Raw genomic sequence first — 60,948 nt, forward strand, 5'->3', positions numbered from 1 at the left:
AGATGTGTAAGCCAAAGCATGGGAAAAATGATGCAATTACATCATACAACTTAATTTCCCCAAATACGTTTTTTAAATTCCCAGCAATATCTGGCATACTTCGGGAGGGAAGCATGATTGAAAGGCAAGAAATAGAAGTAGTTTCAGCCACTCACTATGTCAAGATTCCTCCATAAAGGATTCTGAAAATTTGAAAATGCTCCTTTGTTTTGCTTCTTTGTACCAGAGATAACAGGAAACATATAATAAGCTCAATGGAAAAGTATGTGCTTTATATAAAGAAAACTCCCAGTTCCATTCCTAGCAACAACACTTTAAACATCATGTAACAGTGATTTGAAATATGTCGTGTGAGAGAACCACTGTTAGTCCTACTAGCCCATCCTTTACCATTCTTGAAATGGGGCCTGAGCAAGCACTACAGATCTCATAATCCCCTGCCAGTATAGCTAAGCTGACTGGGCAAGTTGAATGCTCTAACTCAGGTGTCGTCATGTGACGTATCACGACTTTTTTCCCCCTTCGCTAAACCGGGTGTGGATGTGGTCAGTGCACGATGCATCCAGGCCATGGGCTGCAAGTTTGGGTTCCACCACAAATCCGCGAAGCCCTTCTGCGCGGAGACATAAGCGCGAAGACTAATTCGCGCCATTTTAAGCGCTAGGGAAAAACGCGACCCTACCGCGATGACATAATCGCGGAGGGCAAAATTGCGCATTCCCAAGCACTCAGTACCCTAAACCTAACCCTAAAGCTAACCCTAAAACTAACCCTAAAGCTAACCCTAAACCTAACCCTAAACCTAACCCTAACGCTAAACCTAATGCTAAACCTAACCCTAACCCTAACCCTAACCCGAAACCTAACCCGAAACTTAACCCTAAACCTAACCCTAAAACAAACCCCTAAACCTAATCCTAACGCTTACCTTAATTGAAGTCGGCTTTCTGCCGCAGCGCCGTTTTAAAGCGCCCTTCTGTTGCCGCACTGTTGTCGCAGCGGTGATGACGCGCGGTGATGACATCGTGGCTTTAGCGCCGCGATTTTATCGCCACGCTTTTGACCAGCGCGGTTTTGTCGTGCCACAGCAAGTTTGACATCCCTACTTTAACAAAGGACAATAAACAAATAGTTTGACCTGATATGAAAAGGCTGCCCCTAAAATGTGAAGTACATTCTGGTTTCAACCCCTTTTTCTTCAAGTAAATCTCCTGATATATTCGGGTCCAAATGCTAGCTAGAATAGTTGGATTTTGACGCCCAGCCCATATAAATATCCCATCAGGCTGGGAAAAGTTGCATTAACTACTGGCTGGCTTCATAATCAACCATAATTTACAAGCCAGGACTTGTTTTACCCGATCAATACAAACTCTGCCAAAATTAAACACATTATTCCTTAATACAGTGTGTGAATCCAGTCACAGAATGCCTTTTTCTGCTCTTTCAGCTAGCTCTCAACTGGAAGATACACTTGTGGCTGTGTCACACAATTGAACTAAATGCATGCATATTTCCAGGTTCCTTCATGCCTATCTGCCTGCCTTCCAGCAACTCTTTATACACTATGGCTATTCAATTAATATATCAAGGCTACTGAATTGAAATTAGAAAGATGCTGGAGCCTTGATTTAAACATTTTGCTTTCTATGATTTAGAAAGATTTCTATTTGCCTGGCTTTAAGTTCACCTGGTGTGAGGGTTCACCGCTTACAGAAAGACAGTGTGGATGGATGCCCTGCTACTTTGCTCTTCTGCTGATCCCTGCCTTTCTACAAAATGCAAGGAATAAGAGGAATTAAGAAGGATAACTGAAAATAAATCCACTGGGGCTTGCCAAAAGCAGAATAATTTTGCCGAGTGCCAGATTTTATTCATAAAGCTGCATTGATTGACGTTGCTTTTGAGGAATTTTAGCAGTGACAGTCGGCTTCCAGGCTTCACGCAGGGTTCCTAATCAATGCCAGGCAGTGTGTATGCTGCAGAATCTTTGGACTGTGCAGCTTTGCAACAGTATTCAAACTCTAGAGAACTGCTGATGAGAGCATTTTTCTATATAAGCATTATGTATTCATTCTGGAATTGGCTGGGTTATATATATATTTTTTACTGACAGCATATCTCATAATGAAAACCATGCACATAATGGCAATTCCAACTTATTTATTAAAATAATGCATTTTCCTCCAGTGGAAAAAACATAAGCCCCAACGAAGAATTAAGTCTGACTATGTTCAGTGGGGCTGTAACAAAATGATCTAAGAGGAGCAATTTGGACAGCTGGCCTGTGGAGCTGTATGGCAGGTGAGAGATTCCCCTTGCTTTACTGTAAAATCGGGGAGAGTGAGGGGACAAAATGCACTCTGATTTCAGTCTGAATCACTGCACAGAGATGATAAAAGACATTAACAGACAGATTGTTGCACCATACAGAATTTGAGCCACTGCTTTGCAAAGGTAGAAAATATATATTTATGTATTTATGGCACTGATCAACAAGCTTATTCTTTATAAATCAAATAGATTTAGATCTTTCTGAAAACCCTAACGTTGGGTTAACTAAGCTATAATTTTCCATCCGTAATATTAATTGGCTGGGAAAAGATTTTTAAGCACCCCTCCCCCGGGGAGGGGGGGGAGGGGAATTAAACCATGTTATCTGTATAGGCACACAGACTTGCCCACTCAAGCAGAAAAAAACTCTGGAAGAAAGTTTCTTAAATTCGTAAATTATGGCTATAAGACTTTAAAAGTGTTCCATTAAACTCTAAGAAAGGAAATTCTAAAACACGCCTTCGTCCCTTCAAGAACTGGTTGCTCAAGTTCTTCTTACGGTGACTCATTGTAATTTTTTTCCTGCTTTGTCAAAACAGCCTTATAGGATGAACCCAGAGAGAATAAATGATCAATCGAATTTGACTGCGTTTGATTAGTATAGTTTCTTCCACTTTTATCTATGTTCAGGCTGAAATCATTCTGTGGCCAAAATAATTTGGGTATAGTTCTATTTTTGTAAGCCAATGAGATGTATAGCCTCGGGATATTGGTAACATCTGGAATAAATGCCTGCTGAAGACATCTAAAGGTACCAGGAATTTGAGTAATGCAAGAGTATGTGAGCAGAATGTATTTGTTGAAGATTTTTCCATTAAATTTATCAAGGCGCTGAAAGGAGATCTGTCTAAGATGGTAAGTGCTAATAATAATGGGAAATGGGCACCATTAAATGGCTAGGTGTAAATGAAGGAGAGACTGCAGCACAGTCCAGAACGTGGGCTTTTACAATTTTACTCTTTCTGTATGGCTCGCACAGCTTTGCTAAGCAACCATTTGCAAAGCTGGATGTCTAATTGAAACACTCTATATTGGATAAATTCTCATCTTCTCATTTTTCTAAACAATTCAAGATATAGAAAATAATAATTAATGTAGACAAACTTTTACAGGCAACACAGTAGCCTATGCTCATTGAACTAGTGGAGAGTATATAAATATGAGTTGGAATTTATCTAAAATCTTGGAATTAGAAAATTTCCATTAGTTCTGATCCATGGGGACAGAATTTGTATCACATTTCTTTGTTTCTTTATAATATATATGGATTGAGTGGTTTGTTCCAGGAAAATATACAGTAGCCTTCGATTCTGCCACAGTTGCTTTATTTGATAAAACAATGTTTCAAACATATAAAGGACTCATTCTCAAAATTGGTCTGGATTGCTATTGGGATTCTCTGGAATAAGATTATGTCTTAGCAATATTTACATAGTTCATAATGGAAAAATAAACAAGTCTTTTGCTGTAAGTCTACAAGCCAATAAACATTGCTTTTTAACATACTTAAATTTGAATGTCTAAATTCTAAGCCATCCAGTTTATTAAAGAAAAAACCTTTTAAAATTATATCAAGGCATCATTATGTTGGAATCTCTGCAAGATAATCCTAATAAAGATTAACTTGATACTAACAGCTAGAACTGCTATTTGAGAATTATGATATGAAAATAATATCTTTACTTGGGGGGAAAAAAGAGAACCAGGCAAGTTCTAAACCTGTTGTCATCTCTGGTATGTACATATATATAGTAAATTTGCCTTATCTTAAAGTTATGGTTCAGTTACTGGTACTTGGGTAACATACTCTCTTAGCCCAACTCACTTCACAGAGCTGTTGTTGTGGGGAAAGTAGGAGTAGTATTAAGAATGTTCACCACCGTGAGTTATTTATAACAATGATAAAGGCAGGTTAAATAAGTACAAAAATTGTAGGAAATTGAATTGTTTTAAATCCGTAAACTTTGCTTTTAAGTTATGAATAAGTCATAGTCTGAAGTTTTATGAATTCTAGATATGGTTCCATGATGTTTCTCTCGAAGGTCTCAGGATGACTTATTTTTAACTCAATTTACAACACTTAGATATATTAAGAACAAGGGTGAATGTAACCCTGCCTGGAGATGTAGTAGTAGCAAGAATATCTGAGAGGAACTTAAGTGTAATGAGTTATTTATTAAAGAATCTTAAAGTGTAATGAGATATTAGTGCTGGAAACTCTTCAGTTATATTAAAATATAGCACATATTTAAGGTGTTTCATCTCAATTAAAATGCATCAGACTGCAAAGTACATGTATAGGACTCCAATGTACAGTCAAATCCCTTGCATGCTTATCTATATATACCAGGAAAACACTTGTATCAGTTTGATTGTGATTAGGCAAAACAACGTAGCATAGGGCAACCATTTTTGAATCAACATATCTCAAATGGGCCAACTTAAAAAACATGTTCAAAATCCAGGCCCCATGACTTCCATGGGATTGAAATTTGGCAAAGTTGTACTGCTCAATAGTGGCTGCAGTCATGTGATCCTTTCCAACACTTCCAGCTTCCTACAAGGAAATTCAATGGGGAAGCCAGCAAAAAGTTAAAAGTCTCTCCTGGTTCCACTGACCTCCAATAAAGGAGAATATTTGTAGCTCAGCCTCAGGGTTGAAATGAGGGGTCTTTGGTGTTCTCCGAGTTGGTTGTTTTCATGCAATGTTTCATTACCCAAACTAGGTAACACCATCAGTGCTAGTAAGGATACGGTTTGCTCCAGTGGGTGGGATTCAAATAATTTAACAACCGGTTCTCTGCCCTAATGACCAGCTGGGTAGGCGTGGCTCGGTGGTCATGTGACTGGGTGGGTGTGGCCAACTCAAGGTCAGATGGGCGCTTCGCCTTAGCTGTTACAATGGTAATAAAGGTTAACTGGAGAGTCAGTTTCTGTAAGCAGGGCAATAAAGGTTAGGCTAGAAACAACACCAGAATGTTTCCTTCCTGCCTTCCTTACAGGATTAGCCCTGTAAAGTGGAAAAAAACAAAAGGAGATTTCTTCCAACAATCGGTTCTCCGAACTGTTGGAAAGTTACTAACCGGTTCTCCCGAATAGGTGCGAACTGGCTGAATCCCACCACTGGTTTGCTCTCAGTTTATATTCTAGTGGCTTGTCCTGGGTTGGTCTTAGAGGTTCTTTGGTTGAGCTGTATACTGTTGGCTTGTTTGGCAACTCCTTGATTGGGACGTTGTTTACTTTATTATAAACCATTAGAATATACACTGAGAGCAAACCCTACTCTTTACTAGCACTGATGATAAGTTGTGAGTAATGAAACTTCTGCAAGAAAACAACCAAGCTCGGATCACCAAGAGCCCCCCCCCCCCCCCCCCATTTTTGCCTGCCCACGTTCAATCTGCTTCTCTTTTTAGGTACGGAAACATTTATGAAACAATGACCCAATTGGTCACGGGTTGTCTAGTTGCAAAATAAAACTATTAAGTTCAATAGGCTTATTTACAACTACATTCTTACATACAATTATGCAGAAGCATATTGCACTTAAGATTCAATTTACTTTAAGTAACCATGTACTGCCCTTCCTTTCTTTTGTCTTGCATTATCTTTCCCCACACAAGAAAATAATTATTTTGTTCTGCCAATTAGAAAGTGTAGCAAGAGAGACTTCTGAGTACCTAATGTTAATGGTGGAGCATTTTAATCCTTATTTCCTAGAATTCCACTGAGTTTTATACACACTGGCCTGCTTACACGCCTTACTGCAGCTTGGTGATAATTTAAGGCTGCCACTACCCATTTTTCTAAGGCAACGTAATATCTTGATCTGTCTTCCTTCTAGCTTATGAGACAAAAAGACATCTTACACCTTGAACTTAATTAACTAGTGATTTTGAGGATGAAAAATTAACTTTATAAAATCACCTTCTGGCCTTATAGCATTGAGGTATCTGGCTAGAAAAAATAGGCTCAACATCTTTTAAAAGAAGAATGAAAGAAAAACACAATTGTATGCAGTATTTTAAAAATCCTATTCATTAAAAAATTGAAAAGGAAAACTGCCTTTGTATTTTAAAAAGTCAAAATACCCATAGAAATTACAAATGATTGATATAAAGTATTTAGTCCAGATAAAATTACAAACAGCATAGTAACCTTCTTCAACCTTTCAAAAATTGTTATGACAAAGATCCATACTGGGACAAGATAAGAAGTTAATTAATGTACATAAAATAAATTGAGGTTTAGATACAAAACATATTAGAAATAAATATTAGAAACTTTTGCTTTTTATACTTTTTAGTTTATAATTTATATACCTTTTATAATTGTATCTTATTTTTACGTTTCTGTAACTCTTTTTAGAAGTTCACTTTTTTAAAATTTTTATGTTTCTTTTCAATTAAACCCTACCATTTGCTGTGTTACGTTCATAATAAAGCCTGACTGAATAAAAGTTAAGTGTCCAGGAAGTGTAAGTCTAAAAAAAGCAAAATTTAATGTCCTGACATAGGTTTTTTGCTCCATACAATTCATTTCTTCCCAAAATCATGACTGATGCAGGGCATAAAATGTAGAAACTGCTCTATTCTGCAACTCTCATGCTTTATTTGAAAGACTGGGGGGGTGCAGGGTTGTAAAGAAGGTGCTCATTCTGTATTGCTGCCCCCACCCCCGCCGGCAAATGATGATCTTGATAGGACAACATTATGGAATATAGAATTTCCTAATGGATTTTCCACTGCTGCCCCCCTTCCACTTTATCCTGTACTAAAACTGAATTAAAAATTTAATTTCAATTTACTGAAAAGTTGGCAGCAACTAAGGGAACCTGAAGGACTGCGCAGAAAGCCCTGGATGTATTTCAATTAACTCATGATTTAACATAAGCACAAAAATACACCATTAAGATCTTTTTCTTCTGCAAATTATAGCATTGAATTTGTTCGAACCCTGAGTTACTACATTTGCATCATAATCACCACAGTTCTGCTGAGAAGACTAACATTTGCCCTTTATTGAAGTTGGCTCAAAGACCTGCCCAACAATAAAGTACTTTTAGTCTTACTTATGAATTGATCTTTATGGATTTTCCTAGTGACACTATTCATATATCTTGACTATGTGATTATGTTACACACATTTTAAATACTTCTAGCACGTGATAATAAATATTTAAGGGAGATCATGTCCATCATCAAAGATGTGTGAAAATGTGATCTAGTTTCACATATACATTTGGTGTGCATCTCTTTACATTAATGCTGTGTTTCCCTTTCCAATTTCCTCTCACAATACATCAGAATTAACACTAATACTATCCCTCTATGTAGCCATGCCATGCCTCCTGGGTTACCTAAGTTTCTGCGGTTTCTTCATCAATATTAAATAAAAATTAACTTGCTAATCCTTAAAGTAAAATTAAGCTGCCTTTGTACCCTGCCTTGTAGGGTTTGTTCCAGGCAACAACTGCTCAGGTAAATAATAAAATATTCTGTGCTTCGTGTATGTTTTTGCTGGTTTTTAATAAAAATTTAAAAATGAAATTGTTAATATTCCTCTTGAAAAGGAGGAGAGTATCTCTGGAAGATATATTTTCCTCCTTTTGTGCCACCTCCTTAATTTCTCATTGCTTTAATGCATTTGCCCTATCGTGATGAAACTATACCGTGAATTACATTAACCTTGATTTGACCTAAATCTACATTTATTTAGTAATAATGGGTGTTGAGTAGGTAGTGGTATTTAGCTGACCTTGGTGATTCTGGAAAAGCAAAGAAAAGATGGAACTGGTTAATATATACCATCTTCACGAAACCAGGAGTCAAACTTCACTCTAAGGAAACTCCCATTGGTTAGAAGGGTATTTCTTCTTAGATTATAAATCTAGGTAAGATTATATTTACCTGAACTTCACATTTGTCATTTAAATGAACATGAATACCTTTCTCTCCTTTGATGTACCTTTATTAAAAGCAAGAAATATTTCACGTTGGGTTTCAGAGAGAACTTAGATGTGAAAACTGAGACTATACCGTGGCTTGCTAATGTACATTGAGAACTTATTGAGAACTGCCAGTGTCAATTATATTTATTAATGATGTAAAAAGCTTGGATGGGGAACATATAAGGAAACGAGTGTAATTTTATTCACTCATCAGTAAACCTCACATTGTGATTAATCACCCTTATATCTATTATTAATGGAAAATTGTTGGAGTGAAATAGAAGCCTACATTTGTTTTCAGGAGAAAAGTTATTCAGGATTTCCATCAGGTATTTTGAAAGCACAAATGACAGATATCCAGCAGATTCATTCAGTATATTCAAAAGGAGGCAGATACACTGAATCATGGGAATTGCTTTATTATAGAATACTAGATTTAATCTATCCGTTTCACTAATGATGAAAGTATTTCACAATAGTGAAAGTATTATACGCAGAAGCACACACACAAACACACTTTCAATGTACTAGGGCCAGAATATTATTTTGAAAGGGGATGTCATGAGTTTCTAACCTACCAAAAATAAATCAGATATGCAGTAGTCTTAAGAAATATTTGATAGGTTTTGGGGTGGAGGGATAGATAGGCTATAAAGGGAAACCAAAATGTTGTTTTAATGTTTACAAAGAGGCTAGTTCACAGTGGTGTTCACCATGAGCAAATTGTCCCTTTCCCTGAATTTCTTAAATATTAACTAATGTTATTATCTGCCTGCCTCTGGTGGTTGGATAGATTAAAGACAAGTAATTAACTGCACTAAGTCATATCAATACAATTAAGTTGTATAAATTACATATTTACGACAGCAAGTACTATAAAGTCTACAATGGATGTGTGAAACCTGCCCTTGATCCTTCTTTAAAACAAAAAAACCCCTTTCACCTGACATTTTAACCCGCACCAGCCAGTTTGCACATAGCATCCCAAAGTGATATTTACCTGTCACCCAGACACTAAATTATTTGAAATTAAGCACCACTTGCTTACCAAGTTAAACTATTACAAGTTATCTATGGCAGTGTTTTTCAACCACTGTGCCGTGGCACACTAGTGTGCCGTGACATAGTGTAAGGTGTGCCGTGGGAAAATTACTTTATATATAGTCAATATAGGCACAGAGTTAAATTTTTTTAACATTTTCTAATGGTGGTGTGCCTCGTGATTTTTTTCATGAAAAAAGTGTGCCTTTGCACAAAAAAGGTTGAAAAACACTGATCTATGCAGTATACAACTACACTACAGCACACACATATAAGCACTTGCCACACCATCTTTAAAAAAAAAAAAATAACGAAGAAGTGCTAGAGAGCATCCAGGCAACCTCCAGCACACCCACGCCACTCCATGCACGGATCCCGAGCCTCTTTAGCACCAGCAGCACATGGCACTGCCTTGCTCATCACCCGATGTTAAGCTCAGGGTCCAGTTTAAGTAGTGTCGGAGGTTCGAACCCCAAGGACCTGACCCTCCCGCCCCACTTCAGTGGGATTCGTCCCCCCACCACCACACACACACTCCACGCGTTTTCGTGACTCGGGTGGGCGCGATTCCTCCCACTGCAGAGCGGCAGCGCTCCCAGGCTGGCGGGAGGGAGCCCCCCCCACCCCACCCCCAATCGCCCCACCCCCACTCCCAACCGTCTCCCCTTCCTGGAGGGCTCACGAGACGCTGCCGAGGCAGGCGCGAGGCAGCGGGATAAATTCTGGGCGGCGCGCCAACCAAGCCTCCCTCCAGAACCGGAAGCCTCCCCTCCTCCCCCGGGCCCGGTCTTTTTTTTTTTTAATCTGAGGAGAATGAGGGGGAAGCAGAAAGGCGAGCGCCGGCGGTTTTTTCGCGCGCCGGCCGAAGCGGCAGCCGAGGTGCCTCCTCCATTCCTCCCTCAGGCCGGGGAGTTGCTCTCCGTCGGCCCCTCCCCTCGGAGGCTGAGGCCGCGAGAAAGCCGCGCTTTGTGACAGTTGCCAAAGGGAGGGGAAAGGGGGCGGGGCGGAGAGGGCGCGAGAGGCGCCGCCCGCCCCGCTCGGGCACGTTTTTGCTGCTTTCTTGGCAGGGCGAGCTGAGGCGAAGCGCAGCCCGCCGCCGGTCGGCCCGCCTTTCACCCGCTTTTGGCTTCAGGCCGTCCGGCCGCCTCAGCGGGCGACTCCCGCCCCCCCCACAAAAAAAAACAAACCCTCCCTCCGACTGCTGCAGCCCGCTGCGGGGATATGCCATTACCATGGCGAGGAGGGTCTCTGCGGGGGCCTGGCTCAGGAAGCCCTACTACGGGCAGGTAAGTAGAGGGTGTCCAGGCGGGACACGGGGCTGAGGGGTTGCGGCGGCGGGGTATTATACACTGCGCTGCAGTTGGGAGCAGCCAGGCGTGGGCCAGGGGTGCCGCGAATAGGGGAAGCGAGGGGGGTGGTGGTGTTGGATAGGCGCTCGGGGGAGGGAAGGCGTAGGATGTGTGTACATTGGGGGGGGGAGGAATTGCGAAGGATCCTTGGCTACGCGTTCCTCGGCGAAGCAGCCGCCCGAGCAAAAGAATTCCGCCCGGCGGTTAGGAATCCGCGCCATCAGTTTCTCAGGACTTCCCGAGCCTCTTTTGGGGGGGAGTCAGCAACTATGGGAAGAATCAGGTAACCGAATCCTCGCCGGGTCCTTCACTAGGCCCGGCCCCAAGCTGTCGTTTTAAAGGCTTCCACCCCCCCCCCCCCAACCCCGCACTTCTCAACCCAACAGTTCTACTTCTCCCTCCCCCCCCTCCTTGTTTCCTCACTCCTGGCTATGGCTCTGTTGAGAGGTTTAGGGACTGGTGATGCCCCCCCTGCTTAAAAAGTCTTCCCAACTATGATGATCTCTGTGATTCCAGCCAAGCTTTCCTTGTGATCTAGCACAGTGTTTCTCAACCTTGGCAACTTGAAGATGTCTGGACTTCAACTCCCAGAATTCCCCAGCCAGCGAACGCTGGCTGGGGAATTCTGGGAGTTGAAGTCCAGACATCTTCAAGTTGCCAAGGTTGAGAAACACTGATCTAGCAAAAGGTTCGTTACCCGGTTTTCCCAGCTTTATGAAAAATTTCCCAGACTCAGTTGGCATCCTTAGGATGTGGAGGTATGTTGTTTTGACGGGTTGCGTCTGGAGGTCACTGGTAGAATACTATAAAAGGCTAAAAAGCAGCGGGCTCACACACACGAAAAACGTAGGTGCTAACCTTTTAGAAAATGTAAGCTGGGAAGAGGCGGTGGGGGCTGGTTGTGTTCCTGTTCGTTTCTTCCTATATTAAATAAAGATGCAATCATGAAGGCAATGTATTTTCTGTTCGTTGTACCTTTAACTTCACTATCTGTTACTCCAGGTTAAAGAATTGCAATTGTTAGAGAGAGCAAGAATATATTCTTGAGATATTTTTTTATCAGATTTACAGAACGTTATTGTTGAAAAGAGCCTAGCCATCTACAAAAATTCTCTAAATGAGTTTAGACACTCACACTTGTCAAAATTCTCTGTAGGCCTTTCCTGGAAGCATAAAACAAGCAATTCCCCAAATCTATTAAACTATAGTCAAAACAGTTTACAAAATCACCCCTGACAAAATTGTTGTGGCATGAACATAATTACTTGTATGCACGTCTTTGCTGCATCAAAACAATCTTTAGTCACCGTACCTGTTTGGTTGTTTTATACTATTTTGTTGGTTTTTAAATAGTGTGGTAGAGAAAAGAAGTTGATGTTATTTTATTTTTTTAATTTTATCTGTCATTCTTAGTTTTTACAAATTACTTGTGGTGGCTTTCCTCTTCCTCTTTTCCTGCAAAAACAACAACATTGTTAGGTGGGTTGGGCTGAGATAGTGTGACTGGCACAAAGCTACCCAGCTGCCTTTCATAATTAAGTTGAGTTTTGACATTACAGTCTCCTGATTTCTAGTCTGATTCTTGTTATTTTATGGAATTTTCATATTGTTTAATTTTCTGGTGTAATTTCCTCTATAGCACGGGTGTCAAACTCACCTCATCACGTTGTCGTCATGTGTTGTTTCACAATTTTTTCCCCTTCGCAGAGCTGGGCTGGGCGTGGCCTGCACATAACGCATCTGCCCTGTGGGCCGCCAGTTTGACACCCCTACTCTATAGGATTTTGTATACAGGTTAAAAGATACTTTGGCTCTACTTATATAGAAAGTCTATATTTAGACATGGAGAGAAGAAAAACATGGGGATGTGTAAAAATAATGTAAAAAGCGTTTGCAGCTATTTCAAATAGGAAGTGAGGAAGGGTGGAAAAATGTAAAAGACCTTGTAAAAAGTGCTTCTTTCAAAAATATTCAAATGAGATTAAACTTGCAGCATTAGATGAAGAGAAGTGACAGTTTTCCCATTCCACTCTAAAAATATAGGTGGAAAATGTTCATTCTTGTTTACTCTTATTTTAAAAGTTATCTTTATTTAAACAAAAATCAGGGGACTTTAAATGAGAAACTCCTTTTTAATAGAATGGATTCAGAAGAGGTTTGTACAACACATCCCTTAAGAGGATGGCGTGATTATATGCAAGGGCAATCAAATATCCTTCTTAGTATAGTAGCAGAATAACTTTAATACTGCTTTTGTTTGTTCTAAAAATAAAAAGCATTAACAAATCTATATTGTGCTCTGAGCAAGAGCTGAATCTTGTTTCTATGTTAGATGCTTCCTAATCAGAATCAGTTCACATACATTTGCACATGGTTTAAACATATGTTTACACTTCTACGCTTTGCATAAAGTTGCTTAGCATGAAAGAGAGTTGCATAATGGGTGTGTATGTTTAGACAAGAGGGAATGTCTATGCAATTATAAAGAAGCTATGCGCATACATTTCCCAATCATTTTTGCAGGAATAACAGCCACTTTTTAAAAAAAGGAACAAACTTGTTTCGATGAGACATAATAAAGTAGCTAATTATTATGGCTTTTGTTTCTTTGTATCATGGCTTTTCAGAGTATAAAATGCATCCTTTATTTTCACAGCCTTTCTTTAGTTTGGCTATGTACCATATCTGAATGTCTTCATCATTCCGCTCTCCTCGTTTGTTCTCAAATCTTTGTGTCCTTGGCATAATTTCAAGCTTTACTTCTCCTTCACAAATACTTTTAAAAGTACATTAATTCTATGAAGCATCACAGGAATCATTTGTGATCATTTACATTTGTGCTCAAACTTGTAGTTGTTTATATTTCTATATTAAAATACTTTGATTTTAAATTTGAGGATTTAGGATTATACTATTTTCTATAGTATAATATTCATACATCTAGTCATTGCTTAACACCTGTTCTATATGAATTGAGATGGGAACCACATCCTGTTATTTCTATCTCAGTAATTTTGCAGCAGTTGTTCTGTAACTGAAAGGCTGATGCTTTTTCATTGCCAAGACCTCTTGCCTTGCCACCATCTCCTTGTCTTTCTCATTTGCACTTTCCATTCCCATGAAAATAAGGGCTGCTAGCTGCCCATTTTAGCAGTTCCCCAATGCCTCACTGGAAGTGGAGAGACTAACTTAAGGTGGCGGAAAGTCAGGACACTTCAAAATTTGAAGTGCAATAGCATTAAATTGATGCTTACATCAGGAAGGGGAGGGATTTATGAAGGTGACAGCTGGGTGGAAGAGAGTTTTGCCTTCTCCTCTACTACATAGCCATTATGTTGATTTAGTAGGTTGTGGCTCACTGTATTCTCTGAACGCAGCCACTGTAGTATATTTGTTCCTATGGTGAACATAATTGACTTAATGTGAATTTAAAAAATGGTCAAATGGTTGTGTTTGCTTAGTAAATAGAGATAGTAAAAACATGAATTATTTTAACTTTATGAACTTGACATTATATACAAATGCTTTTAATTTGGGATTGACACCTGATGTTTCCTTTTCAAAGTGATTTCAGCTATAGATTATGAATAAATGTGTATTTCTACACTTATGTCTGTATCTATCCTTCTGTACCTTTCTTCCTAGCAACAGGTATTGTTAACTGTTTGTATGGCAGTAAATATTTCTCCAAATAGTAGATTGATTTAAAATGATTATTATTTATGTACTTTAACATTTATATTGCAAGTTAATAAACAGCTTTTATAGGAGGTTGATGAAGATATACACTATATTGCCAAAAGTATTCGCTCACAACCGAGTCTGATTATGTGGATGGGTGAGCGAATACTTTTGGCAATATAGTGTATCATTGAATCCAAATAAGCTATGACTAAGAATTTGAAATATGGGAATAGATACTAATACTCTTTTTGGAATCAAGTTCCTTATTTTAAATGTAATTAGGGACACACATTTATCTGATCTTAATTGCTTAATGCTGGTTACTATTCTCAGATAATCTAGATTTTAAATGTAATTCTCTCGTCTAAAAATGTGAAAATCCACCAAGCTCAGTATTGTATTTCTTATTTATCAATACTAATTCATGAAATATTAACCTGAATATTAATTTAAGAATTATAGTTTGTTCTCTGTGTGACACAGAAAGGTATGTGTGTGTGTGTGTGTGTGTGTGTGTGTGTATTCATTCATTCCCTAGTGTGTTAAACCAGCATGTCCACTTCTAATATGATCTGCTTGTTACCTTTAATCCTGGCTGGCAATTAGCATGGAATTCTTGTCTAGGAACTTCTGTCTTTCCTTTCTGATACAATACTAAAGCTTGTTGTATCCAAATTTCAATTTTGTTTCGTGTTGGGTTTTTTTCTGGTGATTTAATGCAACAAAATTATGAGATTGATTGCCTCTTTTCCTTTGTTACCAAACAGAAAGATAAGATTTATATAATAGGAAGACAGAGTAAAAAAAGTAATCAAAGCAAGTGGTATGCAACAAGAGACCTCTCTTCATTTATTGAATTGCTTAAACGTTCATTTAATTCAAGAATACTGAAATGCACTACCTCAATGCATGTGCAACAATTTGTCTCATTCTGTCTCAATCTGGTATTAATATGAGTATTCTATGGAACTATTGAGATGTAACTTTTTCCAGAAATGCTACTTGAAATGCATTTGGCATGATGAATAACTCATTTCCATGCAGTACACATTTCTTAGCAGAATATTGACTCTGTAAACTCCTTGTCAGGTGTCGTCATATGCTTTCTCTTTCAATATTTTCTGGATCATTTCCAAAAGGATTAGCAGGAAAGAGAAGAGAGTGTCTGAAGCAATTTTATTTTAATGTGACAGATATCACAAAATACTTGTTCTTTAAAGTAGTTTGCCACGTCATAAACATTCAAAGAAGCCAATACAACAGTTTGTGTATTAAAACTATTTTGCAGTTAAATAAGTTAAACTTTACTGCATTAAGCATATAAAAGCTTATCAGTGCTAAAAATGAAGGAATGTATTTAAGATCATGTTAATGGAACAATTTTATCAATCATTTCCTGTTAAAGCTCCTGATTATCCATTTTGAAATAATTGTTTCTAAACCAATATGCTGTGGACAAATGGATGACATATCAGTTAGTAGCTATGGGGAAAATATTACCATTTCCACAGCCCCAGTAAGGGAGAGAAATTTGGGCCATCTCCCTCCTCTGGAAAGCAGGAGCCCCTTCCCGGCCTCGGAAGTAAGGAGCATTGGCGTTCCGTGGGCTTGGGTTGTGGGGTCAGCCAGTGGGAGACCTTTGCCCCAACTCTGGCTGGGATGAAGCACCCTCCACAGCCTGCCACTGAGAAGAAGCCAGTGCAGTCCCTCCCCTTCCCAGTCGCTTCCTAGCCAATGTGCCTCTTACCCCTTGACAGTGTCTCCATGCTGCGCTCTCCTCCAGCCCTCCTGGGGCAGCTCGCCTCCCCAACAGCGGCTCCTCCTGCTTTTCCTGCTCCAGCATCCCGGCAGGGAGCAGCAGTGCAAAAACCACTGCCCCCAGCAGCGGCAGGAGCAGCCAGCAGTGTGTTTGGCCACCCAGCCAGCAAATACTGCCCCTCCACTCCTTGTGGTTGAGCTGACCAGTTGCTCCAGACCATGGACATGCAGCAGTGCCAAGCCCGCTCAGGCAGGAAGAGAGGGAAGCCCTGGCCCTCTGCTCCACTTGCTCCTCTTATGGGTTCCTGCGCATGCATGCGCACTGGCTAGCTGGTCTTCACATGCATGCATGCCAAGGTGGCTGGTGCACATGCGTGTGCCAGAAACCAGAAGATTATCTTCCTGGCATGCACATGTGCACCGGACCTGCTGCTCTTTTGGTTTCTGGCTCTTTCGCATAAGTGAAGACCAGCTGGATGGTGCGCCGGAACCCGGAAGATCAACGGGAGATGGCTCCGTGTGCCCGGAGAGATGGCTCTGCGTGCTACCTCCGGCACACATGCCATAGGTTCGTCATCATGAGCCTAGGACAATGGCAACCAAGAAATATTCTGCATTCTTAATAGCAAGATTAGATTCTGACTAGACTTCCAGCAAATTTACAGTAGCTATCACAATTATGATTCAAACTATAATTATACTAATTGCATATCTTATGTTAAAATCTGTGTTGAGTAGTTTCACTAACTTTCTAATGCTGAGAAATACATATGCTTAGATTGTAGGCTGACGTACTTTTAGACTTGGAATTATTCAGCAATTATTTTGCTCATTCAGTATTCTATAGATAGTAGGTCTGAAATCAAGCTATTTTTAGAACTGTTCACAGGATAGGGTTCTATATTTAGTGTTTCAGATTATTGGTTTTGGTTATGGTTTAGTGTTTTCTAGGGACTAGTCAGTTACTGTCCTGAAATGAACATAGTATTTAAATATTCCATTCTCAACAGAACTCATATCAATTTAAATATAACTTGTCTGATTGAGTAATATGCCAGTTAAATCTCATGGACAAGATGTAAAGGTGACAGCTTTGTTTGTTAGGCAGCTCAATAATAATGAAAAAATGGGCCCTTCCAAAACCAGCACTTGTTATATTAATAATTCAAACTTCATAATTGATAAATATATAAATACTTGTGACATTAGAGGTGTATGGATCAGAAGCATGATGTGATGTCTGAGAACCCAAATGTTTGCAGCAAACTCTTAAGACTGTGATGGAATAAGTGTGGAGCTGAAAATTAATATGAAATATGAAGGTAGTTGTGTTTGATAGACAAAGTCAAGTGAACAGTTCCAGGCTTGCATAAATAGAAAAAAATAGAACAAGCAGTATATTTGTAAAAAATGTTTACTAAAATGTGAAGAAAGATGTGTATCTGAAGAAAGAAAGGTAGTGGGCAGTTTGTTATGTGTCTTGAAAAAAGCAAAATGGCTATATATATAACAATTTACTTCTGCTCACTTTATTATATGAAAGTAGTATTTCAGGAGAAACAAGTAATAGTGGGGATGGATTATTTAAGAAGAATGTAACAGGTTAAAGAATAAATGGATGATGCACAAATGTACATGTCATGTATACTGACGTAGATTAAATGCTAAAGTGAGTGAACAGTATGGAAGATTTGTGTTGAAGATATGTGCCATATAGAGAGAATGAGATCGTAATCGCAACTCAAATACATAAGAAGGGTAAACGGGCTAAGAAGTAGGGAAGAGCAAACTTGCAGTTGGATGATTTGAAGAAATCCTTAGGAAATATGAGATGTTCAAAGAATAAAGGTCATTGTATAAATTAATGTGTGGACATGATGGAAACATGGATGGCTTGCAAGATTAAAAAGGTATAGAGAGGTATAATGAATGAGGTGTTGAAAACTAGATTCAGCTATGTCTCATATTCTGTTATGTTAGGATTATATTTTATTTTGCTTATTATTTCTTGCTCTTTGCACAATGATTCTTAACTCAAGATAATATGATGAATAAGCATGTATTGTAGTTCCAGTTATAAATAAGGTATAGAAATTGCAATGAAAGTTTGTACTTAAATGCTTCACTATTGGAGAAAATAGTTTCATCAAATTCCCGCAAAGCTTTTTAAAAAAAATGTTGCATATTTTCTCTACATACAACAAATTAAGCCCCATTGAAAGGCATTATAAACAAATTGTATTGTAATCAGATTGCATCATTGCTCTTTAGTTTATAGTTTCTCATTTCCTTTCTGTATAACATTGCTTTGAAAAAAAAATACTCTAAAACAGAATTTATACCATGAGGTGTTTACTTCTTTTCCTTCCTAATTAATCTTTATAAACATACCTCTAAGGGCCATTAAGCTATACCCTTGAGTTATTGCAAAAAAAGTGTTGATTGGACCCAGCTGGTGACTGATGAAAGAGTTAACTGTTCTAAAGATAAAATCTTTATCAAATCAAGTTCTGACCATGGATTTATGTAGGTACTTTTTTTTTTGGCAATGATAGTGAAATGGGTTACTATTGCTGATTTCCAGGATGTTTCTTTCCATTTTTCCAACCTAGCCTACAGCCATGGCATTCCCAGGGGATCTCCATTCTGTGTATTAGCCAAGTCCAACTTTGATTTGTCTTTGTAAAAAAAAATCAAAATAAAAACTTTATTAATTTCAGAACTCACATCTGCCACTTATTGGTTCATAAATGCCCAAAGACCATTAAGGAAGACAGCAGAGGAAAGAGAGAATGGAGGACAAAACAGATTTTAAAATTGAGATTTGCTATGAAATCCACAGGAAAAATTGATCCTTGAAAAAAGAAGAAACAAACCAAAGTAAAGAGAGGATTTGGGGGAAATGGTCACAGTAGCAAATCTGAAGGAAGAAAAATATAGTAGAGACTGAGACCAGGAAAATGTAGGCAAGATACACTATATTGCCAAAAGTATTCGCTCACAACTGAGTCTGATTATGTGGATGGGTGAGCGAATACTTTTGGCAATATAGTGTAATTGTTTGTCTATTATATTGCCATATTTCTTGGGTCTTTATAAGGAAGGGTAGATTTTGGACCATCAGAAACAATTATCTACAATGGTTCCACCACAAATGCGTGCACATCAAAAGCGCGCCTGACTAAACCGCGGTGACTAAAGCGCGGTGACAAAACCGTGCGACGAATGAGCGACTAATTAGCCCTAAAGCGCGCCGACAAAAGCGCGCCGACAGAAGCGCGCTGTAATGGAACCCCAAACCTAACCCTAAACCTAACCCTAAACCTAACCCTAAACCTAACCCTAAACCTAACCAAATTAAAATTTAAATTAAATTAAATCACGCTTCTGTCGGCGCGCTGTTGTCGGCGCGCTGTTGTCGGCGCGCTTTTGACATCGCGGTTTTAGCGCCGCGGTGTTGTCGGCGCGCTTATGACGTTCGCGCTTTTGTCGGGTCACGATCTACAATAGACTATAGAAGTCAACTTTCAGTTTATATGCCACTACAACTGAATAATTGATCTTTAAAAATGCAAGCAGGAAGTGATGGAGAAAATACTTGAACCCCCAAACTGCCAACCCAATTGGATGGAGATATTGCTTGTATATGAGCTGTGCTATATTTTGAAGTTCTATCAAGTGTCAGTTGAAAATTAATAAAGGAAAAGGTTGCATTGAAAACTGTGTTTCCAGTCTCACTATTATTCCAAGGTACTTTTCCATTTGAAAAGGGCAAATCTGTGATAATTCCATAGGCTAGAAGAAAAAAAGTAACTTTAATGATATAAGCAGAGAAATAATAGTAGGTATTCTGGAGTTATGAACTCTGCCCAACTCACTTCACAGGGTGGTGGTTGTGTGAAAATAAGAATGGGAAGCAGTACTGTATTATATATGTTTGCCATCTTCAGTTATTTTAAAAACTGGATAAAAATCAATATTTTTTTTGTTTTTGGTAATTGCTTGATGGAAAGGGAGAAATTACTGTAGATCTGAATATACTTTTTAATTCAGCCATAATCTTTCAAGTATTAAGAAATAATTTTGTCTCTTATTTAACCCAATATTTTTAGAATACAAGAAGAGATGTTTCTCTTCTTCCAGATCTGTCAAAAACGTATAGGCAGTGCATACTAATAAACAGCCAAAAGGGAGTTGCAATGTGTGTATGCATATAGATGAAACTATAAATCATAGTAATTGCATAGACAGGGAAATAGAACGCTCAATCTGTGGCCCAAGAGTGCTCATTTTCTTTCTTACTTTTTAAATAAAAAATAATGCAGTTGGTTCACTCTCATACTGCAAGAGGAAGAAAATGATAAATACTTTGACGTATACCAGATTGTGAACTCTTCCTGATATGTGAGATGCAAACACTCCAGTTAATTTATCAGAATATGGATAATGTTAAAGCAACATTGCTTTGCGATGTGGGCAATACATTTTATAGATTTGTCATATTAAGGGAAGAAAGCCAGTTTGATGTAGAGTAGCTTTAGCTGGCTGGGTGATCTTGGATTAGTCACTTTCAGTCAGCCTTAGGAAGAAGGCAGTGGCAAACAACTTCTGAAAAAGCTTGCCATGAAAACTGCAGGGATTACTCCAGGCAGTTGCCAGGAGTCAAAAACTGACTTGAAGGAACAATTTTTTAAAAAAAAAAATGAATTTCTCCCGTCACAGATCACAGACAGGTTAGGGACACAAACTGTTTACTTAGTACTCCATAATCTCTTCACTTGTGCTTGCTGTTGATCTCAAGGGTAAGAGACAAACAGTTTTTTCCTCTAGGTACTTGTATCTCCTTGAATTAAATGCCTAATTGCAATGTTGGTAGATAGCTGCAGTTGCCAAACATTGTCTGACTAGTAGTTGGTAAGTAAGCATGGTAAGTAAAACAACAATGTACATTTAGGGTAGTCTCATTTGTAATATTATCTGCTGATGAAGTGAGGAGAAATAAACTTGCTAATGACATTCTTATTTATTGGATACTAACTGATAACCCGGCGTTGCCCGGGTATTTGTAGACATCAAAGCATTTGTCTGACAGTGAGCCATTAAGAGGGGCCTTTCTTCCTCCTACTCCCATGCCCATCATCCCTGCCCTCTCCCTTTCCCCTCCTATGCACTCCTCTTTCCCACCCTGTCTATGCTCCTTGCACTTTGCCCCAAATCCTTCAAGTGCTTCTCCATTGGTCCACTGGAGGGCGAACGTCATGGCTGGCTTTCCAGAGGAAGCTGCAAAGGAAGTGACATCACAAACAATTGCTGCTCTAGGGTGACTCATATGTTCTCCTTAATGGCCCAGGAGCCGAGGTGGCACAGTGGTTAAATGCAGCACTGCAGGTTACTTCAGCTGACTGCAGTTCTGCAGTTCGGCTGTTCAAATCTCACCGGCTCAGGGTTGACTCAGCCTTCCATCCTTCCGAGGTGGGTAAAATGAGGACCCGGATTGTTGTTGGGGGCAATATGCTGACTCTGTAAACCGCTTAGAGAGGGCTGAAAGCCCTATGAAGCGGTATATAAGTCTAACTGCTATTGCTATTGCTATTGCTACTTCTCTCTCCCATGACATTACAAACAATTGCTGCTCTAGGACGCCGTACTCGCTCTCCTTAACTCTCCAGAGTTATACTGGAACAAATACACACACACACACACACACACACACACACACACACACACACACACCAGGGGTGTCTTCTCCCCCTCCCCCCTAGTATTTGTTTCCAGAGGGTAAGTCATCTGTGTACCACGTTTGGTTGAAATTGCTCAAGGCAGTCCAGAGTTATGCTGGAACGAACATACATACATACATACATACATACTAAGAGATAAGATAAGAAGATATATAGTTAGTCAGTCTGTGTTTATCATATCTACACAAAATGTAAAAGAAGAATGTGAAATGAGCAACTTTGTAATAATGTGTGAGTTGCCAGCACTAGAGTGTTTGTTTTTGAGGTAGGGGGAATGGAATTGGCTTACTAGTATTTTCCTTCTCTAAATGATTGAATTCATTCAGTAATAACCTATGTTCTTTGCTATTCTTGTATAAAAACTATTTTGATTTACTCTGCAAGTTTGTTATCCTTTTTTTAAAGCAATGCATAGAAAATAGTGTGTAGAAAATAATTTTTCATATTATCTACTGTATTAACAAACAATTCTGCAGAAGAATCTCTATTAATTTCTAGATAGAGAATAGTTTAGTTATTTTGGCTTTCTGATACAATAAACGTAATCCTTTGAGTTACTTGTGAGCCCCCAAAACTAGTTAAACTGAGAAGTATGTCTAATTAAAAAGGACTGTGTTATATTGATTACTTAACACATTTGTACTATGTTTTCTCAATTACTTCATGGTAAAAATTAATTGGGGAATGTATGAGTTCAAATTTCCAACTTGACCATGAAGCTGATACTAATACCTTCACAAATCAGTCTTTCATCCTATTTATTTCATTGTGTGCTTTTGAGAACAGATAAATATCCTAAATTTTATTCTCCATTTTGAAAGACAAATAGAACATTAATATAATTTTACAGAGTAATGGTTTATTTTAAAGTATAACAAATAACTTTTATAATAATAGTGATACAAACTGCTATATTTATGTGTATTTATTTGGGTTAACTTAGTTCTGTTTTGTTGTTCCTTAAAGCCATTTTTTTTAAAACCTTGGCAACTGCCTGGACTGGTCCTTGCAGGGTTTTTTAGCAATTTTTTTTCAGAAGTGATTTGTCATTACTTGCTGCTTCAGGTTGAGAGAAAATGATTGGCCCAAGATCACCCAGCTGACTTCAAGGCGAAGGTGGAATCAGAACTCTCCTGGTTTACTAACCTGATACCTTAACCACTACACCATGGCTGACTCTCAGTGTGGCCCATTATTTATTACTATAAACTCTAGATGTGTGATTAGTTGGTCAAAATTATTGGGTTTTTTTAAAATAAAAAATGTATAATACATTCTTATAATTTAAAAATACTCAATTATAATGATAGGAATAGTGGTTGGAACAAGAAGGGGCAAGCAAAGAAAATGCTGGTTTGATAATGTACAATACAATAGCAGAGTTGGAAGGGACCTTGGAGGTCTTCTAGTCCAACCCCCTGCTTAAGCAGGAACCTTATACCATTTTAGACAAATGGCTATCCAACATCTTCTTAAAGACTTCCAGTGTTGGGGCATTCACAACTTCTGGAGGCAAGCTGTTCCACTGACGAATTGTTCTAATTGTCAGGAAATTTCTCCTCAGTTCTAAGTTGCTTCTCTCCTTGATTAGTTTCCACCCATTGCTTCTTGTTCTACCCTCAGGTGCCTTGGAGAATAGCTTGACTCCCTCTTCTTTGTGGCAACCCCTAAGATATTAGAACACTACTATCATGTCTCCCCTAGTCCTTCTTTTCATTAATACCCAGTTCCTGCAACAGTTCTTCGTATGTTTTATTCTCCAGATCCCTAATCATCTTTGTTGCTCTTCTCTGCACTCTTTCTAGAGTCTCCACATCTTTTCTACATCGTGGCGGCCAAAACTGAATGCAGTATTCCAAGTGTGGCCTTACCAAGGCATTATAAAGTGGTATTAACACTTCACATGAATTTCAGTCTATCTCTCTGTTTATGTAGCCTAGAACTGTGTTGGCTTTTTTGGCAGCTGCTGCACACTGCTGGCTCATATTTAAATGGTTGTCCACTGGGACTCCAAGGTCCCTCTCACAGTTACTATTATTGAGCAAGGTACCACCTATACTGTACCTGTGCATTTTGTTTTTCTTGCCTAAGTGTAACCTTACTTTTTTCACCATTGAACTTCATTTTGTTAGTGCCCAATGTTCAAGTTTGTCAAAATCCTTCTGTATCATAAGCCTATCTTTTGGAGTGTTAACTATTCCTGCCAGCTTGGTGTCATCTGCAAATTTGATGAGTTCCCCATTTATTCCCTCATCCAAATCATTGATGAAGATGTTGAAGAGTACTGGGCCTAAAACAGAGCCTTGGGGTACTCCACTGCATACTTCCCTCCATGTAGATGCAGTTCCACTGAGAACTACATGTTGAGTACAGTTGGTCAGCCAGTTACAAATCCATCTGGTGGTGATGCTGTCTAACCCACATTCTTCTACTTTATTTAGTAGTAGGTTATGGTCTACCTTATCAAATGCCTTACTGAAGTCTAAATAAACTATATCAACGGCATTCCTCTGGTCCACTAATTTTGTCACTTTGTCAAAGAATACAATAAGATTAGCCTGACATGATCTGTTTTTGACAAACCCATGTTGGCTTTTGGCTATTACTTTGTTTACTTCTAGATGTTTGCTAATTTGTTGCTTGATTATCTTTTCCAGAATCTTTCCTGGTATTGAGGTCAGACTGATAGGTCTGTAATTTCCTGGATCTATTTTTTTTCCCTTTTTTAAAGATGGGAATCATATCAGCTCTTTTCCAGTCCTCTGGCAGTTCCCCAGTGCTCCAGGATCTCTGAAAGATATAGTTCAATGGTTTTGAGATCTCGTCTGCCAGTTCCTGGGGTGTAATACTGGGGTGTAATCCATCCGGTCCTGGTGATTTGAACTCATCTAAGGTAGACAGGTACTCACCATTTTCTTCCCTATTTCAACTTGTATTCCTAATCTGATTTTTGTGGTGCTGTTTTTGATAGGTTGGACTGTTTTATCCCTATGTGTAAAGACAGATGCAAAAAATGAGTTAAATAGTTCTGCTTTGTCCCTGTTGCTTGTCACCTTCTTGCCACTTTCTCCCAGCAATGGACCAATTGTTTCCTTAACTTTTTTCTTGTTTTTAACATGTTGGAAGAAGCTTTTTTTTGGTTATTTTTTACTTTTGTGGCAAGCCTTTCTTCATTGTGAGCTTTAGCTTTCCTCACTTCATCTTTACAGACTCGGGCTATTTGCTGATATTCTGCCTTAGTTATGTCCCCCTCTTTCCACTTTTTATACTTATCTCTTTTGTCTTTCAATTTGTCATAGAGTTCTTTATGCAGCCATGATGGTTTCTTTTGGGAGCTGTTATTTTTCTTCTTCATTGGTATTGTGCTAGACTGGGCTTTTGTAATCTCATTTTTCAAAATTTCCCAAGCTTCTTGAGTTGTTTTCCCCTTGAGGATTCTCATCTATGGAATTCTTCCCAAGCTCTCTCTAAGTTTATTGAAATTAGCTCTCTTAAAGTCCAAGACTCTAGTTTTACTTTGTTCTACTACTTGTGTTTGCATAATGTTGAATCCAATATTGCATGTGAATAACATCAAAACTGATATGAAGATGTAGATCAAATAACTGAAAGAAGCTGCACTTGCCTATAAAGTCGCCAAAAGTAGGACATGACCGAATGGTTAAAAACAACAAGAAATGTATTGGGATATAGTTTGGAAGAATTTAAACTTGCAGTGCTTTTATAAGCTAAAAAGTATTTCTAAAATAGATATTGAAAAGTTGCAAGAGCTTTAGAATAAAGTATAGGAATATCCCAGTTTAATACAGCTTTGGCCTTGTATTTTCAAGAATGTTAAGCATGTCTCTTACATTCTTAAGTTTAAATTACCGTAATTCATCAAAAGATCATTTTGCATCTTTATCAGACTCTGTGGCAAATGTTGGAGATATAATGTATTTGAAGGGATTTCATCTGTATAATCTGATAATTTTGTTTTGGGCTGATACTCAAACTAATGTTCATATTGTTCAAAAAAATAATTTCACATATGTTAATACAAATTATATGATGACAATTTAAAATGTATTAATTAATGATCATTGGATTTATACAACTTGGAGCATAGTCAAGAAAATATGTTTTCCTTCGCTGAAAAGAGCTATTGCTCCATACTGAAAATACTGGATTGAAGAATACATGCTTCCTTTCAGCCTTCGGCTTTTTACCAATGCAGTGGAAAAAGTGATCAATATAATTCTACTAGGGCAAAGATTAATTTGATGTTCAAAAACCAAATTGCTTTATAATCTATAATGATATTTTTGGCTTTGTGTGTGAATGTGTTTGTATTTTCATTGTTCCTGGGCTTTTTTATTTTTCCTCTTTTGTTTTCTTTAAATAGAGCCATGATGGGGAACCTATGGCTCATGTACCACAGGTGGCACGTGGAGCCATTTGTTAGGGCACCTGAGGCGTTGCTCTGTCAGCTCCAGCGCACATGTGTGCGCTGGACAGCTGACTTCGGCCTTCATTTTAGGCTGTTTTTTGCTCTCCGGGAGGGCAAAAAACAGCCCTATGGGCAACCCGGAAGTTTGAGAACGGACTTCCAGGTTGTCCATAGCGCCATTTTTCACCCTCTGGAAGCTTTGGGGAAGCCTCCTGAAGCCTCTGGGGGGCATCTTCGGGGGCGGGGCGTTTTCGCCCTTTCCAGGCTCCTAGAAAGCCTCTGGAGCCTGGGGAGGGCAAAAATGAGTCCTTCATGCACAAAAAGGGGGAGGAGGGTGGGGGTCGCACATGCATGCGTGGGGGGAGGTGCACGCATAGAATTATGGTTGTGGGCATGCCGGCGCACGACTCCTCTGTGCTCCCCCCACTTTTGGCACACGCTGGCAATAAGGTTAGTCATCGCTGAAATAGAGCATTTACTATTTTATGGAACTAATATAACTTTTTGTAGTTTATTATAATGAAAATTTAAAATTCCTTTTTATGTAACAATAAATCATTTTTTCTCTGTATGGGCAATTCAAATTGCCCATCAGCCAATTGTTCAAATAATAACATTGTATTTTATTGGACAATCAACATTTAGAGCAATTAATAAACTCCTAGCTTTTTCCTGCTCTTTCAAACTTTTTAACAGCTCCTGATTGAAAACTAGTCTTTTTTTAAAGTAAGATTAATTGGTTTGCTATTTTTAATGTTGCTTCTGTCCCAAAATTTAGACCTGCCAACAATTTTACTGGGGTGGTGTTTTTTTTTTGTTAAGACAGTTGAAAATTTATTCTGATTTAAGGTAAGATCTAATGTTAGGTAGTTGCCATGCAGTGAATAAAACCAATGTTTTTTTCCCCCTTGATTTAATTTCTGATATTTTTTTTCCTTCTAATGAAAACAGATATAGTATAGTGGTGAAATTCATTTTTTTTACTACCGGTTCTGTGGGCGTGGCTTGGTGGGCATGGCAGTGGAAGAATACTGCAAAATCTCCATTTCCACCCCATTCCAGGGGAAGGATACTGCAAAATCCGCATTCCCTCCCCACGCCTGGGGGAAGGATATTGCAAAATCTCCATTCCCACCCCACTCTTGGGCCGGAGGTGGTATTTGCTGGTTCTTCAAACTACTCAAAATTTCCACTATTGTTTCTCCAGAACCTGTAAGAACCTGCAGAATTTCACCCTTGATATAGTAACTGCATGATTTACCAATAAATATGTTATACTCTGAGAAAATAATAGGAAGATTATTTTAGGAATTAATTTTTAATGAAGAATAAGCAAGTTTTGTACTGAATCACCATTGTCTTGTTTAGTTGGATGTTTTTTATCCTGAAACACTGATTCCAAAAGAATGAATCAGAAAACAGCATGAAGATTTTTGCAAGATTCCTAGTTGCCTTCCTGGTAGATTTTAAAATAAAAGAGCCACGGGCTAGCTCACTTAAATTTTAATCTCTTCTCTTTCTAAGCAAGTCTTCCTTTTTCTTTATTTATTAATCATAACAATACTATTTGCTTTACTTGCTGAAAGGAAAGTAGTCCTCATATACTACAGGAATTATGCAGCATCCTGCAGAAAAATTCTAACTGTATGAAGCAAAATGATTGTATTGTGCAAACATGAAGTCCTCATAACTCATTCCAGGTAGTCTGCATTATTTCAAAGGCAATGTGAACATGTCTTGTCTGCGAAAGAAAAACATGTATAGACAGTGATGGAAGACTCCAGGAAGATTACAGTGGATAATATATATATGAACTCTTAACTCGTGTGTGTACAGTTAAACAAAATATATGCACAGTTGCCATGCTGCACTAGATTTCCCAGGCAAAAGCACAAATAATAGGACATGATAACTGCTTCATTCTCCCCCAAATCTGCACACTGTCCAACTAACCCTAATTTTTTACACACACACACACACACACACACACACACACACACACACACACACAGGGTACTGTTTGGATATTACTTGAATGTTTAACTACAACCATTATTTAATATTAGCCGTGCAGATTGAGGCTACTGTAAGCTGCTATTTTGCAAAATATGGAGAGTCACCAGCCCAAGTCTAATAAAGTCCAAATTATGTTGTAGAAAAGAGCAATATTATGAAGAAATTTGGACATTCCTAAATTAGGAGAAAGTGGGAGAAGCAGTCTGGCAAACTGAACATTACTCATGACTGCAGAGAGGAAATTTATGTTGAACTTAGTCCTTTCTTCCACTTCACATTTTCGGTCTATTACTATTGTAGAAAGAAGAGATCAGGCAAATAACAATAAGGATTAATTGGGGGAGGAAAAAATGCTCTGGGGGTCAGCTGAGTGGGAGAATGAATGACAGAAACGAGAGGAAGTCTGTGATGCTATTCTGTGAGTAACCTGGAATTGCAAATAGGGAAGTCATGGCATGTATATAAGCTAGATCTGGGCATGAATGAGTTTGCTATGGGATCATTAGTGTATTGTTATTAGGTTAGCTAGGCTTGTTGGGCTAGTACCAGAATGAGAAGAAAGCTCAGAGTCAGGTATGTAATTCATACATGTGCATGTACGTTGATTGATTGATTTTAGGTGGGATGAATGATAGAGAGCTTGTGTGCCAATTATAGAATGAAAGAAGGTGGTCTAATTCCCTAGATTTTTTTCCTGCCTCTTTAAAATTCTAAAGGAGAGAGAAACACACAAGTCTTTTTTATTGTTATATGCTTCCTTTCTAGCACAGGGGAACCAAGATTTTCTTAAATATCATAAATATGACTGGAACTTTTCCCTTTCCACTTGTCTTTCTCTGTCTCAAGGTTCGCTTCTCTTATATGCGGATGAAATATCTCTTCTTCTCTTGGCTAGGAGTATTTATTGGCAGCTGGATTATTTATGTTCAGTACTCATCTTACACAGAACTTTGCAGAGGGCATGACTGTAAGAAAACAATAGTAAGTATATTTTTTAAAAAAAAAATCGGGTTCGTTGGCATTCCTGACTGTCTCTTCCACTTTTAGTATTTTCTTATAAATTAAATATGAGAAAAATGCTATGAAAGAATTAACTAACTTTTACTGTTGTCCTTGTGCAATAAGGTGTAGCAGTAGTTTATGTCCTTGGTTTTTGTTTTGTTGTCATGGGAAATAGTACTAAAAAAACCTGATGTAGCTTACCTATTAAAGTTATCAAATCCCAGTTCACTGGAGAGGAAAAAAATAGCTATGTATTGTTTAGGAATTATTTGAAGGAATACAATAGTGAATCAGGGAACATAGACTGAGAGATCTATATTTAAGGAACTATATGATAACATTTTTTGAGTTTGCCCACTGATGAAAATTATAGCAATTCTCACATATAAATTTTTCATTTTTCCAGTGTGATAAATACAAGAGTGGGGTTATTGATGGATCAGCATGTAGTAGCCTGTGTACAAGACAAACACTTTATTTCAGAAAATGTTTGTCAACCCAACCCAACAATCAGGTATGAGTACTCTGATTTTTTTTATTTCAGAAAAAACATAAAATGATAAATAATACTGTGTAACTTTACTTTAAATAATGCTTCAGTTGAAAATAGATAAAAATGGGCTTCATATATTAAAGATTTAAAAAATTACAAAGAGCAGTGATTAATGTCTTTATTAATTAATAAAGACTTCATTCTCCTAGGCGCTGCTTGGAGTGTCCAAGCATGGGTTAACTTCAGCTTGCTGCCCAAGGACTGAGTTCAAAGTTTGTGTAGCCACGCCTCCTGCTCCCTTTAGAGGCTCAGTTTAAAAAGCTCAGTCGCCCTAAAAGGACACAGTTGGGGAGATCCAGTTCTTGGACAGCAAGTTGGACTCTCCAAACAGTCTAGTGTAGCCTATTTTTTATTTTCGTTGTTAGTGGGTAGTTTAGGAAGCATTAGTGTCTTATTATTTTTCCTGCAAGTGAAAACTTTCTCATACAGCCTTCCTGACGCGCGGAACAGGCAGCTTGGAGCGAGGCTGTCTTCCGCGACCACCGCAGTTGAGGCACCACCAGGAGGCTCGTCAGCAGCCACTGGCAAGCTCAGGAGGCAGGTAGGAAGGTTAGGGAGACTCCAGATGCTGTCGGAGGACTGTTTCTAGCCCCGGAAGCTCTACTGAGCTATCCGGATTGCCGACAGTTCCCCGGTGTCGCTCCAAAGTTTGCGGAGGCCATTTTGAAAGGAAAAAAAAGTGGTGCGCTTTATTTCCCAGCCGTTTAAAACGTCGCAGCCTGGTTTCCAAAGCAGATCGCTTCTAGGAGGGCGTTTAACATCGGAATCTCCTTCTGGGGCTCCAGGCAGGTTCCCCTCTCCCCAGGAAAACTATTGAAGGCGGCCACAGGGAGTTTGGCTTTGCTCTGGCCATTCCCTGTTTTATTATAGCGTGGATCTGCAGGAGCTCTGGGTCTTTCCAATTTGGCGCCAAAACCTTGCACCGCTGTTGCTCCCTGTCTGGCCCTTCCCTCAGAACTGTGACTGCATAAGGGGCTATCACTTATATCCCAGGCACTTCCAAGGCTTAAATTATTCAACTTGCCTGTATTACAGCTTGGAGTGGACCATGGCCAGCAATAGTGTGGCTGAAATCAGTGATCAGACAGGTCCTTCCACCAACAAACGCAGCAGACTTAATCCTGCTGCCAAGTGGGACAGTGCAAGTCACCTTGCAAAAGGGAAGCAGCCCCAAAACAAGAGGGCTTCCAAAGCAGAAGAAAGATTGGTTGAGAGGCGACAAAAGGTATTGGTAAGGCAGTTTCCAAGGGCACGATCTGCCCAGGAGTAAACTGCCCAAGTCAGGGAGGCACCAGCAGCTGAGGTTCCTGCAGCTCCTTCTGCAATTACCAACCAGCAGAATAGATCACCATCCCTGGCAGAAGAAGAGGATTTTGGTTTTTCGCCCAATCCTTCTAGGGCCTCTCCCAGGTCCCTTGCCTCCTCCCTGGAGGATGATTACATGGAGGAGGCCTGCTCTCTGTTGGAGGAGAAACTCCCTCCTCCGGAGCCTAGAACCGGGGTCACACATCCATCTCAGGATCCAGGCTCTGAGTTGTCCCTAGCAATGCAGGAGGTGGTCGCACGCGTGATTTCTCAGGACATTGCAGACGGCATCCAGCAACTAGGCCTCACCTTGCCTCCCAATAGCCGAGCCAGTGCTAAGGCACATGCCGCTGCCACTCAGGACCAAATTAGCAGGGCCTCTCCTCCCGCTTCCTCAGCCGTCAGCAAGGCATCTGAGGATGAAGAGGGTGTTCAAGATGCCCCATACCTATCTGAGGATGAAAATCCAGCTCCTGACATCCCCGCCTTTTCGGGGTTATTTAAGCCTTCCATGTTTAGGGCCATCCTCACTAAGGCAAGAGCTTCATCTGTCCAGATGGGATTCCCTGCTCAATCTGTTAAGAACAATGCCACAGAGTAGGGTAATAAGGAAACAGTTGGTTCCTCATATCCAAGCCCTGGGCTCTTCAAGGAGAGCACCCCTCCTCAGGATCTGGTTCCAGTTCCCCAGCTCTTTCTAGATGTTATCCAGCGCCAATGGGCCCAGCCTGGGTCTATGGCTAATCCCAGTGGGGTAGATAAAAGATGGAAAGTGGCATTGAGGACCTTCTGAAGCTTCCTCAGATAGATGACCCCATAGTGGCCCTTACCTTGAATTTGGTCCTTCCAGGTGATCTGCTGGAGGGACTCAAGGCGGAGGACAAGACGGCAGAGAAGGCCTGTCTTAAAACTCATCTGGCCACTGCATGGGCCATGAAAGCCTCCTCTTCCTCGTACTTCAGTAGGGCAGCCCTGTTTTGGCTTCGTAAGCTGCTAGCTAACCTTCCAGCTGGCGATACTAGATCATGCCAGGACGTCAACAAAATTATTGCAGCGGTTGAATTCAGCTGACGCCTCCCTTGACGCCACCAAATTCTCCTCTAGGGCCCTGGCCTCTAATGTGACTTTGTGCAGACTACTGTGGCTCCGCCACTGGTAGGCAGACATGAAAGCGAAGTGGAAGCTGGCTTCAGCTCCCTTTAAGGGCGGCAAGCATGAGGTCTTGGACTCTGTCTTAATTGAGTCCAAGGACAAACACAAAGTCTTGCCGGCGGTTACAAAAAAACCGGACCGCAAAGGCCTTTCCTTTTTTTGTAGGCAGACCTTTGGGACTGCAGACTCCCCTTCCACTTCCGGGGGATTTACCAGACCTTATTCCCAAATGCAGGACCGCTCCCATGACAGGGCTTCGTTTAGGGACAAAAACAAGCAGCAGGGTAGCCGCAGGTCCTTTAGAGCAGGAGGGAGCAGGAGGCATAGCTACACAACTTTGAACTCAGTCCTTGGGCAGCAAGCTGAAGTTAACCCATGCTTGGACACTCCCACAGCACCCAGAGAACGACCATTTAGGTAAGCCAACAGTCAATTTGTTTGCTTGATCCCTAAAATTGGATCCATCTAAACATAGTGATTGCTGCAAACACAGTCATTCTAGTTATTCTAAGGTATATTAGTTTATAAATGTCATAGAAAATAGAACTCTTTAAAAAGCCAAAGCCAACATTGAATTTGCTTAGATATTTACAGAATCCATGCAATATTGCTGATAGCGTTTTATGATAAAGAATTGACTTAATCAAACATTTTGTAATATGGAGGAGAATGTTAAGCATTATGTTTAAGAATATCCTACCATGCTATTGTTTCCCCTTCTCATATTTCCCCAGAATTTCTTTCCCCCAATCTACATAATTCTCTTTTCCCCTTCACACTGCAATACATAGAACGGTTCTGGACTATGACAAAAACGAAATGTCAGAACATCCAGCAATTTCACAAAATACCCACAGATAGTTCTCAACTTTACAACCAGTTGCTTAATGACCATAAAATGTTGCGGTAGATCTCCCCAGGGCTACTTATAACCCAGATTTGAAGTAGGGTTGTCCTCTCCTTCCATTATCACATTTCGGGCTCTTTGTAACCAGCTGGCATTTATATCCTTTTGCAGCATTGCACAGTCACATGACCAGGATTTACAGTGTGTTTTCTGTTAGCAACTGGCGTTTACTTCTGGTTTTCAGCAATAAAAAATCTCACCCATTGGGGATGATGGATACATTTAATAATTGCATGACTACTGCAAAAAAGGTTATAAATTTGAGCATGGTTGCTTAACTGGCACAATTTAACAATTGTAATTCAGGTGTCAATTAATGGACTGAAGTCAAGAACTATTTCTATTCACAGTTAGCAACAGTGCAGAACAGGAGTGCCTCCTATTCAAGGACTGAAAGTTTGGCTTTGGAGGAAGTTAAATGGAAGGGTTAAGAGCAAATGTCTTAAGCGTGCAGAGGATTAAATCATTCATTTTATCCTCGAAATCCCGTTACCCAAATTATTTTTAAAAGTTTGAAAAGATCAGTCCTATCTAGTGATGTTATGACAAATTAATCTTCCCCATGTATCCTACACACAAGACTTAATGTAACATGTAGCTCCCCAATCTATAATGCTTACCACGCTATATTAAAGTTTGCATCCATTATAGTATTTTGAGCTTGCAAAATCATCTCCTGCAAAGGGACTTGATAAAAGGAGTCTTTTAGGGGAAATTGCTAAATAGGAAGGAATGCAAGGACCCAATTCAGTTACAGTACTTGTGGATTTTTTTGAAATGAGTCTTACTATTTAGTCACATCTGATTTTAAACTGGAACAGCATCATCTAGATTTTCATTTAAACCTGTTACTATAAAATAATTTATAACAGTGTTTTATTAATAATACTGCATTCAAGAACTGTCTAATTTTGTGGTTATTAATTAGTGCCATAAATCAAATGAGTGTGAAATATATATTTAGTAGTGATTTAAAGTACATGTTAAAATGTACAATAATGTATGAATTTTAAATGATTATCAGCCATGATTTAATAAAAATTACAGAATATCCTTTACCAAATGAATTTTGCTTTTCTATGTTACATACCTTGCAAAAAAGTATATATTGTTAAAACTGTTTAATGACAACTGCTAAACAGTGTTCTAGGAGTACAGATATCACTATGCAACCATCTTGGATAGAGATTATATTTGACCAGTAGTCTTTTATTTCGATCTCTGTAAAAGCTGGGTGAAGAAGCTAGACTTATTGTAATGAAATGCATTAAAATATTTCTATATAAAATAATTTAAATAATGCTATAAACTTTAAACTCCCATTTCACCTATGTGTCATAATCTTCAGGTTGCCTTATTTCTACGTCTTATTTTCAAGGGAGGAAAATGAAGAAATCAAGGACAACTGCTCATCTGATATTTTGAAATTCACTTAAATTTAGTATTTTTAAAGACAGCATGTGACATTTTTATATAAACACAGTATATAAGTACTAGTTTAGTAGAAGTGGAAATGCTGTTTCTAGATTAGCACTTGTCAGCTACAAACCTTTTATAAATCCTATATTTGTACAAATAGCATATACATTTTAAGATTTGTTATCCAGAAAATCAGGTCATCTTATTGAAAATAATCATTTAAGCCAACAATTTAGTCAATTAAATACTGAGTACTAATTACAGAGAGCATTTGTGTTAAAGATAAATTTCCACCTATAATTGTTGTTTATTCCATTTTGTACAGATGTATTTAGGAGAATGGGGTAATTTGCAAGGAGTTATAAAATGCCAGATGGAAGAAATTGCTCATATTGATCTTAGAACTGAACTAGAACCAAGGAAAGAAACAACTCTGTTTGATAAACCAACTAGAGGAACTACTGTTCAAAAATTCAAAGAGATGGTCTATGGGCTTTTTAAAGTAAGTATACTATTTCTCCATTGCCTGGGGGGTGATGACTGAGCTGAAAGTAATGATACTAGACAGATTATTTGATTACTTCATATTTGTGGCAAGATCATTAGATTAAAATTAAGACTTTGTGTTGGGAAGTTTTATAAGGATTGCATGAAACAAACTTTTTAAGTTCTCCCTCCCCATTATGATCCTGCTATAAATTGGCTATTACAAATAAGAAACTGTCATTGCAATTCAGTTGACAGACTTTCTGTTACTGCTTTTATTCTTTTAAACACTACACTTTTATAACTATTAAAATATAGCTAGGTCTTGGATTAAGTATAGGTATTAAAAATTGCATTGGTAATTCATTTATAATCTGTGAGGTCCTTGGTGCTCTCTGAGCTTGGTTATTTTCTTGCAGATATTTCATTACCAAATTAAGTAACATTGCCATTGGATATTTAATCTATTTTCCCTTTTAAATAGCTTATTAGAAAGCAGTCACACAAATATATCTGTAATAAAATAAAAGAAGCCCATCTGCAAATAATATTCTCAAATTATGAGAATATTTTAACATTTTAAGAAATTAATCTGAATTAACATGAAATTATGCTAACGTTGATGGATAACAACCTTTGCTCCTATAGGTCTTTTGAACCAAAAAACACCACCAAAATTACCAAGGATAGAGACCAAACAGGTCAAAGATGCCCACAAACAGGTTAGACAAAATCATGTGGGTCTGCAGGGAATCTGGTGATGCGATTATATTTGTTATAGCTAACTCTAAGGAGAGAAAGTGCAGAAGATAAAAGGTGAATGCTGGGTGCTGGAATGGAGTTTTTCAGTCACTGTGTCTTCTTCTTACCTTTAGGATGGAGTCACTCACTCTTGCTTTCTTCAATAATTTCACAATTGGTATTTTGTAAAGCAGCTACCTTTAAACACACTTATTTGTAGTAAATTTTGATATTAGTAAATATGAACCTGCTGCATATCTTAAGATTATCTCATTGCTGGTATACTTATTTTGTTAAATTTTTTTGAAGATTCATCTGATAATAAGCAATAGTTAATTAAAAAAAGAAATGAAACAATGTATATATATGTATTGGTTTGATAAGAGGAAATTTGGTAAAAAATTTAAATGATGAAAAAAGGGGGGAAAGTTAAACTTAGTCAAACTATTGCTAAATAAATGACTGATAATGTTAATAATGTAATAATTTGTATTGACAGGATAAAAAGGAAATTGGATAAACGTTGTAAACAATGATTAAGAAAAGAGGTTTAAAAACTGTTATTAAACATAATTATTGTTTTATTTTGAATGTGTTGTAAAGGAATAATGTGATTGGATGATATTGAAAATAGATAAGGGAATGCCACTATGTGGTTTTGTTTCAAATTTTGGAATGTGTTATAAAGGGACGTTAAAACAACTATAGTCATATGAAGGATGAGGTATGATGATAGCAATTATATATAAATATATGTGATGTAAAGTAGATAATTTGATATGAATTAGAAGTAATCACGGTGGAAGGGATGCATGAAAACTCTGTGTAACCAATTGACACACTTTCCACAACTTTGTAATGGAGGATGATTTTATTTGTTTTTATTTAAAAAATAAAAAAAATTAGAAGAAAAAAAAGAAATGAGTCCACCTGATATTTCAACATATATGTGACTTCTTTCTAGGCAAAACTGGGAGAACAAGGAAATCTTCCTGAATTGGTTAATCTCATCTTGACTGTGGCTGATGGGAATAAAGATGGTCGTGTTTCCTTGCCAGAAGCAAAGTCAGCATGGGCACTTCTCCAGTTAAATGAATTCCTGCTCATGGTAATTCTCCAAGATAAAGAACACACTCCCAAATTGTTGGGGTTTTGCGGAGATCTTTATGTGATGGAAAAAGTTGAATATACCTCTCTTTTTGGAATAAGCCTTCCGTGGATTTTAGAACTTTTCATTCCTTTTGGTTTCAGAAGGAGCATGGATCAATGGTTTACTCCGTCGTGGCCGAGAAAGGCAAAAATAGCTATAGGGCTTCTAGAATTTGTGGAAGACATTTTCCATGGACCGTATGGAAATTTTCTCATGTGTGATATGAGTGCCAAAAACCTGGGCTATAATGATAAATATGACTTAAAAATGTTGGATATGAGAAAAATAGTGCCAGAAATGAATTTAAAAGAACTTATTAAAGATCGTCACTGCGAGTCTGACCTGGATTGCGTATATGGCTCCGACTGTAGAACTGTATGTGACCAAAGTAAAATGAAATGTACTACAGAAATAATTCAGCCAAATTTAGCAAAGGTGTGCCATTTGCTTAAAGACTACCTGCTTCTCGGGGCTCCTTTAGAAATACATGAAGAACTAGAGAAACAATTGTACTCTTGCATTGCCCTGAAAGTTTCAGCCAATCAGATGGAAATGGAACATTCTTTAATACTCAATAACTTGAAAACTCTATTGTGGAAGAAAATATCTCATACAGATGATTCTTAGGTGCTTTGTCTCAGAAGAAGATGCAGTTGCTGCTGTAGGAGCTGACCACTTTTTATGAAACATACTTTATAGTTTTTGAAACATTTATTGTCCTCATCTTTTATCAGTTCTCTTTCAGACATGTTGTCCCCAATCGAAGAGTTATATGTGTACTTTAAATGTATGCCTGTCAGACTACTGAAGCCATATGGCTACAACACTCCTGGCTGGAAAGAATACTAATTCCCTGTTACCCTTTTATCCTTCACTGGCTTAAGAGATTTCATAACAGCCTTCTGTTGTTAGTATTCATTCTGTTTCTTTAGAAACTTACTAAAAGCCAAATTTATACATATGGAGAGAGCATTTGGTATAATCCCAGGAAATCCATTCTATAGAATTTATAAAGTCACATGTATTCAACTGAATAATTTCCTAAATGTAAAAAAAAATCTAGCATTTGAAATCTATCCTACCCTTTTCCCTGATGTATTAGTTATTAAAAACTGGGAATTCTTGAAGGAGGACGGTATAAAAACACCGATTGCACTTCCATTTCTAAATAATAGCTAAGGAGAGCTACTCAAGAACCTCTGCATCATGAGGTACTTCCAGTTAGCCAAGCTGCTTCATCTGGCTGTGGAAGACCCTCCCACTCGGATCCAGCAGACCCTCCACTCTTCCTTTGAATAAATGTATTTGTACTTCCTTTTGAGAACATCCCAAGTATCAAACTGCTCCCTGGGAAAGTACTGTTCCCTATGCTTTGTTTGCCCTGTATCATTAGCAAAGGGAAAAGTTAGAAGGAATGGAACAGGATAGGTGAAGTTGGCTGTGTGGGTTATCAGTTTAAAGCACTCTTAGCTGCCATTTTTGTAAATGCTGGTTACTTTATGAACGAATTCCTGGTGACTCAAACAAGCTTCTCATTTGAATTAAATGTGTGTAAGGGGAAGAACTTTGTCCCTAAACTGTGATATCATTTAGTCCAAGTAGATGAAGCATTGATTGCATCTAGGGACCTACTCTTGTTCCAAAGCTATCACCTTGCAGACATGATAAGAAGTTTTCTTATGTTCTTTTGACTTACTATATCTTTATTTTGTGTTCTTGCTTCCCCTCAAAAAGATACAAAATGTATTGTGCTTTTAAAAAGTTCTGAAGTGTGATTTTTAAAATTCTGAAGTTTCTTTACAATCATCAACCTGAAGAATCCATCACTATTAGATTACTTTTTAAAAATAATATTTTGGGGATTGTCTATTAATTTTAGCATGGCAGAATTTGCACATTAGTAATTTTTAGAGAAAATTAATGTGATAATTGCAAATGTTTTAAAATGGAAGTTTTTCAAACCAGAACTTTTTGTTAGATTTTTACATTTGTATACACATTTACCTCATACATATATTTAATGTTAGTAAGTTTGCTAAATTTCCTAGTTAAAAATAGCCGTTGTATCATTCTAGCATTTAAGGATTTTTAAGTTGCATACACAATCATGCACACACTAGCAGCAATATGAAATATAAGATTCAATAAACTTCAGTAATCAGTTGGATTATATGAACAGATTTATTAAAAAGTATTAAGCATTATACATTTGAAAGTAAGAAGTCAAAGAGATCCCTAAGCTCCAGAGTTTTAATGCAATCAAATGATCGAGTCCTCATTTTTTATCAGCAAAGTATTTAAACCATAATGAACAATCTCACCAAAAGAAAGCCCATCCAACAGTTAAATTCTATGTATCACTGACCTGAAGTAATTTCAGTATTGTAATTGTAAGGTGGAAGATTTCTATTGGGAGGTAATCATATTTGTTCCTTCAACCATCAAACTTTGATTTTACCATATGCACTTTGGAAACTAGAATATTACATTCAAGCTGATTTTGTAAGAATGTATAGGTTTGTTTTCATACTATGTGATGAGCTAATTTCTAAAGTGCCATTTGTCTTAAGCTAATGAATATTGGTTTTGGCATTGCTTACAAAACAACAAAATGAAATACAGCAGTGATAAGATACATGTTTTCACCACTACCCTTCTTGGACTTTTTTTTTAAATATTATGTAGTACTTTCCATTTCTTTTATGTGCTTTTCTCAGGACTACATAGTCCCCAGTTCTAGAAAGAAATGATAACTTGGATCACACATGGATAATCTTTGGAATCTTATTTAGCACCTAGCTAGTTAATAAATTACATTATTCAATGTAGTTGTTTAGCAGACTTCTTCTGAAATACTTGGTCATGTTCCTCTTGACACTAATTCACCTTTAGTTTTTGACTTGATTCAGTTTTGTTTTAGAAGACAAGAAAATGACAAAAATTATTGACAATGTCACTTTTTGAAATCAACCAAGTATTCTTTTTTAACCTCTCAAACATGCACTTATAAAGACAAAAGAACTGTTGTTCCCTGTATAATGTGTGACATTATTTGCTTTAGGGTCTTGTACATGTTTGCCTTCTATAAATATTTTTACTAACAGTTTTCTTGCACAATGTCCACTTTGTTTTGAAATTGACAAAGAGAGCATTTATTAGTGGTACCAATAAACATTCTTAAATCTTAATAAGGAAACCCATGGTGAGTAAGTCTGAATGTCAATAGTTACAGTCATTGCTCAGTGGAAAAATATATATTTGAAAGTTTGGAATAATGGGATTTGTTAGCAATGCAGTTTGTACTGTATTTTATTTTGATTGCTGTTATACCACTTTCAGGTTTTTATTTCAAATATGAACTGTTTACAATAAATTGGAACTATTTCCCCTTTCTGGTAGTGATACATGTTGGGTAGAAGCACTGCATTTTTGGTAATTATTAGCATAAAATGCTGAAGATAGCAAGAGCTCATTGATTCTGGGTAAATTTGAACAAGGTTCAATTCGATTACATAGTTGAGTTTGTGTAAGGTGTGCCTTATCCTCTTCAAATACAACAAACAATATGACAATTTTAGTGGACAGAGGTGTGTTGAAATAAGTCCAAAACACTAGTTTCTGCTTGTAGTTTTCATATTCTTGTAACAAAAAAAGATACTTATGACTATTGAATTTGATTCATTTTGTCAAAGGGTGATTGCTGCAAAGCAGAAATGATTGAAGAATAGAAAACCCGAACCTGGATTAACTCTGTTGAGATGACAAGTTTGTTTGATTCCCTGTTTTAGCAGATAGCCCTTTACTGTCCCCTAGTGAAATAGGTTGGGGTACAGTTGCATTTAATATTTTTTTTATATATAATTTAATAGAATGCAATAAAACATTAATGAAATGGTACATATGAAACAAAATGTTAAAATCATGATATTTATGTATTTGGTTACTAAGCACATCTAAATTATATTAAAGTAACCAAAATATCATTATAAACCCCAAGGCATGTCACAATTTTTGAGCACCGCCTAATGTTTGGAAATTGAAAGCTGAAAAACTTGATATGCCCTAAATAGGATGCTTCTGCTTTCCTCTTGAGATTGAAAAATTCATGTAGTAGTGGAAGAAATCAGGAAAGTTGCTTCACTATTACACAATTAGCCATTTCTACTTAATTTCAATTTAGGTATTCCCATAAGAGCCCAGGATAAACATATATATTTCTGCATTATTATGACCTAAAATGTACTTGATATGCCCTAAATAGGATGCTTCTGCTTTCCTCTTGAGATTGAAAAATTCATGTAGAAGTGGAAGAAATCAGGAAAGTTGCTTCACTATTACACAATTAGCCATTTCTACTTAATTTCAATTTAGGTATTCCCATAAGAGCCCAGGATAAACATATATATTTCTGCATTATTATGACCTAAAATGTACTTGATATGCCCTAAATAGGATGCTTCTGCTTTCCTCTTGAGATTGAAAAATTCATGTAGTAGTGGAAGAAATCAGGAAAGTTGCTTCACTATTACACAATTAGCCATTTCTACTTAGTTTCAATTTAGGGATTCCCATAAGAGCCCAGGATAAACATATATATTTCTGCATTATTATGACCTAAAATGTACTTGATATGCCCTAAATAGGATGCTTCTGCTTTCCTCTTGAGATTGAAAAATTCATGTAGAAGTGGAAGAAATCAGGAAAGTTGCTTCACTATTACACAATTAGCCATTTCTACTTAATTTCAATTTAGGGATTCCCATAAGAGCCCAGGATAAACATATATATTTCTGCATTATTATGACCTAAAATGTACTTGATATGCCCTAAATAGGATGCTTCTGCTTTCCTCTTGAGATTGAAAAATTCATGTAGAAGTGGAAGAAATCAGGAAAGTTGCTTCACTATTACACAATTAGCCATTTCTACTTAATTTCAATTTAGGTATTCCCATAAGAGCCCAGGATAAACATATATATTTCTGCATTATTATGACCTAAAATGTACTTGATATGCCCTAAATAGGATGCTTCTGCTTTCCTCTTGAGATTGAAAAATTCATGTAGTAGTGGAAGAAATCAGGAAAGTTGCTTCACTATTACACAATTAGCCATTTCTACTTAGTTTCAATTTAGGGATTCCCATAAGAGCCCAGGATAAACATATATATTTCTGCATTATTATGACCTAAAATGTACTTGATATGCCCTAAATAGGATGCTTCTGCTTTCCTCTTGAGATTGAAAAATTCATGTAGAAGTGGAAGAAATCAGGAAAGTTGCTTCACTATTACACAATTAGCCATTTCTACTTAATTTCAATTTAGGGATTCCCATAAGAGCCCAGGATAAACATATATATTTCTGCATTATTATGACCTAAAATGTACTTGATATGCCCTAAATAGGATGCTTCTGCTTTCCTCTTGAGATTGAAAAATTCATGTAGAAGTGGAAGAAATCAGGAAAGTTGCTTCACTATTACACAATTAGCCATTTCTACTTAGTTTCAATTTAGGGATTCCCATAAGAGCCCAGGATCAACATATATATTTCTGCATTATTATGACCTAAAATGTACTTGATATGCCCTAAATAGGATGCTTCTGCTTTCCTCTTGAGATTGAAAAATTCATGTAGAAGTGGAAGAAATCAGGAAAGTTGCTTCACTATTACACAATTAGCCATTTCTACTTAGTTTCAATTTAGGGATTCCCATAAGAGCCCAGGATCAACATATATATTTCTGCATTATTATGACCTAAAATGTACTTGATATGCCCTAAATAGGATGCTTCTGCTTTCCTCTTGAGATTGAAAAATTCATGTAGAAGTGGAAGAAATCAGGAAAGTTGCTTCACTATTACACAATTAGCCATTTCTACTTAGTTTCAATTTAGGGATTCCCATAAGAGCCCAGGATAAACATATATATGTTTCTGCATTATTATGACCTAAAATGTGATCTGTTCTACACACAAGGCCAAAAACTAGGTGGAGAGAACACTTATTAAACAATTGAGTCAAAAACCTGATAGTTCATTTGACAGAAATGATCCAAATCTATACTCTTGTATGGCAGAAGTATGTGAACCTTCGGTTTCAGTAACCGGTGTGTCCACATATAACACCAACTAAATGTTTCAGATAACTGTTGGCTAGTCCTAAACATTGGCTTGGATGAATTTTAACCAATTCCTTTTATGGAATAGATTCAATTCAAGGTTGTTTGTGGGCTTCCTTGCATGAATTCCCTGCTTCCTACAAGATTTCTATAGAATTAAGGTGAGGACTTTGACAGCCCATTCCAAAATTTAACTTTTTTCTGCTTTAACCATTCTTTGATTATACAACATGGATTGTTGTCATGCTGTACACCCCACTTTTACTGGAGCCCAAGTTCACTGACAGATATCTTGATATTTTCGTGAAATTTCCTGCTACAATTCAGAATTCCTAGTTCTGTCAGTGAATGGTTTATCAATGGCAAACCCAGGGCTGTCTTAAGGCCTGGGCCTGATGGGCACTTGCCTGTGGACTCCACAAGCATAAGGGCCCCATACTAATCTATGTATGTTAACCCTTTAATGCACCTTGCATCTCATAAATACCGCAACATATTATTCTACTGCATTTTTAATTAATGCTAAGATTAATTAAATAGAAATTAATACTGATTTTTTTTTCTGTAGATGAGACGAGCCCATATGTTTTTAATGTTTCAACACCAATTTTGTTGCAAGTGCCAATAAAATAAGTGTTTAATTTTACCAACCATTTACATTTTTATTCCTGTGAGTAGTTGTTGCAGGGACCCGAGTACGCTGCTTTGCCAGGGGCCCATAATGCTGTTAAGACAGCCCTGGTCAAACCACCCTGATCCGTTATACTGCTACCATCACAGGATGGTATAAGGTTCTTATCCTGAGTTTGCCTTTCCCAAACATACTTGTCATTCAAGTAAAAAAAAAAAAAAGTTCTATTTTGTTCTCATCTGCTCATAGAACATTTTTTCCAATAATTATCTGGCTTATCCATACGGTTTATGGGCAGCAATATTCTTTTTGGAGAGTAATGACTTTCTCCTTGCGTTCCTGCCATGCATACCATTGTTGTTCAGCGCTCTTCTGATGATGAACATTGACATCTAGCAATGCAGGAAAGGCCTTTATTGAGTTTATCTTGAAGTTCCTCGAGTCCTCCAATAGTAGAGTGATTGATCAACTAAGGTAACAGTGGTATTGAATTGCTTCCATTTGTACATGATCTGCCCGACCATGCACTGGTGCTCTTTGGAAAGCGTTTTCTTAATTCTCCATTCCAGCATGATAAACATCAACAACTATTTTTAGATGTCAGAAATCTTTCAAGCTATTATGTATTTTCCCACAGGAAAGCTCCACCCCAGGCGAGGAAGGAGGCGCCCAGCACTGCCCGCAGGTGACGTCGTCCTTCCTTGGAATCCTCAGTAGTCAGTGAGGCTTCTACCTGGGAGGACCCGGAGCAGGAGGAGCAGGAACTTTCAGAAGACGAGGATCTCCCCCCAGATGCTCCTGCTTTCTCTGGGCTCTTTAAACCCACCCTCTTCAAATCTATTTTACATAAAGCCAAGGCCACTACTCAAGTGGGCGCTAAGGGTCAGGCTAGCCAAGGCTCAGATGAGCCTTCGGTAGCTAATCCCAATGACAGCATGTTTAAGTCTCAAGCCCCGTCACAGGACCTGGTTCCTATCCCCAGCCTCTTCATGGATGTAATTCAGCGACAATAGGTCCAACCGGGTTCCCTTGCCGTGCCCAGTGGTGGGGCCAAGAAGTTATATTCAGTGTCACCTGCACTGGAGGACATTCTAACATTGCCTTGAGTGGACGCTCCAATAGCAGCCCTCACCTCTAATTCTGTTCTCCCGGCAGACCTGATGGAAGGTCTTAAGGCGGAGGACAAGAAGGCGGAGAAGGCCTGCCACAAGACTCACCAAGTGGCAGCATGGGCCATTAAGGCGCCTTCCTCCGCTTCGTTCTTTAACAGGGCTTCCATTATTTGGCTACGTGAGCCTAGGCGAAGCTCCAGCGGGAGACACTCACCTCTGCCAGGATGTTACAAAGATCATCGCAGCAGCCCAATACTCTGCCGACGCCTCTCAATGTGGAGAAATTTGCCTCAAGGGCGTTGGCCTCTAATGTCACTTCTAGGCGCCTCGTGTGGTTTTGCCACTAGAGGCTGACCAGAAGGCCAAGTGGAAGCTCGTCTCTGCCTCCTTTAAGGGAGCCAAGCTTTTTGGGGAGGTCTTAGACCCCTTCCTGATCGAATCTAAAGACAAACGGAAGGTTCTTCCCACCCTGACCAAGAAGCAGGATCATAAGCCCACTCCCTATTTCAGGAGTCAGTCCTTTTGTTCCAATGATTCCTCCCTCTCCTCCACTGCCCCCAGATCATACAATCAATCCTCCTATCACTCCCAGGACAGACAGTCCTTTCGGCACAGAGGTAGGCAGCACTTCAACTTCCACAAATCCAACTGGGGGGGGGGGCCTTCTCACAGACCCTTCCGCAAATCCAAGTGACCACCAACAGTCACCTCCCACCGGGGGACAGCTTCAACTGTTCGTCTCCCAATGGGAGCAGACCTCAGAGGACGGCTGGGTCCTACAGTCAGGGAGGGACTGTCACTGGAGTTCCTTTCCCCCCCCCCCCCCCCAAGGAACTTCATACGATGCCCCACTCTCTTGCCCTTTCAAGAGAGAGCTCATGACCCAGGAGATCCATCGCCTCCTGGAGATAAAGGCCATAGAGCAGGTACCATCCAACCAGGAGGGGAAGGGATTTTACTCCATTCTCTTCCTGGTCTCCAAGAGCTCAGGGGTGTGGAGGGCAATCTTGGACCTCAAGAGCCTCAACCGGCACATCACATACAGGAGGTTCAAGATACAATCCCTGCACACCATCCTCGCAGGGATTCGCTAAGGGGACTTCCTAACATCCATTGACTTAAAGGAGGAATATTTAGACATCCTAATTTGGCCACAACACTGAAGGTTCCTGCGCTTCTTTTACAACGGCCGACACTATCAATACAGGGCCCTGCCATTCGGCCTGTCTTTGGCACCCAGCACCTTCACAAAAATTATGTCAGTAGTTGCAGCGCACCTCAGGCACAGACCCATAAGGCTCCAATGTTATCTGGACGACATCCTCATCCAGGAAACAGGCCTTGTGGGACCTCCATATCACCAGGAGGTCCCTCCAGAACCACGGGTTCTCCTTGAAACTGGACAAAAGCCATCTTTCTCCAACTACCAAGCTTCTCCACCTGGGGGCAGTGATAGACACTTCCAACTGCAGGGTATCTCTCTCCCAGGACAGGATAGACAGCTTAGTCTAGATTTAAAATAATAGCAAAAAGCAAAACAACATATCCTCAATGGCAATACTATTGTAGGTATAACATCTAAAACTTCCGAGTGAGACTCCAGATATTTTCATGGACATATTCATGTAATTTTCTTGGCAATAATGCATAAGTAGGCTTTCTCCTTGCTGACTTCCAGGTTTTTTTTTTTGCCAAATTAGCATCAGAAAACTGTTACCCTAACCCTAACTACTGACTTTGTCATGCAAAGCTGGCAGATACCACAATTTGTCTAAGTTTAGCCTAAGATTAAGCTGGATCACATTACTATGACCCAACTTTAAAAAAATGTATTAATATGGTGATCTATTAGAACAAAAAGTGGCTTGCAGTATTCCCAAGCGAGCAGACATCCACAAAACTGGAATCCATTCTTGTTCCTGAACATGGACTTTGGGAAAATTTCCAGATGAGATTCAAAAGGTGAGATTGATGTATTCCAGAAGGAAATATGTATTTCTGGGATTTCATTAAGTGAGTTTCATTTATTGCTAATCACTGGCTATATAATGCCTGGGAATTCAGAAAGCTGTCTCTCTAGCAAATCTAGAGAGCACAATTAGAGTCTGCTTCTGGATGTCCCTGATAAGACCATACACCCAGATGTTTTATCACTTACCTGTTAGATTTTATTTAATGGTTTGAAGATTTAGCAGCATGTCAACGACGAGCATCAGTGAAGCATAGTAGTTGAGAAGTTGGATTAATAAGACCCAGCCGCAAGACCATCTTCAGCCATGAAAGCTTCTTGGGTGACTTGGGGCCAATCATATTCTTTAAGCCCAACCTATAAGACTGCTGTTGAGAGGAAAACACTGAAGGGAGTGTTATGCCTTCAGCTTCCAAATGAAAAGTGGGATATAAATAGAGGGATTTGCTACAGTGAATCAGTGAAGACTGATCTTCACATTTGTAGCTTCTTCTGTAAGCATAGGAGACCCAAGAAACCAGGTGATCAATTTAATTGTAGCTAAAATTCAATCTCAGTAAGTCAACACTTGCAACATTGATTCAATAAGTTTATTCTGTATTCCAAAATCTTCACAGAAAATTATGGAAGGCATCTTAACTATCAGCCGCACGTTCCTGAGCCCGAAGGAAGCTAGCTTTCTTTTGAGCCACACGATCTTTCTTCTGAGCAAGGGACAATTTGGGACGGTTCCACCTGCAAAAAGATTTTTTGGGGGTTTGGTTATTCTTGCTAATGTGGAGAACCTACCCAAATGAGTCTTAAAAAAAAGAAAAAAGAACCAACACCATAAGCATCCTTAGCATTAATGGTCAAATACAACACCATCAGAGAATAATTACTCATGGAATTGCACAAAGGCATCCAAACCAGCTCTTCTTCCAATTGACGATGACCTGTACCTTCGCCCACCTATACATGATAGTCTCTGCCCATTACATCCTTTTAACATGCTCATAAACAGAGCCGTATTCCATCATCTGATAGTTCACTGAGCGGGAGTTCTGCTTAAGGACTCCTCCACCTCTGCGAACTTCTCTTTATCTATTCTTAGGTTGGTTAAACAGATTAATATACTGGACTTGTAAATGATCTTAGAATGAGTAAGAATGAATCCTAATAAGCATTCCAGAAAACCTGAAAGCTATTACTTTCATCAGAAAACAATACCCCTTTCCAAGAGATAATGCATCTCAAATTAGAATGAAAAATTATATCAAAAGAACTGATAATACAAATTAGCTTCATTCTGAGGTTTGACAATGGAATAGTGATGCCTATGTAATGGAACCAATTATTTTCCTTCTGAAAATGATAAGTACAATGCAATCGCACCACCTCATGTTGTGCTTTATGGTAGCTGGGGAAATTTTGATCATGTTTGGATTACTGCTCATTAGAATCTGTTCTTATATTCCAAACAAAAACAGAAATTTCAGGGCAAGCAGGCTGCATATAGCTTATAAATATAATTGTATGATAATAATGTGAAAAATGTTCCATTTCTAGTGGTCCATGTCCATTAAAAAGGAGCCAAGGATGTGGTGGAGTTGATGGGTAAGTGAAGATAGGAAAATGAAGAGGCTAGAAAGAATAAGGACTGGATAGAACAGTTAGATTGCCACCACTAATGTTCTAGATTTCCAACATAGCACAAAAAGAAACAGCAAAAAGCAGATACTGGAAACTTGGGAGGGCAGGCCAGTACAGGTAGGCTTCAAGTTACAACTGTAATGGAGCCTAACTTGAGACAGTTGTGAACACCAAGGTTATTAAGTGAACCAATGGGTGTGGTTTTGGAGAAAAACTGAAATTGCAAAACCACTGTATAATGCAGTTGCAGGACACCACAGCTATGTGACCCAGTTGCCAAGGGGCCAAAGTGTGCTCATCTGATTGTGTGTGCACATTAGCATTTGAATCCAGGTCGTAAGTACCCCCTAGGTAGATCCATTGGAATTTCGAGCAGTTGCTAAGCAACCGGTCATAACTCGAGAACTACCTGTATACATGCCATGAAAAGAAAAGTAGCGGGCTAATCTCTTACTCACTCCTATAAGACCCTTTTGGATATTCCTGGTTTTGGTTCTGAAGAATCACTGCTCAGCCAAAATGGATCACAAAACTCCCCAAAACCGGAGTGGGGGGGAGGCAGGGTTTCAGTTTGAAACCAAACACATTGTTCTGTGCACCTCTAATTATTTCTACAAATCAATTAATGAGCTTTCCCCAACGCAGAAAGGTGTGCAACAAAAGGCTTGGCATCATCCTGAACAGGATGTTATGCTAAATAAGCAAGCAAGTGTTATTGTCTACAATTTTAAAACACAGGAACCTGGTTTTAAGCTTTGTATTAAATTGTGTTTTGCTAAGAAAAAAAACTTAACTCTTTAACACAAAAGAAAAATCATTCCTTTTTAGCATCCCCTAAATCAGTGGTTCTCAACCTGTGGGTCGCGACCCCTTTGGGGGTCGAACGACCCTTTCACAGGTGTTGCCTAAGACCATTGGAAAACACATATTTTCAAAAAATAATAATACGGAAAACATAATTTTATGGTTGGGGGTCACATCATGAGGAATTAAAGGGTCGTGGCATTAGGAAGGTTGAGACCCACTGCCCTAAATGAATGAATAAATACCTTTCTCATCCTTATGGGTGGTATGCATCTTCCTCAATCTCAGATCCTCTATCAGAGGCCTGAGGATTCTGCACAAGATCTTAGCTCTTCCTAGCGTTGTACTTTTCTGGACAGACACTTCCGATGTCGTTCCTAAGATCTGTTGGAGCCCAGCTTAGGGGAAACAGCCCTTATTTCTCTTATTACCACTGAGACAACTCCGACATTTACTTTCCACATCTTCTCCAGTTCCTGGTACTTCTCCAGTTTCTCATAACCCTTCTTCCTGATGTTGCTGTCACTTGGCACCACTATGTCTATCGGCACTGTTGTCTTCTGGATGTTTTCTACTACTACATTGTCTAGTCAACTGGTCAGTTTCTGCCTGCCTGTCTGGTTCTGGAAGTCCCACAGGATCTTAACTCTCCTGCTCTACACAAGATGTTGTGGTATCTTCCTTCTAAAGATAGGAGAGTCTAGCTCATATTCTATATAGATGTTCCTGTACACGACAAATACTTGGTTGTGCTGTTCAATGTATGCTGTCCCTGCCTGCATGTTACACTCTGCCACTATGTGCTGTGACTATGCAGAAACTGACATTGTGATCTCTCTGCATAGTTTCTACCTTGGGTCCTGTCTAGTGTGGTGGACCTCTATTTCTATAATATGGTGCTTAGAGCCTGTTTTGCTATAATCCTATAGTCCTATCCCAGCCCTTTCCAGGCATTGATAGAATTTCCCCATATTTCCATATATACGGTGTGTGGGTTTGTTTGTGTATATATTTCAATGTTAATACATTCCTTTACTAATATACAAAATTACATGTTTCCTCTGGAATCCTTCTTAGATGGGGGGGAAAAGGTCAACTTACCTCTTCTTTTTAACTTCTCTCTTAGGTTTCTTTTCATGGGCAGGCTTTTCACGTATTGCAGCATGAGCTTTTCTATACATTTCTTCCATCTGCGGCAACATAATTTAAAGGTTAATTCATACTTTCTACATACTTAGTACATTTGTCTTGAAAACAAAAGCCAACAGGAGAAAGGAGTGTTACAATAAAGTCAAATGCAGTGCTTCCCTGTCTACAACCCCAAAATCCATTATACACAAGTAACACACTAAGAAGGATCTGCAACATGGTTCATCCATGTAACAACTGGTTTCAAGAGGCTCATATCCAAATTGAATCATTCAAGTTTTATTCGCCCCGCAAAAAAATGAGTTGTTTTAACCAAAACATGAGTTGTTTTTCCAGACAGCAAAATATATTTCGAGGGAAGAGTTAAGAAAAAGTCAAAAAGCCAACAGCTCCTGGAGTACCTCAGGGAAAGATGGAGGGAAACTTACAAAAGTTTCCCAAACTTACAAAAGCAGAAAGCATGCCAGTAGAAAAGATGTGTCAAAAATCATTCACACATTGCAACAAGCAAGCAGGTAAGCAGTCACGCTGCTGAGGTGCATATGTCAATGTTACATATGGACTAGATACTTATTGAATAAGCCATGCTCAAGAGTATACATGAAACCATGCAGCAATGACATCAGGTCTAAATTTTGGTGAGTTACAAATTTGCTTTAGCAATTCTTTAACTACAATGAAATGGTTGCTAAGCAGCAATTGAAGGACTTGCATAAACAGATGTATTACCATGTCAGATGTTACATTGTTCTTGATATATTGAGAGAACTGTTTTTTATAAGCATCTTCATCTTCTTCCATCAAGTAACGCATGTAATCTGCAACGTTTTGGCCCATGATATGCTTGCGGTGGACTTCTGCATTGAATTCTTTGCTCTCTGAGTCATAACCAGGGAAACGCTTGGTACTATGAAACAAAGAGCTGAGCATTATACACTCTGGGAGCAAACTGGGTAAGATGTGGAACATAACATTAAGATCCCCCAAAGTGGGCGTTTTTGGGGGGAGGGGGCAGATTCAAGCGTTTCAGCCACCATCAGTCCCGTCTTGAAACACCAAGATCAATCATACACACGCCAAGGACCAACTACAGGGTGTTCAGTCAGTGGGATATCATCACACAGTAGCCAGTTAATAGCAAAACAAAAGATGGGATTATTATACAATGCTACAATCACCCTATTTTACTAATTTTTTTATTCGGAAAACCTACCAAAATCAAAGTGAAAAGAGAAGATGTTTGTGCATCAAGTTCATGTAAGATTTTAGCGATGAATTGTATACGGCAAATAAGTAACAATATCAATCGCACTTAGATTTATATACTGCTTTACTATACTGCTTTATAGTGCTTAACAGCCCTCTCTAAGCAGTTTTACAGAGTCAGCCTATTGCCCCCAACAATCTGGGTCCTCATTTCACCCACCTCGGAAGGATGGAAGGCTGGGTCAACCTTGAGCTGGTGAGATTTGAACTGAACTGCAGCTAACAGTCAGCTGAAGTAGCCTGCAGAACTGCACTCTAACCACTGCACCACCATGACTCAAGTACTGGATCTACTACAGAAAATAGCTTAAAGTGTAGTAGATGGCAACAGAGAGCCAATTTGGTGTTGTGGTGAAGTCACCAGATTAGAAACTGAGAGACTTGTGAATTCTAGTCCACTTTAGGCATAAAGTGATTTCTGGTACCTTTATTACCATCAAGCACTATTACATCAGAGAGGCAGTGTGCCAAGAACTTGGACTCCCTCCAGTGGCCATTACTGGTACTTCTTTCTGGCCATATACTTTTCTGGACCATATACAGTTTTCTATTGGACTCCCACTAGACTTTGTTAACGAGAAGGCCAATCTCTAAGATCCTGCCTTCACCAATTCGCACAACTGCTCAACCGCGCAATTTTTTATCTGGTATGATGAGTGCATGGGATTGTATGTGGTTGAGTGAATGATCCCACTTTTATCATTTATTATCATTGTATTTTATGTGTTTTAACTTTCTTGTGGGGACTGCTTGGGTGAGTGAATGAGTATGTCTGATTCGGAGGACCTGCCGGGAGAAGCGGGGGCCATGGGGGTGGTTGAGGGGACTAGAGACACGGGAGAGGGTCGGGGTATTACGGTCGTAACAGGGAGGGGCAGATACGGCGGGGACTTTAGGGCAGGCCATTACCGGGGAAGGAGGGTTCGCTACATCACAGAGATCCCTCCTTCCGGCCCTATGAGTCCCACTCCGAGACCAGATGGCGCAAGTAATCAGGACCCTGGACTCAGGCTGCTGTCGCTAAATGCCAGGTCTGTGGTACATAAAGCTCCTCTCGTCCGGGACTTAATTTTAGACGAGAGGGCAGACCTGGCATGTATTACTGAAACCTGGCTGGGCCCAGAGGGAGGAGTCCCCCTAGTAGAACTGTGCCCAGAAGGATTTCAGGTGCTGCACCAGCCGAGAGCCCAGGGAAGGGGTGGGGGTGTGGCCGTTGTTATCCGGGAGTCGTTAGTTCCTCGTAGGGTCCCTGCTCCGGAGCTTGTCAGGTGTGAGTCTCTGCTGATAAAGTTGGACCTCAAGGGTCAAGTGGGTCTGCTGTTAACGTACCTGCCTCCCAACAGCGTTGCAGCAGCCCTCCCCTCGCTCCTCGAGTCGGTAGCCGAGCTGGCAATTGAGTTCCCTAGGTTGATGGTCCTGGGGGACTTTAATTTGCCTTCGCTCGGTGAAAACTCTGATGGGGCGCAGGAGTTCATGGTTTCCATGACAGCCATGGGCTTGACCCAAGTAATTCGGGGCCCAACCCATTCGGCGGGTCACATGCTCGACCTCGTATTCCTCTCGGAGCAGTGGATTTGTGATCTTGGTCTGAGGGGTAACGACATCATACCCCTGTCGTGGTCAGACCACTGCCTACTGAGGCTCGACTTCCGGAGACCAAACCCCCACTGTAGGGAGGAGGAACCGACCAGGTGGTTCCGCCCCAGGCGACTTATGGAACCGCTAAGGTTCCAGACGAAGCTTGGGGTTATTCCTGATACTTTCGCCCACAGTCCGGTAGAGACTCTGGTTGCTGCTTGGCATTCGGCAGCATCAGAGGCCCTCGACCGGATTGCGCCACTACGGCCCCTCCGAGGCGGCGGATCCCGGAGACCCCCTTGGTTCACCGAGGAACTCCGGGAGATGAAGCGCCGGAGGAGATGCCTAGAGCACCGATGGAGGTCCGATAAGTCCGAATCGAACCGAGCAATGGTAACCACCTGCACCAAGGAATACACCAGGGCACTTAGGGCAGCGAAAAGATCTCATATAGCCACCTTGGTTGCGTCCGCTGAGTCCCGCCCAGCCGCCCTGTTTAAGATAACCCGCTCCCTATTAAATAAAAGGGAAGCGGGGGAACCCTTGCAGGGCAGAGCTGAAGATTATGCCCAATTCTTAGCGGACAAAATTGCTCGGTTTCGGTCGGACTTGGACTCCATCCCCGCAGTTCCAGCCGAGGCACAAGAGGATCAGGTGGAACATCTCTGGGTTGAGTTTCAGGATGTTACCCCCGGGGATGTGGACAAGGCCATGAGGGCTGTAAGCGCCTCCACCTGTGTACTGGACCCGTGCCCCTCATGGCTGGTTACTAACAGCAGTGAGGTGACACGAGGCTGGATCCAGGCGGTTGTGACCGCCTCTCTTCGGGAGGGGAACTTCCCCGCCGCACTGAAAGCGGCGGTGGTGAGACCCCTCCTAAAGAAGCCATCTTTGGATCCAGCTGTTCTTAATAACTATCGCCCAGTCTCCAACCTTCCCTTCCTTGGGAAGGTTGTTGAGAAGGTGGTGGCCTTTCAGCTCCAACGGTCCTTGGAGGAAGCAAACTATCTCGACCCCTTCCAGTCGGGCTTCAGACCCGGTTACAGCACAGAAACCGCTTTGGTCGCATTGACCGATGATCTCTGGAGAGCCAGAGATGGAGGACATTCCTCCATCCTGGTCCTCCTTGACCTCTCAGCGGCGTTCGATACCATCGACCATGGTATCCTTCTGCGACGACTGCGGGAGGTGGGAGTGGGAGGCACCGTGTTGCGGTGGTTCTCTTCCTACCTCTCGGACAGGTCGCAGTCGGTGTTAGTGGGGGGGCAGAGATCGTCCCCTAGGCCCCTAACATATGGGGTGCCTCAGGGCTCGGTCTTATCCCCCCTACTATTCAACATCTACATGAAACCGCTGGGAGAGATCATCTGTAGGCACGGGATCAGATACCATCAATATGCGGACGATACCCAGTTGTATCTGTCCGCCCCGTGCCAACTCAATGAAGCGGCAGACGTGATGAACCGAGGCCTTGAGGCCGTCAGAGACTGGATGAGGGTTAACAAGCTTGTGCTCAACCCAGAAAAGACCGAGTGGCTGTTGTGTTTCCCTCCCAAAGATTCGACCAATATTCCATCACTCAGGCTGGGGGGTCAAATTTTACACCCCTCAGAGAGGGTTCGCAACTTGGGAGTCCTCCTAGATCCACAGCTATCGTTTGACCACCACCTGACGGCTGTGACTAGGGGGGCATTCGCCCAGGTTCGCCTGGTGCGCCAGTTGCGACCCTACCTGAATCGGGAGGCACTCACAACAGTCACTCGGGCCCTTGTGACCTCTAGGCTGGAATACTGCAATGTGCTCTACATGGGGCTGCCCTTGAAGAGCATCCGGCGACTTCAGCTGGTACAGAACGCGGCCGCGCGAGTGATTGTGGGTGCACCGCGGTTCACCCACCTAACACCTATCCTCCGCGAGCTGCGCTGGCTACCTGTCGATCTCCGGATGCGCTTCAAGGTGCTATTAGTCACCCATAAAGCCCTGCATGGTAGTGGATCTGGATACTTGAGAGACCGCCTCCTGCCAATCACCTCCCTGCGACCAATTAGATCACACAGATTGGGCCTCCTCCGTATTCCATCAGCCAGCCAGTGCCGGCTGGCAACTACAAGGAGGAGGGCCTTCTCAGTAGTAGCCCCGACCCTTTGGAACGAACTCCCCGTGGAGATTCGTACCCTCACCACCGTCCAGGCCTTCCGCACAGCCCTCAAGAACTGGCTAGCCCGTCAGGCCTGGGGACAAGGATAGTTGCCCCTCCCGAATGATGAATGTATGTTGCTTATTACTTTTACTATATGTGTCTATGTTATTGTTTGTACTTCCCCTCCCTGATTTTATGTGAGCCGCCCTGAGTTCCCTCAGGGAAAAGGGCGGCCTACAAATGTTAATAAAATCTCTAAAAAAAATCTCTAAAAAAATTTCGGGCCAGTATCTTTCTTGACTCACCTCACTTCACAAGGTTGTTTTGGTGGGAAAAAATGAGGATGTTCACCACCTTGAGTTATTTATAAAGGTAAATGTGGATTAAAAAATGGATAATTTTTTAGATTAAAAAATCCACAAAACCCCACAACAGAATACAAGTGACTTTGGAGACAGTTATAGCCTCAATAAAGAGCATATTCAAAAATGTACCAAAACAAATTGGGAAGGGGGAGACCATATAACAAAATAGCTGCCTGAACGTGAATTGAATTCAGAAGGGAAGAAATTACCTGTGTGGAATGGAAAGACCACCATCCACAGCTCCTTTCAGAGCACCGAAGACTTTGTTTCCAGTAGTCGTCCGAGCAAGGCCAGCATCCAGGTAACAAGTAAAGGCACCAGGCTGTCCATCCACACTTTCCACATTGTATTCATCACCAGTCACTTCAACTTGGCCTTCATAGATCTTATCAAGACCAAATTTATTCAGAAGCTGCAAACAACAACATATGTCAAGTTTTCCTTGGCAAAAAAGTTCACACTTCATTTATACAGTGGTGTGCAATACTTGCTACCATACAGGAATTAAATCAACATACCCTGTAAAGCTGGGAAAAAAATTAGATACTATGTTTTTTAAAGAACAATGAAAACTTGATTTACGACGATTTATTGGCTTCTGCTACAGCAGACTTCAAAACCCCTAGATCACATTTCCTCAGCAATTTACCTCATTTGAATAACTTAATCAGGCCATTTGTAAAATGGCATCATCATGACATCACTATCACAGATAATCAACATTGCCAGGATGTACTTTCACAATAAACAGTTCAGGATACTATTATACTACTTCTCCCCAAGTAGTCATTTAAAACAAGGTTTCTCTATAATTGTGTCTTTGAGTTGGTTATCTCATTAAGCCATAACGTGTCGTTTTTGCTCATTTTTCAGATTTTTAATTTATCTGTCAAAGTTTTAGGAATTTCAAAATGTAAGACATAGTAAAATACAATAAAATACCATAAAATTTAGAACACAAAAACATACACACTAAACCTCTATTTTATCAATTAGATAAAATTCCCAACAGAAAATGGCAGCCCAATATTAGTTCAAAAGATCACCTAGACAGTGTCCTAATTGACTTGGCAAAGGCCAATAAAGAGTCCAAGCACACATGCTATGAACTCCCCCCACTATTGCACACTGTGGGGTGCGATAACAGACTCCCTGTAAAGCACTGATTCAAACTGGAAAAATCTATATGGTACTACCAAAAAAGGAGAAATGGTTCTCTTTTAACACCCAGGTCTAAATCTCTGCATCTATTTAACATAAGCTTTGTCTATAAATTAATGCCTTTTATCTCACTGGTAAGAATTTTCAATGGACTTGAGGGACTAACACAGAAAGGCTGTGTGCATATTAATTTGTAATTCATTCCCCGTATTGGTAATATCAATGACTGTAGATCTTCCAAGTGATACGGAGGCACGAATAGTCATCTTCAAGAGATACATACCCTGCGGGCCATCAGCAAGCCCGTACAATAGGCAGCAGCATAGTTGGTCAAGCCTACTTTCACACCATATTTTGGCAGCTCGTGAGCGTATGCAGCACAGACAATCATGTCACCTTCAATTCTGGCATATGCAATCTAAAAAGAGGAAAACTGAGTGATCTCAAATCCATTTATTGCAACTGTCCTATGCAGCAAATACTCCTAAACTAAATCTCTTTAATCCAGAAAATAGATCCATGATTCAGTATCTGAAAGTCTCATGTATATATCCAAATATAGTTCCCCAGGTTTACAGAAAGTACGTTTTTAGTACTTTTACAACAGGAATCCAGGGATGGCATATTCCTTTATAATCTGTTTTCACCTCTAGCATCTTATTGTATAACTACCTTATAAGGTCATTTTCTCTTTTCGATGGTTCTTTTCCACATTCACTCACTTCTTCCATGCCCAATTGCAAGAAGGCTGAATTTAGGTCAAAGGCTACCTGTTGTCCACTCTTTCTTTAAACATCATTACTGGTGAAATGTTAAAAGTATTATACATTTTATTAGATTTAGTTGCTGCCTAATTCCAAAACTCTTGGCACTCACAACTTAAAATGAATACTATAACAATTATGTAATACAATATAAATAAACCAGACAGTATCTGTTTAACAAGTACTTATCTATGTATCTATCTATGTATCTATCTATATCTGTCATTATCTATCTATCTATCTATCTATCTATCTATCTATCATCTATCTATCTATCTATCTATCTATCTATCTATCTATCTATCTCTAATATGTATAGAAATAAAAAATAAGGGAGCCACATCCATCTTACCCAGAGCCAGGGTTTCAAGACCTTTCAGAATTATCATCAGAGCAAGAACCGCACAAATGTCTGAAGGGTTCTCATTCTTAGAAGGCAAGCCATGTGACAGAGAAGGCACTCTTCCCAGGTCACAAGAGATGTCACTGTTTAATCAGTGGGACCGAGTGTAGGAGTTGCAAGTCCAAAAGAATTCCAAAGTTGCACATTCATTGTTTTATAAAGCAATGTAATTAATCTTGATTTTACATAATATAATTGTTATGTATAATGTGTGTGTCTACAAGAGTAAAACATCAAGTTCTGAATAGTACAGGTATAACTTTCTTCTAAAGGATAAGTATTATTAACAGCATTGACTATTCTAGTTTCAAAATATAATTTCGGTCTAAAAAAAATAAAATGTTGGGAGAAAAAGCGTGGTTAAAGATGCTCATAACATAAGGATGTTATAAAATATCTACACAAAATCACTGCTATAAAAGATATATATGCAAATTAGTTCTTCACAATAGCCAAAATCAAAAGTTGGGCCTTACCTGGCAAATGATATCTCTGTTGGTGATACGTGCAATCATCCTGTATTTAGGAGTGTTGTACTTGTTTTTATCTTGAATCACCAAGCGCTTGCGAGCATAGTAATCAGTCTTTCCCTCTGAATAAGAAAAAAAAAGATCAAATATATTTAGAAATGTTGCCTTTATGCCATGATCGATTCAATGTACTGAACCTTTGTAAAGAAGCAAAACTGACCTCTCCTTCTTCGGAACTTGACTTGGTACCTCTTAAAGTAGGCTTTGTTCTTGACAACTTTGACGAAACCCTTGAATAAACAGACCACAAACACAGTTAGAACATCTGTATGGCAATCTATCAAATGAGGGGGGGGAGGCTTAGAAACTGAAAAAAGATGTAATTTTTCACGATTGTTTTATGCTGGTCTATGACAGAGAAAAAGGCTCGAGAACCAAGAAGCTGAAAATACAGAATCAAGCGCAAAATGGAAAACTGGACTGCCCAACTCATTCTGTCAGTAGATGCTTACAGAATTGTATCTTAAACACTGTGAAAACATTCATCAGAAGCACTGACAATGTATATAGGAAAGTAAGCATCCAAACTTTTTTTATTGCTAACCATCTATCATCAACAATTTACGCATTTATGAAGGTACTCTGCATTTGCATTTGTTTTCTAAGCTTTAATCCCCTTCCCAAATTACATACTGTCAGTCTCTTGAAAATACTGTGGATGGAACGATACCCACCGTGAACTGAATTCTAAAACGCCAGCAGGCCTACCTATTCTGACTACCTCAAAGAAAGTCACCTTCTATTAAACTTCTTTTGGCTGATGAAATGGGTTCAGCCCCTTTACTTAATGTAAGCCTGTAATATCATATCCTAGTCTGCTGGGATCAACTGGGACCCGCTTTTTATTTGGGAAAAAAAATGCTGCTACTGAAATTATTCCTGGATATAGCAGCAGAACACAATCACACACAAAAAGCAAGCAAGATTGTCAAAGGAACAGCAAAAACTCACAAAAGCTTTATTGAGCCTGACAGGCTGCCAGATCGATCCTTGCTCTCTACAATGATTTAAAGTCTTTTTTTTTTAAAGAAAAATAGCCTGCATCCCTATCCACTGAAAAAGCATAATGCATGAAGCAGCCCTGAACCGGTTTTTAACCATGTGCTGTTGGAAAGCAAGCAAATACACATATCCAGACACAACAAACGTCAAGGAAACTTAAGAGACGTTCAGGAAGGGGGGGAACATATCTAAGGAGAACGGGGTCGTAATTAGGGCTTCTCTGCAAAACCATTTAACGACCCCAAGTCAACACCCCCCCCCCTGTTGTTTCTCATTCATTCCGTCCACAGGCCCAGATCCTGCAGGGATGGCAGCTCCCTCCTTCAGCCAAGCCCAGTTCCACGTCTGTGCATACCTGGGAAACCTTTCACGCGTTCGAGAGCTTCAGTCTAAAGAAGGTTCAACTATCTACCCTCCATCATTTCCCAAAGAGAGAGGAACAGCGAATGAAGAAAGATGGCTTGGGGCCCCGAGGAAGGAACTCTTCCAAGTCGGAAAGGAAACAGACGAAGCAAAACGGGCGACGGTGAGAAAGGCAGACCCTTCGGGAGACCCTTTTAATGAAGCTCGGGCAGGCAGCAGCTCTCCCATTAAGACAGCGAGAGCAGCCATTAGGCCACGCTGGAACTCGCTTCCGCGGCTGGGCCCACCGCTTCCGAATCGGGATCCATCCAGGCAGCAGGAGACCAACAACGAGCCAGCCGAGCAAGGGAATGCAAAGCCGGTCCCGCCCTCCCCCGCCACGGCTCGATTGGGCCCGGTACTGACCATGATTGCCGGTGGATTCCCGTTTCGCCGTAGGCCGACGGCCGCCTAACGAAACGTCTGCAACCCTCAACGCTGTGGGAAAAGGCCGAGCTTAGGACGCAGGCGCGGCACGTGACCGGGCTGACAAGGCAGCGCGCGTCAAGAGGGACCGTTCGAGGAGAGGACGCCGCCCTCTGGAGGCTTGGAGGAGAGGCGCTTGCTCCGCTTCTCCCGTTCTCATCCCTGCACCTCTGCCGCCTACGTGGGTTCAGCTCCTCAGAATAAGTAGTACATTATTCATAGCGGCTGTTTTGACATCATGGTAGCAAAACTTCCGCTTCACAACTAATGGCATTTTCAGCTTGGTCCTGCCTGGGTTCGTGCAGCGAACATTTAGAACAGTTTTTTTCCCCAAACTGGGCGACTTTTAAAACGTGCGGGCTTCAACTCTTCATTGTGGCTAGAGAATTCTGGGAATTGAAGTCCACGAAGTTGCCAAGTTGTGAGAAACACTGATTTAGAGCAATCTTCCACAACCGATACTCAGAAGCTGTG

The 60,948-nt window shown here is 39.7% G+C and overlaps 2 protein-coding genes and 1 non-coding gene across 3 annotated transcripts; 1 reads left to right on the forward strand and 2 right to left on the reverse strand.

Annotated features, from left to right (window-relative positions):
- The first annotated feature begins 10,382 nt into the window (after nucleotides 1–10,382).
- On the forward strand, nucleotides 10,383–38,149 carry DIPK1A (divergent protein kinase domain 1A). The gene is made up of 5 exons (XM_032217560.1): nucleotides 10,383–10,611; nucleotides 29,149–29,283; nucleotides 29,711–29,818; nucleotides 34,966–35,142; nucleotides 36,832–38,149. The coding sequence occupies exons 1-5, from the start codon at nucleotides 10,558–10,560 to the stop codon at nucleotides 37,642–37,644; spliced, it is 1,287 nt and encodes a 428-aa protein (XP_032073451.1). The 5' UTR covers nucleotides 10,383–10,557; the 3' UTR covers nucleotides 37,645–38,149.
- A 9,278-nt stretch (nucleotides 38,150–47,427) lies between these two features.
- RPL5 (ribosomal protein L5) lies at nucleotides 47,428–60,521 on the reverse strand. Its single transcript, XM_032217561.1, has 8 exons — nucleotides 60,415–60,521; nucleotides 58,805–58,874; nucleotides 58,591–58,706; nucleotides 57,231–57,365; nucleotides 55,996–56,198; nucleotides 51,167–51,344; nucleotides 50,390–50,478; nucleotides 47,428–47,587 (listed from the first exon to the last, which is right to left on the reverse strand). Exons 1-8 carry the CDS (start codon nucleotides 60,415–60,417, stop codon nucleotides 47,488–47,490), a joined length of 894 nt encoding a protein of 297 aa, XP_032073452.1. The 5' UTR covers nucleotides 60,418–60,521; the 3' UTR covers nucleotides 47,428–47,487.
- Nucleotides 51,467–51,562, reverse strand: LOC116509827. Its single transcript, XR_004255547.1, has one exon. It is a non-coding gene; the product is annotated as a small nucleolar RNA SNORD21 (small nucleolar RNA).
- Nucleotides 60,522–60,948: the final 427 nt, after the last annotated feature.

This window comes from Thamnophis elegans, chromosome 5, assembly GCF_009769535.1.
Source record: "Thamnophis elegans isolate rThaEle1 chromosome 5, rThaEle1.pri, whole genome shotgun sequence".
Taxonomy (NCBI): domain Eukaryota; kingdom Metazoa; phylum Chordata; class Lepidosauria; order Squamata; family Colubridae; genus Thamnophis; species Thamnophis elegans.

Coding starts and splice junctions, on each gene's coding strand:
- DIPK1A (XM_032217560.1), top strand. CDS start 10,558: ATGGCGAGGAGGGTCTCTGCGGGGGCCTGGCTCAGGAAGCCCTACTAC. Junction 29,284..29,710: donor ATGACTGTAAGAAAACAATA/GTAAGTATATTT, acceptor TCATTTTTCCAG/TGTGATAAATACAAGAGTGG. Junction 29,819..34,965: donor CAACCCAACCCAACAATCAG/GTATGAGTACTC, acceptor CATTTTGTACAG/ATGTATTTAGGAGAATGGGG.
- RPL5 (XM_032217561.1), bottom strand. Junction 58,707..58,804: donor CAAGTTCCGAAGAAGGAGAG/GTCAGTTTTGCT, acceptor TTTCTTATTCAG/AGGGAAAGACTGATTACTAT. Junction 47,588..50,389: donor AGAGAAGTTAAAAAGAAGAG/GTAAGTTGACCT, acceptor ATCTTTTTGCAG/GTGGAACCGTCCCAAATTGT.